The sequence below is a fragment of the Zea mays genome, chromosome 2 (genome assembly GCF_902167145.1).
Source record: "Zea mays cultivar B73 chromosome 2, Zm-B73-REFERENCE-NAM-5.0, whole genome shotgun sequence".
In the NCBI taxonomy this organism is placed as follows: Eukaryota; Viridiplantae; Streptophyta; class Magnoliopsida; order Poales; family Poaceae; genus Zea; species Zea mays.
Window position 1 is genome coordinate 21,780,218 of NC_050097.1, and position 60,948 is coordinate 21,841,165.

Sequence of the window (60,948 nt, forward strand, 5' to 3'; positions counted from 1 at the left end):
TATGGGTCTGGCTGGTCTTAGGTGGACTAGACAGCATGATGGATAAGTAGTTGAAATTTGGGGTGATCGGATGATCGATGAATAGTAACGATGAATAGTAACAACGAATAGTAACGACGAAAACGTCGCCATAGATATCATCGATGAATAGTAACGATGATGAATAGCGACGATGAATAGTGTCGGTGAATAGTAACGATAACGAATAGTAACGGTGAATAGTAATGATAACTATTTGCAAAAGAACTTTGAAAAGGATTTACAAAAGAATTTGCAAAAACAAAACATGTGGTGCAAGCGTGGTCCAAAATGTTAAAAATAAAGAAACAATCCACGCCTATCTTGTAAGTATTTATATTGGCTCAACTCCAAGCAACCTTTGCACTTACATTATGCAAACTAGTTCAATTATGCACTTCTATATTTGCTTTGGTTTGTGTTGGCATCAATCACCAAAAAGGGGGAGATTGAAAGGGAATTAGGCTTACACCTAGTTCCTAAATAATTTTGATGGTTGAATTGCCCAACACAAATAATTGGACTAACTAGTTTGCTCTAGTGTACAAGTTATACAGGTGCCAAAGGTTCACACTTAGCCAATAAAAAGACCAAGTATTGGGTTCAACAAAAGAGCAAAGGGGCAACCGAAGGCACCTCTTGTCTGGCGCACCGGACTGTCCGGTGCACCAGAGGACTCCAACTCAAACTCGTCGCCTTCGGGAATTTCCAGAGGCAACTCCACTATAATTCACCGGACTGTCCGGTGTACACCGGACAGTGTCCGGTGCTCCAAGGAAGAGCGGCCTCAGGAACTCGCCAGCCTCGGGAATTCGCTTCGGCTGCTCCGCTATAATTCACCGGACATGTCTGGTGTACACCGGACTGTCCGGTGTAGCTGCGGGGCAACGACTACTTCTGGCGCCAACGGCTACCTGCGACGCATTAAATGCACGCCAGCGCGCGCAGAGGTCAGGAACGCCCATGCTGGCGCACCGGACACTCTACAGTACATGTCCGGTGCGCCACCGGACATCCAGGCGGGCCCAGAAGTCAGAGCTCCAACGGTCGGAACCCAACGGCTTTGGTGACGTGGCTAGGGCACCAGACTGTCCGGTGTGCACCGGACTGTCCGGTGTGCACCGGACTGTCCGGTGCGCCATTCGACAGATAGCCCCACCAAACGGCTAGTTTGGTGGTTGGGGCTATAAATACCCCCAACCACCCCCCATTCATGGCATCCAAGTTTTCACATTTCCAACCACTTACAAGAGCTAGGCATTCAATTCTAGACACACTCAAGAGATCAAATCCTCTCCCAAATTCCACACAAAGCTTTAGTGACTAGTGAGAGAAATTTGCTTGTGTTCTTTCGAGCTCTTGCGCTTGGATTGCTTTCTCCTTTCTTGATTCTTTCTTGCGATCAAACTCACTTGTAATTGAGGCAAGAGACACCAATCTTGTGGTGGTCCTTGTAGGAACTTTGTGTTCTAAGTGATTGAGAAGAGAAAGCTCACTCGGTCCGAGGGACCGTTTGAGAGAGGGTAAGGGTTGAAAGAGACCCGACCTTTGTGGCCTCCTCAACGGGGAGTAGGTTTGCGAGAACCGAACCTCGGTAAAACAAATCCACGTGTCTCACTCTTTATTCGCTTGCGATTTGTTTTGCACCCTCTCTCGCGGACTCTATTATATTTCTAACGCTAACCCGGCTTGTAGTTGTGATTATTTTTGAAATTTTCAGTTTCGCCCTATTCACCCCCCTCTAGGCGACTTTCAATTGGTATCAGAGCCCGGTGCTTCATTAGAGTCTAACCGCTCGAAGTGATGTCGGGAGATCACACCAAGAGGGAGATGGAGACCGGCGACAAGCCCACTACGAGCCACGGGAGCACTTCATCGGAAGAGTCCCGCACCAAGAGGAAGGAGAAGAAGAAGGACTCCTCCAAACGGAAGGAGAAAAGATCTTCTTCTTCACACCACAAAGAGAAGAAGGAAAAATCTTCTTCCCACAAGTCGCATCGGAAAGGCGACAAGCACAAGAGGATGAGGAAAGTGGTCTACTACGAGACCGACACTTCATCAACATCGACCTCCGACTCCGATGCGCCGTCCGTAACTTCTAAGCGCCAAGAGCGCAAGAAGTTTAGTAAGATCCCCTTACACTATCCTCGTACACCTAGACATACTCCATTACTTTCTGTTCCATTAGGCAAACCGCCAACCTTTGATGGCGAAGATTATGCTAGTTGGAGTGATTTAATGAAATTTCATCTAACCTCACTCCACAAAATTATATGGAATGTTGTTGAGTTTGGAGCACAGGTACCATCCATAGGGGATGAAGATTATGATACGGACAAAGTGGCCCAAATCGAGCACTTCAACTCCCAAGCCACAACCATACTCCTTGCCTCCCTAAGTAGAGAGGAATATAACAAAGTGCAAGGGTTGAAGAGTGCGAAGGAAATTTGGGACCTACTCAAGACCGCGCACGAGGGTGATGAACTCACAAAGATCACCAAGCGGGAAACGATCGAGGGGGAGCTCGGTCGTTTTCGTCTTCGCCAAGGGGAGGAGCCACAAGATATGTACAACCGGCTCAAAACCTTGGTGAACCAAGTGCGCAACCTCGGGAGCAAGAAATGGGATGACCACGAGGTGGTTAAGGTTATTTTAAGATCGCTTATTTTCCTTAACCCTACTCAAGTACAATTAATTCGTGGCAACCCAAGATATACACTAATGACTCCCGAGGAAGTAATCGGGAATTTTGTGAGCTTTGAATGTATGATTAAAGGCTCAAAGAAGATCAACGAGCTTGACGAACCCTCCACGTCCGAAGCACAACCGGTGGCATTTAAGGCGACGGAGGAGAAGAAGGAGGAGTCTACACCAAGTAGACAACCAATTGACGCCTCCAAGCTCGACAATGAGGAGATGGCTTTAATCATCAAAAGCTTTCGCCAAATCCTCAAGCAACGGAAGGGGAAGAATTACAAATCCCGTTCCAAGAAGGTTTGCTACAAGTGTGGTAAGCCCGGTCACTTTATTGCTAAATGTCCTTTATCAAGTGACAGTGACAGGGATAACGACAAGAAGGGCAAGAGGAGAGAAAAGAAGAGGTACCACAAGAAGAAGGGCGGCGATGCCCACGTGTGCCGCGAGTGGGACTCCGACGAGAGCTCCACTGACTCCTCCTCCGATGACGAGGACGCCGCCAACATCGCCGTCACCAAGGGACTCCTCTTCCCCAACGTCGGCCACAAGTGCCTCATGGCAAAGGACGGCAAAAGGAAGAAGGTTAAATCTAAATCCTCCACTAAATATGAATCCTCTAGTGATGATAATGCTAGTGATGAGGAGAATAATTTGCGTACCCTTTTTGCCAACCTTAACATGGAACAAAAGGAAAAATTAAATGAATTAATTAGTGCTATTCATGAAAAGGATGACCTTTTGGATTCCCAAGAGGACTTTCTAATTAAGGAAAACAAGAAACATGTTAAGGTTAAAAATGCTTATGCTCTAGAAATAGAAAAATGTCAAAAACTATCTAGTGAGCTAAGCGCTTGCCATGACACTATTGCCAACCTTAGAAATGAAAATGCTAAATTAATTGCTAAGGTTGATTCTCATGTTTGTAATGTTTCAACTTCCAATCCTAGAGATGATAATGTTGATTTACTTGCTAGGATTGATGAGTTAAATATTTCTCTTGCTAGCCTTAGAGATGAGAATGAGAAATTGTTTGCTAAGGCTAAAGAATTAGATGTTTGCAATATTACAATTTCCAATCTTAGAGATAACAATGATATTTTGCATGCTAAGATTGTTGAACTTAATTCTTGCAAACCCTCTACATCTACTATTGAGCATGTGTCTATTTGTGCTAGACGTAGAGATATTGATATTGATGCTATTCATGATCACATGGCTTTAATTAAACAACAAAATGATCATATAGCATTATTGGATGCAAAAATTGCCGAGCATAACTTAGAGAATGAAAAATTTAAATTTGCTAGAAGTATGCTCAATAATGGGAGACGCCCTGGCATCAAGGATGGCATTGGCTTCCAAAGGGGAGACAATGTCAAACTTAATGCCCCTCCTAGAAATTTGTCTAACTTTGTTAAGGGCAAGGCTCCCATGCCTCAGGATAACGAGGGTTACATTTTGTACCCTGCCGGTTATCCCGAGAGCAAAATTAGGAGAATTCATTCTAGGAAGTCTCACTCTGGCCCTAACCATGCTTTTATGTATAAGGGTGAGACATCTAGTTCTAGGCAACCAACCCGTGCTAAGTTGCCTAAAAGGAAAACTCCTAATGCATCAAATGATCATGACATTTATTTTAAAACTTTTGATGCATCATATGTGCTTACTAACAAATCCGGCAAGGTAGTTGCCAAGTTTGTTGGGGGCAAACACAAGGGGTCAAAAACTTGTGTTTGGGTACCCAAAGTTCTTGTTTCTAATGCCAAAGGACCCAAAACCGTTTGGGTACCTAAAGTCAAGAACTAAAATTGTTTTGTAGGTTTATGCATCCGGGGGCTCAAGTTGGATACTCGATAGCGGGTGCACAAACCACATGACTGGGGAGAAGAAGATGTTCTCCTCATATGAGAAAAACCAAGATCCCCAACGAGCTATCACATTCGGGGATGGAAATCAAGGTTTGGTCAAAGGATTGGGTAAAATTGCTATATCACCTGACCATACTATTTCCAATGTTTTTCTTGTAGATTCTTTAGATTACAATTTGCTTTCTGTATCTCAATTATGTCAAATGGGCTACAACTATCTATTTACTGATGTAGGTGTCACTATCTTTAGAAGAAGTGATGATTCAATAGCATTTAAGGGAGTGTTAGAGGGTCAGCTATACTTGGTAGATTTTGATAGAGCTGAACTCGACACTTGCTTAATTGCTAAGACTAACATGGGTTGGCTCTGGCACCGCCGACTAGCCCATGTTGGAATGAAGAATCTTCATAAGCTTCTAAAGGGAGAACACATTTTAGGACTAACAAATGTTCATTTTGAGAAAGACAGGATTTGTAGCGCATGCCAAGCCGAGAAGCAAGTTGGCACCCATCATCCACACAAGAACATCATGACGACCGACGGGCCACTTGAGCTACTCCACATGGATCTATTCGGCCCGATTGCTTACATAATCATCGGCGGGAGTAAGTATTGTCTTGTAATCGTGGATGATTATTCTCGCTTCACTTGGGTGTTCTTTTTGCAGGAAAATCTCATACCCAAGAGACCTTAAAGGGATTCTTGAGACGGGCTCAAAACGAGTTCGGCTTAAGGATTAAGAAAATTAGAAGCGACAACGGGACGGAGTTCAAGAACTCTCAAATTGAAGGCTTTCTTGAAGAGGAGGGCATCAAGCATGAGTTCTCCTCTCCCTACACGCCACAACAAAATGGTGTAGTAGAGAGGAAGAATCGAACTCTATTGGACATGGCAAGAACCATGCTTGATGAGTACAAGACACCGGATCGGTTTTGGGAAGGGTGGTCAACACCGCCTGCTACGCCATCAACCGGTTATATCTACACCGAATCCTCAAGAAGACATCCTATGAACTCCTAACCGGTAAAAAGCCCAATATTTCATATTTTAGAGTCTTTGGTAGCAAATGCTTTATTCTTGTTAAAAGAGGTAGAAAATCTAAATTTGCTCCTAAGACTGTAGAAGGCTTTTTACTAGGATATGATTCAAACACAAGGGCATATAGAGTCTTTAACAAGTCCTCAGGACTAGTTGAAGTTTCTTGTGCCGTTGTGTTTGATGAGACTAACGGCTCTCAAGTAGAGCAAGTTGATCTTGATGAGATAGGTGAAGAACAGGCTCCGTGCATCGCGCTAAGGAACATGTCCATTGGGGATGTGTGCCCTAAGGAACCCGAAGAGCCTCCACATGCACAAGATCAACCATCCTCCTCCACACAAGCATCTCCACCAACCCAAAATGAGGACGAGGCTCAAGTTGATGAAGGAGAAGATCAAAATGATGAGCCACCTCAAGATGACGGCAATGATCAAGGGGGAGATGCAAACAATCAAGACAAGGAGGATGAAGAACCAAGGCCGCCACACCCAAGAGTCCATCAAGCAATCCAACGAGATCACCCCGTCGACACCATCCTCGGCGATATTCATAAGGGGGTAACTACTCGGTCTCGTGTTGCACATTTTTGTGAGCATTACTCTTTTGTTTCCTCTATTGAGCCACACAGGGTAGAGGAAGCACTTCAAGATTCGGATTGGGTGATGGCGATGCAAGAGGAGCTCAACAATTTCACAAGGAACGAGGTATGGCATTTAGTTCCACGTCCTAACCAAAATGTTGTAGGAACCAAGTGGGTCTTCCGCAACAAACAAGACGAGCATGGTGTGGTGACAAGGAACAAAGCTCGACTCGTGGCCAAGGGGTATTCACAAGTCGAAGGTTTAGATTTTGGTGAAACCTATGCACCCGTAGCTAGGCTTGAGTCAATTCGCATATTATTAGCCTATGCTACTTACCATGGCTTCAAGCTTTACCAAATGGACGTGAAGAGTGCCTTCCTCAATGGGCCAATCAAGGAAGAGGTCTATGTTGAGCAACCTCCCGGCTTTGAAGACAGTGAGTATCCTAACCATGTCTATAAGCTCTCTAAGGCGCTTTATGGGCTCAAGCAAGCCCCAAGAGCATGGTATGAATGCCTTAGAGACTTCCTTATTGCAAATGGCTTCAAAGTCGGCAAGGCCGATCCTACTTTATTTACTAAAACTCTTGCAAATGATTTGTTTGTATGCCAAATCTATGTTGATGATATTATATTTGGGTCTACTAACAAATCTACATGTGAGGAATTTAGTAGGATCATGACACAAAAATTCGAGATGTCAATGATGGGGGAGTTGAAGTATTTTCTAGGATTCCAAGTCAAGCAACTCCAAGAGGGCACCTTCATTAGCCAAACGAAGTACACTCAAGACATTCTAACCAAGTTTGGAATGAAGGATGCCAAGCCCATCAAGACACCCATGGGAACTAATGGGCATCTCGACCTCGACACGGGAGGTAAATCCGTCGATCAAAAGGTATACCGGTCGATGATTGGTTCATTACTTTATTTATGTGCATCTCGACCGGACATTATGCTTTCGGTTTGCATGTGTGCAAGATTCCAAGCCGACCCTAAGGAATCTCACCTTACGGCCGTAAAACGAATCTTGAGATATTTGGCTTATATTCCTAAGTTTGGGCTTTGGTACCCTCGGGGATCCACATTTGATTTGATTGGTTATTCGGATGCCGATTGGGCGGGGTGTAAGATTAATAGAAAGAGCACATCGGGGACTTGCCAGTTCTTGGGAAGATCCTTGGTGTCTTGGGCTTCAAAGAAGCAAAATTCGGTCGCTCTTTCTACTACCGAAGCCGAGTACATTGCCGCCGGCCATTGTTGCGCGCAATTGCTTTGGATGAGGCAAACCCTGCGGGACTATGGTTACAAATTAACCAAAGTTCCTCTTCTATGTGATAATGAGAGTGCAATCCGCATGGTGGATAATCCCATTGAGCATAGCCGCACTAAACACATAGCCATTCGGTATCATTTTCTTAGGGATCACCAACAAAAGGGGGATATCGAGATTGCATACATTAACACTAAAGATCAATTAGCCGATATCTTTACCAAACCTCTTGATGAACAAACTTTTACCAAACTTAGGCACGAGCTCAATATTCTTGATTCTAGGAACTTCTTTTGCTAAAAATTGCACACATAGCTCATAAATATACCTTTGATCATGTCTCTTTTATATATGCTATGACTAATGTGTTTTCAAGTCTATTTCAAACCAAGTCATAGGTATATTGAAAGGGAATTAGAGTCTTCGGCGAAGACAAAGGCTTCCACTCCACTCTACTACTCATCCTTCGCCGTCGCTCCGCATCACTCTCCGTCTTTGGTATAATCTTCACTCATTTATTTTATGACCAAAGGAGGAGAAAGTACTTGAAAGGGCTCTAATGATTTCGTTTTTGGCGATTCATGTCAAAGGGGGAGAAAATATGAGCCCAAAGCAAAAGGACCGCACCACCACCCTAATTTTAAAATGATTTTCAAATTGATAAATTTCAAATTAGTATCTCTTATTATGTTCAAAAGGGGGAGGAAGTAGTATTTCAAAAATGATATATCAAAACCCTCTTGAATACTAAGAGGAGGATCTCATTTAGGGGGAGTTTTGTTAGTCAAAGGAAAAGCATTTGAAACAAAGGGAGAAAATTTCAAATCTTGAAAATGCTTCACAAAATCTTATTCATTTACCTTTGACTATTTGCAAAAGAACTTTGAAAAGGATTTACAAAAGAATTTGCAAAAAACAAAACATGTGGTGCAAGCGTGGTCCAAAATGTTAAAAATAAAGAAACAATCCACGCCTATCTTGTAAGTATTTATATTGGCTCAACTCCAAGCAACCTTTGCACTTACATTATGCAAACTAGTTCAATTATGCACTTCTATATTTGCTTTGGTTTGTGTTGGCATCAATCACCAAAAAGGGGGAGATTGAAAGGGAATTAGGCTTACACCTAGTTCCTAAATAATTTTGATGGTTGAATTGCCCAACACAAATAATTGGACTAACTAGTTTGCTCTAGTGTACAAGTTATACAGGTGCCAAAGGTTCACACTTAGCCAATAAAAAGACCAAGTATTGGGTTCAACAAAAGAGCAAAGGGGCAACCGAAGGCACCTCTGGTCTGGCGCACCGGACTGTCCGGTGCACCAGAGGACTCCAACTCAAACTCGTCGCCTTCGGGAATTTCCAGAGGCAACTCCACTATAATTCACCGGACTGTCCGGTGTACACCGGACAGTGTCCGGTGCTCCAAGGAAGAGCGGCCTCAGGAACTCGCCAGCCTCGGGAATTCGCTTCGGCTGCTCCGCTATAATTCACCGGACATGTCCGGTGTACACCGGACTGTCCGGTGTAGCTGCGGGGCAACGGCTACTTCTGGCGCCAACGGCTACCTGCGACGCATTAAATGCACGCCAGCGCGCACAGAGGTCTGGAACGCCCATGCTGGCGCACCGGACACTCTACAGTACATGTCTGGTGCGCCACCGGACATCCAAGCGGGCCCAGAAGTCAGAGCTCCAACGGTCGGAACCCAACGGCTTTGGTGACGTGGCTGGGGCACCAGACTGTCCGGTGTGCACCGGACTGTCCGGTGCGCCATTCGACAGACAGCCCCACCAAACGGCTAGTTTGGTGGTTGGGGCTATAAATACCCCCAACCACCCCCATTCATGGCATCCAAGTTTTCACATTTCCAACCACTTACAAGAGCTAGGCATTCAATTCTAGACACACTCAAGAGATCAAATCCTCTCCCAAATTCCACACAAAGCTTTAGTGACTAGTGAGAGAGATTTGCTTGTGTTCTTTCGAGCTCTTGCGCTTGGATTGCTTTCTCCTTTCTTGATTCTTTCTTGCGATCAAACTCACTTGTAATTGAGGCAAGAGACACCAATCTTGTGGTGGTCCTTGTAGGAACTTTGTGTTCCAAGTGATTGAGAAGAGAAAGCTCACTCGGTCCGAGGGACCGTTTGAGAGAGGGTAAGGGTTGAAAGAGACCCGGCCTTTGTGGCCTCCTCAACGGGGAGTAGGTTTGCGAGAACCGAACCTTGGTAAAACAAATCCACGTGTCTCACTCTTTATTCGCTTGCGATTTGTTTTGCACCCTCTCTCGCGGACTCTATTATATTTCTAACGCTAACCCGGCTTGTAGTTGTGATTATTTTTGAAATTTTCAGTTTCGCCCTATTCACCCCCCCGCCTCTAGGCGGCTTTCACATACGTATATGTATGAGCATGAGGAAAGTTACGAAGAAAATATTTGTAGGGACTTGAAAAATGATTCTGAAGGTATTTCTTAGGAAGAAAATACCTGGAGAATTATTGGTGGAATATTTGGGTAGTATTTCTGGAAAGAAATTGAGGGGGTTACTGGGGAAATATCTTGGCAGTATTTCTGGATAGAATCAGAGGGGATCACTGGGGAAATATTTGTAGGATATTTTGAGGATGATTTTTGGAGAGAATATTGACCACTATAATTTATTTGTTGATATCAATTCGCAAACAAACATTTTGAAATGAAATTTGAAATTCATTTTGAATTTAGAGCAAGTTTGAGAAAATTTCAGGATTTGAATTTTTGGGATGCTACAATGCGCCATGCCGAGTAACCGGTCGACGTCGTCACGCCATTGCTTCATGGCCCCCGGTGAGGCCGTGGAGCTAGGGGTGGCGCAGCAATTCCCTGGCCGCAGACAGCGCCGTAGGCGCTGCCCTCGACGGAGTCTGGGACATCTGTGCTGGGGTGTGCTGCTGTACAGCGTGTACAGCAGCAGCCCCAGACTCGGGGTGGTCGGGTACTCGCGGCGCTGAGGACGCAACCTCTTGCTCCATCACTAAATCTTCTGAAGTTTCGGCGCGATGCTCGATGATTCGCGCCATCATGTTGAGCGAGAAAACAAGCAAAACTTCAAGCCCAGGCCCCCTACCTGGCGCACCAAATGTCGGAGAGGAAATCTCTCCGGCTAGGTGGCGGATTGCACCCGCCCTAAATCCTGAGAAGAGGAGGGGCCTAAGCGTTTTGCTTGTTACGAGATTGTGGATGAACATACGAGAGCACGCGAGGGTTTAGAGTGGTTCGGGCCGCCAGAGCGTAATACCCTACTCCACTATGTGATGTATTGCTTGAGAGCTTGTATGAACTTGTGAGTGTCTAAGGGAGCCTAGGGTTGGATCTGTCCTGTGACGCTGCATGCCTCCCTTTTTATAGCCGAAGGGGGGCATGCATAAAGGTACTGAGCTCCAACATGTGATCCTAGGGACATAGCGATTATAGTACTTGGAGCCACAAACGTTTGCTGCAGGTGCAATCCTCTAGTGCCCTGACACCCGAGATCTCTGTATCCTCGGTATGCAGGGGAGGCTTCTTGTAGAAGGGACGATGAGTATAGTGTGCTGCTCGGCACAGGCGCACTGTTTGTCAACAGACCGGTCAGGCGCGCTGCCTGCTGGATGACCCTGACGCCGCCTGCCATCGGATTGGACAGGACACATTAAATGCTGGGAGGGCATGTCGCCCGTTAGCGTGGTGACAGGCGGCGCGTCCTTTCGGCAATAAATACAGAGGTTGCATGGCTTTGTGGGCTTTGCGTCGGGCTTGGCCCGTTGGCTTATGTCGCAAGCCACGCGCCAGTAGCGGGAAGCGTCGGGCCTGGCCCGGACACGTGCCAGCATCGGACCCCCCCTTATGTCAGGGTCCTTCCCGTCCCGGGACCTTGCTAATGCCCGGGCCTCCCTTGGAGGGGGACTGGGACCTCTCCAAGGGACCTGGCGTGTCTTCTTAGGGGCTCTGGACTTGTACGTATAGGGGTGTAGTGTCCTTTTGTGGGGGTCCGGACCCAACGGTGAAGACTGGGATGCACTACCTTTCCTTGCCACGTGGCGCCCTTGGACCTGCCCGTGTGGTAGGGTTGGGCGTTATTCTCCACGTGGCCTTGAGGTGTTGTACGGATGCGGCGCCTTCATGCTGTAGGAGAAGGTACTCCTGATCGAGGGTACTGACAGATACTTTAGTATTGACCTCAATCCACATGTGTTGAGCTGGATTGAAATGTAAATTAGTTTAAATTACAATCCAATACACCTCAATACATATGGATTGGGGTCAATACTATAGTACCCAAACTAGGCCATAGTGGGTTAAAATCGAGGGCAATGAACATGTCTGGTACATTATCGATGGCTACATCGAACATATCTGGTGTACTCTTAATGACTTTAATCCCAACAATTATAAAATATCCATTACTGTGTGTTAGGTATCTGTTGTCTACACGAGACAAGTTCAATGTATGTTAGAGATGAATTACACATTTACATTTTCTCTAAGTTTTATGTCTGGTGTGACACATTTGGTGTTGCACCAGACACATTTGGTGAGTCTTAAAGTGATTGTGCTAGTTTGCAAGCTCTTTTAAGTCCTTTGTTCGGTGTCATCCGATGTTGCACTGGACACATCCAATAAGTGTTAAATCGATTGTGTCAATTTACAAGCTCCCTGAGGTCCTTATCCGCCGTTCTAGTGTGTTGTATCGGATATATCTGGTGAGGCACATCCAGTGTTTGGATACCACTATGTTCGACTGAAAATGTGCAGCGTTAGTAAGCCTACCTTGGGTCTGTTTGGTTCAGCTTTTTCTGATCAGTTTTTTTGAAAATCTGGCTGTGGGGAGAATCTGGCTGTGGGAGAATCTCAGTATCATTACGATTACGTGTGGAGAAAGATAAAGTTGTTTATAGGGCTCAGGATCTAGAAAGTGACGGATTCCTACTATTACAATGACTCAACCGATTATGGGTTTATGTTGATTTTGGATGATTTTTGCCCCAACGAATTTTATAGAAACTAGCTAAAAAGCTGAGCGTTTGGCAGTCCGCAGCAGCTTTTGGTGGCCAGAAGCTGCCAAAAGCCAAAACAAACAGGCCCCTCGTGTCCTATGCACACGTCCAGTATATCACCGAACATGTTCGGTGCATCCAGAAAAATGCACTTAGGCTAATTTCTTGTCAATTTTAAAGCTTGCAAACTCTCAAATATTTTGCTAAATATATTAGAATATAGTTAATATTTTATAAAGTGTTTTCTATACACATTTTGGTTTGCTCTCCGAGTGTGTTACTAGGCCTGTAGAGGCTTTATATAATAAGCATAATTCCAAGATCTACTGGCACTTGGTAACTGAATTGTCCCGTTAAGCTCCACTCTTAAGGGTACGGCTATCTATTTTAAATTTGATCACACACTTTATTACATCTTGTTCTTTTATTACATCTTGTTCGATAAAATAAAATACCCTAATTGCATCTTTATCTTAAACCCTTGCATTTTGCTTTTATCCTTTCTTTTTCTACTTTGAGCACTTGATTAGCGTTTATGGTATCATTATTCTTTTTGTAGTTGTCATCTATGCTCAATCTGAGATGTAGATCGAACCAAGTTTATTTACATTGATTTGACTACATAAAATATGACAAATGCATACGACATTGCTGGTCTCAATTGTCTTCGACGGACAGTGAACGGAGACAAGAGAATTGAAATTGAATCCATATTTTCTATGGTGAGCTACTCTTGCGTCACAACAAATAAAACTAGCAGCCTTTTGCTCCAGTTCAAAAATGGATCGATGAATTGAAATGGATCGATAGATCGAAAAACGAGAAAAAATAGTGTCGAAGCTGATATCAGCGCCAAACCTCAGGCTAGATCTAATGACTGACGTTTTGGGCCGACCACCATGGCATTAACGATTGGCAACCTGGCCAAAATGTTGGCATGGTTGGTACCGATCAACGACCATGATAAGACTAGGCTGCTCAGTACCAACCGTGGTATTAGAGTGTATGCCATTACGGATCAGGTGCGGTCGATATCGACCATCAGTACCTGACGTGGCGTCACCTAATGGTTGACGTTATCTTAAGCGTTTGAGTTTTTAAAAAGTTCAAACAATTTAATTTTTTTGAACCCATGCTATAAATAGAGGGAGATGTTTGGGTTCATCCGCATAACTCTCATCTATTCATTCACACCTTTCCACTATCCATTTTGATATTGTATCCAAGGTGGAGTCCCAACTTTAATATGTTTATAGACTTGTTCAACGACCAATCTCCACAACATCTTGAGAGTTGAGACCCTATCGATGAGAGGCAAGTCTTCTTCGATGGTCTTTCTTCCGTCCATTATCAGCGAGAGGGCGTTCCAGCTTGTCCCCGTTGTCTAACTCTGCAACCTCACTTTCGTTATCTATATCCTCCTATATATTCATACCAACCAAATACTGACGCTCCTCCCCCATCACTGAGCCTCTAACAACCAACGACCCTTCTCCTACCACTGAGGCTCCATCCACCGACTCTCCTCCTTCGCAACCTTTTACTTATATGTATCCTCCTTCTTACCCGTACGAATATCCATAAACTCCTTATGGACTGTATGATACTCCTCTATATGTTTCTCCTTGTGGTGCTACTCATGTGTTCCCTACCCCCTATGGTGGTCCTCCAACATATGGTGCCCATGCTCCTTTTCGTCCTCCCCCAAGCATGGTAATGCCATCAAGCAGCCACAACGATGCAACCTCCAACCAGTCTGTGTACCTTGATGGATTGTAGCTCCAATGGCGACGGGACTAGACTAAGACGGAGGATAAAAGATTTGTAAGTACATGTATATCTTTATGAGTTTCATACCTTTTTAAGTCGAGGCGAATTTTTGAGTCCATAAATTTATAGGTGCACATGCAGTTACTGCAATCTCTGTTGGATCGACCTTTTAGGGCCAAACAACGTTCATGTACAACACCACCGAACCTCCTCGCTATAGTACCGCCAAGCAACTCAAGGATAGGTGGTCCATGAGCAACCAAAAGGTCATCCCTTTTCAATGGCATCTACACCAATTGTCCACGACCCAACCATGTGCATTAGATGATGCTATGCTGCTCAAGCAAAAAAAGAGAACTTACACAATAAACCCAATGAAATGGACTTCAAGCTAGATCACATGTGGCGTGGTCTTTGTCATAAGCCCAAGTGGTGCACATGACACAGTGATGACGACTCCAGCGATACGAGCAAACGATCTTGTTTCAATGTGGAGGATGAGTATAGCTCCACATCCATTGGGTAGTGTCAAACTGATATACCCTATTAGCCTCGATAGCGTAAGAGCGCATCACAAAAGTAAGGGACTAGTAACGAGTAGCAACGAGCCCCTGTCGAAAAAAGAGCATGATGAACAAGCTCTGCAAGGCTAGCGAGAAGATAAATCAATCTGAATTGTACGAGCACTTGACCAAGTTGTTGGGTCAGTCCACCACTGATATAGATACTGACATGAAAATTGCCCACAAGTTGACCGCAAAAAAAAGGATCAAACAATTTGAAAGTCGTCTAGAGGGGGGTGAATAGGCGGAATCTGAAAAATACAAACTTAAGCACGTACTACAAGCCGGGGTTAGCGTTAGAAATAAAATCGAGTCCGAAAAAAGAGGGCAAAAACAAATCACAAGTAAATAAAGAGAGTGACACAGTGATTTGTTTTACCGAGGTTCAGTTCTTGCAAAACTACTCCCCGTTGAGGTGGTCACAAAGACTAGGTCTTTTTCAACCCTTTTCCTCTCTCAAACGGTCACCTAGACCGAGTGAACTTTTCTCCTCAATCAATTGGGACACTTAGTCCCCACAAGGACCACCACAACTTGGTGTCTCTTGCTTTGATTACAAAAGTCTTGGGAACAAAAAATGGGGAAGAAGAAAAGCGATCCAAGCGCAAGAGCTCAAAAGAACACGGCAAAACTTTCTCTTCTAGTCACTAATTGCTTTGAGTGGAATTGGGACTTGGAGAGGCTTTGATTCAATCTATTTGTGTCTTGTATTGAATGTACTAGCTCTTGTATTGAATGTGTTGGCTGAAAACTTGGATGCTTTGAATGTGTGGTGGTTGGGGGATATTTATAGCCCCACCCACCAAAATGGCCGTTGGGAAAGCTGTCTGTCGACGGGCGCACCGGACAGTCCGGTGCGCCACCGGACACTATCCAGTGCGCCAGCCACGTCACCGAACCATTAGGGTTCGACCGTTGGAGCTTCTGACAGCTGGGCCACCGGACAGTCCGGTGGTGCATCGGACAGGTCCTGTTCACTGTCCGGTGCGCCTTCTGGCGCCTGCTCTGACTCTGCGCGTGCAGTCCGCACTGTTCACTGTTCACTTTTGCAGTCGACCGTTGGCGCAGTAGCCATTGCTCCCGCTGGTACACCGAACAGTCCGGTGAATTATAGCGGGAAACGATTTCCAGAAACCCGAAGGTGGCAAGTTCGGAGTTGATCTCCCTGGTGCACCGGTCACTGTCTGGTGGCACACCGGACAGTCCGGTGCGCCAGACCAGGACATCCTTCGGTTGGATTTGCTCCTTTCTTTTTGAACCCTATCTTGGACTTTTTATTGGTTTATGTTGAACGTTTGACACCTGTAGAACTCATAATCTAGAGGAAATTAATTAGTCCAATTATTTGTGTTGGACAATTCAACCACCAAAATTATTTTAGGAAAAGGTTTGACCCTCCCTTTCACAATTAAAACTAGAAGATGGAGAAAATGAGGAAGATGTGAGTAGTAGTAGTTTTAACTTTCTTTGTACGAACTATGTAATTTTTATTGTTCCTGCGTTTTTATTTACTTTTTAAAAATATAAAATTATACCTTAATTATGTGTTCGATGATATTTTTTCCAAGCAAAACACAACTATTCATTTTAAACAAGTTTGTAAAAGAAAAGCCAGGATATACTGTTAAAATAGTGACGATACAGACTACGTACTAGAGCTTTGTGGTAGATACAGACTAACGACGGTTGATAGTGTGGTTAGTAGTATGATGAGTAGCTGATGTGATGCATGGTATAGACTAAAAGCATTGGATCCGTATCCATCCTCACGATGCCAAGCTATACCACATAGATGGCACATCACATGTACTATAAATCTCAGCGCTTGGGCTTACCACAACGTGATGTGTTATCTTAGCTCTGTAAGCCATAACAACATAACACCGATCTTCGAAGTTCACTACGCAACTGCTTCATTGATTTTTTTTTTACTTTGACTGCTCGTTTTATTTAAAAAAATCTTGAGTTATTGTTTATTTTGTTATGATTTATTTTATCACTTACGGTTGTTTGTTTGACTGTGACATAAACTTTTACATTTTCAAATAAGTGTTTTGAATAAGACGAGTGGTCAAAGTTTTAAAAAAAATATCAACGAATGCATATATTTGTGAGCGGAGATAGTAAGATAAATGTGAATATAGGAGGTGTTTGGTTTATAGATACTAACTTTTACTCTCTTTATTTTGTTCTATTTTACTCCATAAATTATTAAATACAGAAATTTTCGTATCTGGTAATTTATGGAATAATATGGAGAGTCTTAAAATTAGTCACTAGAAACCAAACATCCATATATATATTTTTATAAAAAAAAGTTGAAAATAAAAAAGATTCTGCCGATAAGTTATACCCAAATCATTGCACCACGTACGACGACTGTGATGAAACCCAACGATGCCGTCACGTCAAGTGGGCCTGCTGATACAACCCCTCGACAGTACTGTACGTACGTGCCCCGTTGGCCGGATCACGGTTGATTTGAATTTGATTAGAGGAGACATTAAATTAGTCGGCGTTAGAATAACCTCGATAAAATAATAAAGCATCCAAGGATCAGATAATGAAGAGCTAGCTTCAGTGAAGACGGCCGGTTATATATCCTAGCAAGCAACGCTCCGGCTACAAGGCAAAGCAACACTTGCTTGTCCAGTAAGTGAAGGAAGCGGCAGCTGTCCATCATCCCTCATTCTCAGTTTGGGGTCCTGGGCCTGTGGCTGTGGTGGAGAGAGGTCAGGAGTGGAGCGAGGTCGGAGGAGGTCACCACACCAGCAGCGGCGACGACGATGCTGATCCTGGACCTGGCGATCTGGATCATCCCGGTGACGCTCGTCCTCGTGCCGTTCCGGCGGCTGGTGGTCCTGGTGGCCAGGCTGCAGGAGCTGGAGGAGTGCATCATGCGGCCGCGGCCGCCGCTCATGGACTCGTGGGCGTGGGGCCGCGTCGGCGGCCTGCACACCATGAGCATCATGATGTGAGGTGGGGAAGTCAAGCGAGGGCGCTCAAGGTTCGAATTCGAACCATGTATAAGCTGCAATGGAGCTCAAGGTTTTTACCTAGGATGTAGGAGCTTCTTCCCGGTTGGTAAACGGTAACCGAGTTCATATCTCTCGGTCAGTATGGTATGGGTATGGATATACTCCGATCCTGTCATCTTCTTTTTTCTTTCTGAATATGTTAATTGTGCAATGGTGGCCCTGTATGTAAGAAAATGTAGATATATCTGCAGTCCTGTGTACATGTCATTCAGAAACGGAGCACCTGCTGGCGCCCGTTGTACCTGAACTCTCATTCACAACGCATGTCCATGATTCAGGGTGCTCTGTCCTCTGTAGCCGGGGGGAAAAAATTGTATAGCCGGCTGCATGCAGATAAGTTTCTTTACAGCTTTCTTCCGATTCGTGACACCTGTCCATCTACGGTTGTTTTTTTCTTCTATCCCAACACGATCGAAGCAGATAAAAAAAAAGAGCCCAATGCATGATGCCACATGATTATTGGTAGGTAGGTGCACACATATCATGAATCAGAAAAAAAGGCGCAGAAAAAATAGAGATTTTTTTCCCTCTCACTCTGTGCATAAAGTTTCCTGGCACTGACGCTAAACATAGCTGAATTTGCCGTTGCAACCCGGCGACAGAGGTGCCTTATCCGGGAGGGACCACATGTGTATGCTCAGACTACAGATTTATTACAGAAGCAGGCACAGTGGCTGCGCGACGCGCCGTCGATCGGCCCCTCCATCTCCACCCGATCCCGATCCCGATCTCATCGTTCGTCCCATACTGCCTGCACTGTACTCCGCAACCAGAGCACGCCTGCTGGCAGGCGGCAGCAATCACACCCGGCTCCCCGCGTCGGCCGAACGTCCAGAACTGCCCGTCGTGTTCGTTTTGGTTTTAATTCTAAAGTGAACAGGTTTTTTTTATTATTTTGAAAAAAAAAAACGCCCGCATCTTACACCTAGTTTGTCTATTAAGAAAAATAAAAGAACCGGCACAGAAAAATACTTGTATATATACGCCCTCGTGGTACGCAGTAGAGTAGGCATGGCGCTATGTAAGCTAAAACATCCGGGTGTAAAAACAAGTTGTTTCAAAAGTTTTATAAGAATACTAGTGTCTAGGTTTATAGATGAGGACAACAAAAGGATATTGAGAATCGTTGTCAGAGCTGAAAGCCATTTGAAGAAGATTCTTATTTGGGCCTACAAATTGACTGGCTTCTTTTCTTGACCTTGCAAAAAAAAAAACCACTCTTTATCTGACACTAGGCTCATTTTTATGCCAATCCAGTCCAACATTAGGCCCGTTTGTGGCTGTCTTGGGTCCTTGTATCTTAGGGCAGAAAGCACGGTAGACTTGAGGTGGCGTTTGGGATAGCCCATGGGAATGGGTTTGGGATATAAAGATGGATTAGAGACGAGGTGGTGGATAAGGTCATGTTTGTTTCATTTCAGAATTATATAATCCAACTTATGGATTATATAAGCACTTATTAATTTACTTATAGATTATCATAATTTAGGTATCTAGATTACATATTCCATCTAATAATCAGTGTTGTTTGTTTACCTTCCAACTTATTTAAGTTGGATTATATAATATAGTGGGTAAACAAATAGTGCCTAAGTATAACAGTTTTTTCCTTTTCCCTTGCTTGATCTTTTGGGTTTGGGTTATGGTGACATGGTGAAACCCACACCATGCAGGTGCAGTCCCTACCTCCCCTCACTTCCTCCATGCTCCTTAGCTCTCACCTTTTGCTTTCCTAACACATCCTCCCCACTAGAATAGATTTGGTGGAATGAGAGGCCAGCCCATCTCAAACCCAAGCTCACACTATCCCAATCTAATGAACCAAACATAGATTATAAAGCTATCGAGTTATGAGGCTGTCTCCAACAGATCACGCAAATGGTTACGTAAAATATTGTTTGCACTGTAGACTGCACTTTTTGCAGAGTGAAGTTTGAAACAGAATATGAGATGAGAGATAGGATGGGTAAATTGTTGGAGATAGCCCAATATCCCTATCCAAATCTTATCCCTCGCATCCCATGAACAAAATGCTACATGAGAAGCTACTCATGACGCAACTCTCCCACCCCCTACATTCCATGAAACGAACTCCTCACATCAAAGGAGCCAAGGCCCAAGTATGCACATGCCTGAGCTTGGCTCCGCCAGGGATGTCGCCTACGCCCGGTACCATGGGCTTGGCGTGTTGGTGCCCATTGATCACGAATGGCACACTGTCTTACTTCCCCAACACAACTGTTAAGTAACCCTAGTTAGGGTTATGTGGGTAAATACCTGCTTTGCCCCTGAGGGGTCTCACATCTCTATATAAGGAACCTGTACACCCCTTCATATGATAGAGATCTGTCGGGGACCATAATTAGGGGTACGCTCAAGACCCCTAAATCTCAGCTGGTAACCCCCATCAGCACAAAGCTGCAAAGGCCTGATGGGTGCGATTGAGTCAAGGATCGGTCCATTCAAGGGACATGATCGTGCCTCGCCCGAGCCTAGCCTCGGGCAAGGGAAGCTGACCCCGGAGAACCTACGTCTCGCCCGAGGACCCCCCCCCTCCAGCAACGGGCACACTATCGGCTCGCCCGAGGCCCAGTCTTCACCGAGAAGCAACCTTGGCCACATCGCCACGCCGACCGACCAAATCACAGGGGCATTTAATGCAAAGGTGGCCTGACACCTTTATCCTGACGCACGCCCTCCAGTCGACAGGGCCGAAGTGACCGCAGTCACTTCGCCGCTCTACTGACCGGTCTGACAAGAGGATAGCGCCGCCTGCGCCGCTCCGACTGCTGAGCCACCCGATAGAGTGAGGCTGACAGCAGCCAAGGCCGGCCTCGGGCATCATAGGAAACTCCGCCTCGCCCGACCCTAGGGCTCGGACTCGGGCTCGGCCCCGGAAGACGGCGAACTCCGCTCCGCCCAACCCAGGGCTCGGACTCGGGCTCAGCCCCGGAAGACGGCGAACTCCGCTCCGCCCGACCCAGGGCTCGGACTCGGGCTCGGCCCCGGAAGACGGCGAACTCCGCTCCGCCCAACCCAGGGCTCGGACTCGGGCTCCGCCCCGGAAGACGGCGAACTTCGCTCCGCCCGACCCAGGGCTCGGACTCGGGCTCAGCCCCGGAAGACGACGAACTCTGCCTCGCCCGACCCAGGGCTCGAACTCGGGCTCAGCCCCGGAAGACGACGAACTCCGCCTCGCCCGACCCCAGGGCTCGGACTTGGGCTCAGCCCTAGGAGACGACGGACTCCGCTTCGCCCGACACCAGGGCTCGGACTCAGCCCTGGCCTCAGCCGACGGTCTCCGCCTCGCCCGACCCAGGGGCTCGGACTCGGCCACGGCCACGGAAGATAGACTCGACCTCGACCTCGGAGGAGCCTCCACATCGCCCAACCTAGGGCGCGGACCGACCACGTCGACAGGAGGCGCCATCATCACCCTACCCCGAGCTGACTCAGGCTACGAGGAACAAGACCGGCGTCCCATCTGGCTCGCTCCGCCAGATAGGCAATGATGGCGCCCCGCACGCTCTGTGACGACGGCGGCTCTCGGCCCCCTTACGGAAGCAAGAGGACGTCAGCAAGGACTCGACAGCCCCGACAGCTGTCCTTCCGCTAGGCTCCAGCGCTCCTCCGACGGCCACGACATCACACGAACCGGGTGCCAAAACCTCTCCGGCTGCCACGACGGCATGTACTTAGGGCGCTAGCTCTCCTCCGCTAGACACGTAGCACTCTGCTACACCCCCCATTGTACACCTGGATCCTCTCCTTACGCCTATAAAAGGAAGGACTAGGGCCCTCTTACAGAGGGTTGGCCCGCGCGGGGAAGGACGGGACGGCGCTCGCGCAAGGCCGCTCGCTCCCACTCCCGCGTGGACGCTTGTATCCCCCTACTGCAAGCGCACCCGACTCAGGCGCGGGGCTAACACGAAGGCCGCGGGATCCACTCTCTTACGCCTGCCTCCCTCCGGCTGCTTCCTTTCCCCCTTCGCGTTCCGCCTTGCGTCGACCCATCTGGGCTGGGGCACGTGGCGACAATTCACTCGTCGGTCCAGGGACCCCCCCGGGTTTCGAAACACCGACAGTTGGCGCGCCAGGTAGGGGCCTACTGCGTGTTGATGAACAGCTTCCCGTCAAGCTCCAGATGGGCAGTCTCTAGCAACCTTTCCAGCCCGGGACGGTGCTCCGTTTCGGGAATCTTGAGTTCATGTCCCTCGACGGCAGCTACGACATGATACTCCTTCCCCCGCCGTGCGACAGCGACAATGGCGGTCGACAACCCGCTCGCCGGCGGGGAAATCGACGACGCCTTCCCCACGTGGTGGAAGGACGACATTCGGGCTTGTCCCGTCCCCTCCCCGCCGACGGAGGAGGAGGCGGGGCAACCAAGGTCAAGCGGGAAGCGGCACCTCGTTGGCTGTCGAGCGAGTCGACGGCGTCGGCGCCCCAACGGAGGGCGCGTCGGGCATCGAGCTCGCGTCTGAGACGAAGACGAGCGCCACCTCCCCACAACGCGCCGATCTCAAGCAAACGCACGACGCCAGCACGCTCGCGAAGGACTTGCTAGACGTCACCCTCGTACCCGAGACAACGGTGTAGTCAGTCCCAGACGCGACCTCGCCACCGACCGTCGACCGAAAGGTACCGACCGATTCCCATCTCGTGTCTTTTGGATTCGGCCTCGACCCACCAAGCGACTCCGCTTCGGTGAGCACTCTTGTAGAGACGAGTCCAAACCCTCTGGGGTATCGTGTGCGGTCACCCTGGGACCGACTGACGGCCGACTCGACCTACGAGTCCTCGGGGTCCGAGGAAGATGGCGAGCCCGACCTCTGTTGGGATTTCTCCGGACTTGGTAACCCCAGTGCCGTGCGGGACTTCATGACCGCATGCGACTACTGCCTTTCTGACTGTTCCGACGGCAGCCGCAGCCTCGACAATGAGGACCGCGGCCCAAGTCGTGAATGTTTCCACGTCGATCTAGGGGGTCCCGGCGAAGGCAACCATCTTGGTGTGCCGAAGAACGGTGATCCCCCTAGGCCCGCGCCTCGCGTTGACATCCTTCGGGAGCTAGCTGTGGTCCCCGTCCCGGCGGGGGGTCCTGACCCACAGCTCGAGCATATCCGCGAGAGGCAGGCTAGGCTCGACGAGGGAGCAGGAACGCTTGTGCCGATCCGCCGGGACATCGGGCAGGAATGGGCTGTCCAACCCCTGACCGGAGAAGCGCGTCGTCTCCCCCAGGACATCCAGCACCGCATCGCCGACGACGCCAGGGTGAGGCCGCCGCCGGATTCCAGCGGAGTCGGCCAGAACCTGGCTGCAGCGGCGATACTCCTCCGCGCGATGCCGGAGCCATCGACTACCGAGGGGCGACGTATCCAGGGAGAGCTCAAGAATCTCCTGGAGGACGCCGCGGTCCGACGGGCCGAAAGCTCTGCCTCCCGAAGGCAGGGGTTCCCCTCGGAACATCGCGCTGCGACTTCCCGATTCATGCGGGAAGCCTCGGCCCACTCCGGGCGCACACGCAACACAGCGCCTGCAGTCCCGGGTCGCCTCGGCAACGAGCGTCATCATCACAGCCGTCGGGCCCACCTCGACGACAGGGCATGCCGAGGCTACCACCCCAGACGTGGGGGACGCTACGACAGCGGGGAGGATCGGAGTCCTTCGCCCGAACCACCCGGTCTGCAGGCTTTCAGCCGCGCCATACGACGGGCACCATTCCCGACCCCGGTTCCGAACCCCGACTACTATCACAAAGTACTCGGGGGAGACGAGACCGGAACTATGGCTCGCGGACTATCGGCTGGCCTGCCAACTAGGTGGAACGGACGATGACAACCTCATCATCCGCAACCTCCCCCTGTTCCTCTCTGACACCGCTCGAGCCTGGCTGGAGCACCTGCCCCCGGGGCAGATCTCCAACTGGGACGACCTGGTCCAAGCCTTCGCCGGCAATTTCCAGGGCACGTACGTGCGCCCTGGGAACTCCTGGGATCTCCGAAGCTGCCGCCAGCAGCCGGGAGAGTCTCTCCGGGACTACATCCGGCGATTCTCGAAGCAGCGCATAGAGCTGCCCAACGTCACCGATTCAGATGTCATCGGCGCGTTCCTCGCCGGCACCACCTGTCGCGACCTGGTGAGCAAGCTAGGTCGCAAAACCCCCACTAGGGCGAGCGAGCTGATGGACATCGCCACCAAGTTCGCCTCTAGCCAGGAGGCGGTTGAGGCCATTTTCCGGAAGGACAAGTAGCCCCAGGGCCACCCACCGGAAGATGCTCCCGAGGCGTCAACTCAGCGCGGCGCTAAGAAGAAGGGCAAGAAGAAGTCGCAAGCGAAACGCGACGCCGCCGACGCAGACCTTGTCGCCGTCGCCGAGCACAAGAACCCTCGGAAACCTCCCGGAGGTGCCAACCTCTTCGACAAGATGCTCAAGGAGCCGTGCCCTTATCATCAGGGGCCCGTCAAGCACACCCTTGAGGAGTGTGCCATGCTTCGACGACACTTCCACAAGGCCGGGCCACCCGTGGAGGGTGGCAAGGCCCTCGACGACGCAAAGGAGGAAGATCACAAGGCAGGAGGGTTCCCCGAGGTCCGCAACTGCTTCATGATCTATGGCGGGCAAGTGGCGAACGCCTCGGCTCGGCACCGCAAGCAAGAGCGTCGGGAGGTCTGCTCGGTAAAGGTGGCGGCGCCAGTCTACCTAGACTGGTCCGACAAGCCCATCACCTTCGACCGGGCCGACCATCCAGACTACGTGCCGAGCCCGGGGAGATACCCACTCGTTGTCGACCCCATCATCGGCAACGTCAGGCTCACCAAGGTCCTCATGAACGGAGGCAGCAGCCTCAACATCATCTACGCCGAGACCCTCAAGCTCCTGCGGATCGATCTGTCCTCGGTCCGGACGGGCGCTGCGCCTTTCCACGGGATCATCCCCGGGAAGCGTGTTCAACCCCTCGGACAACTCGACCTACCCGTCTGCTTCGGGACGCCCTCCAACTTTCGAAAGGAGACCCTCACGTTCGAAGTGGTCGGGTTTCAAGGAACCTACCACGCAGTGCTGGGGAGGCCATTCTACGCCAAGTCCATCGTCCCCAACTACACCTACCTCAAGCTCAAGATGCCGGGCCCCAACGGGGTCATCACCGTCGGGCCCACGTACTGACACGCATACGAATGCGATGTGGAGTGCGTGGAGTACGCCGAGGCCCTCGCCGAATCCGAGGCCCTCATCGCTGACCTGGAGAGCCTCTCTAGGGAGGCGCCCGACGCGAAGCGCCACGCCGGCAACTTCGAACCGGCGGAGACGGTCAAGTCCGTCCCTCTCGACCTATGCAACGATGCCTCCAAGCAGATCCGGATCGGTTCCGAGCTCGACCCCAAATAGGAAGCAGTGCTCGTCGACTTTCTCCGCGCGAATGCCGACGTTTTCGCGTGGAGTCCCTCAGACATGCCCGGCATATCGAGGGAAGTCACCGAGCACTCTCTGGATATTCGAGCTGGGGCCCGACCCGTGAAGCAACCTCTGTGCCGATTCGACGAAGAAAAGCGCAGAGCCATAGGCGAAGAGATCCACAAACTATTGGCGGCAGGGTTCATCAAAGAGGTATTCCATCCCGAATGGCTTGCCAACCCTGTGCTTGTGAGAAAGAAAGGGGGGAAATGGCGGATGTGTGTAGACTACACTGGTCTAAACAAAGCATGTCCGAAGGTTCCCTACCCTCTGCCTCGCATCGATCAGATCGTGGATTCCACTGCTGGGTGCGAAACCCTGTCTTTCCTCGATGCCTACTCAGGGTATCACCAGATCAGGATGAAAGAGTCCGACCAGCTCACGACTTCATTCATCACACCCTTCGGCATGTACTGCTATGTTACAATGTCGTTTGGTTTGAGGAATGCGGAGGCAACGTACCAGCGATGCATGAACCATGTGTTTGGCGAACACATCGGCCGAAGGTCGAGGCCTACGTCGATGACATCGTAGTCAAGACGAGGAAGGCCTCTGACCTCCTTTCCGACCTTGAAGCGACATTCCGATGTCTCAAGGCGAAAGGCATGAAGCTTAATCCCGAAAAGTGTGTCTTCGGGGTCCCCCGAGGCATGCTCTTGGGGTTCATCGTCTCCGAGCGGGGCATCGAAGCCAACCCGGAGAAGATTGCAACCATTACCAGCATGGGGCCAATCAAGGACTTGAAAGGCGTACAGAGGGTCATGGGATGTCTCGCGGCTCTGAGCCGCTTCATCTCCTGCCTCGGCGAAAGAGGTCTGCCTCTGTACCGCCTCTTAAGGAAAGCTGAGTGCTTCGCTTGGACTCCCGAGGCCAAGGAAGCCCTCGGGAACCTGAAGGCGCTCCTCACGAACGCGCCCATCTTGGTGCCCCCCGCTGCTGGAGAAGCCCTCTTGATCTACATCGCCGCAACCACCCAGGTGGTTAGCGCCGCGATCGTGGTTGAGAGACGAGAAGAAGGGCATGCATTGCCCGTCCAGAGGCCAGTCTACTTCATCAGTGAGGTACTATCCGAGACCAAGATCCGCTACCCACAAATCCAGAAGCTGTTGTACGCGGTGATCCTGACACGGCGGAAGTTGCGACACTACTTCGAGTCTCATCCGGTGACTGTGGTGTCATCCTTCCCCCTGGGAGAGATCATCCAGTCCCGGGAGGCCTCGGGTAGAATTGCGAAGTGGGCGGTGGAGATCATGGGCGAGACGATCTCGTTCGCCCCTCGGAAGGCCATCAAGTCCCAGGTCTTGGCGGACTTCGTGGCTGAATGGGCCGACACCCAGCTCCAGACGGCTCCGATCCAACCGGAGCTTTGGACCATGTTTTTCGATGGGTCGCTGATGAAGAAGGGGGCCGGCGCAGGCCTCCTCTTCGTCTCGCCCCTCGGAAAGCACCTACGCTACGTGCTACGCCTCCACTTCCCGGCGTCCAACAATGTGGCAGAGTACGAGGCTCTGGTAAACGGGTTGCAAATCGCCATCGAGCTAGGGGTCCGACGCCTCGACGCTCGCGGTGACTCACAGCTCGTCATCGACCAAGTCATGAAGAACTCCCACTACCGCGACCCGAAGATGGAAGCCTATTGCGATGAGGTTCGACGCCTGGAAGACAAGTTCTACGGGCTCGAGTTCAACCACATCGCCCGACGCTACAACGAGACTGCGGACGAGCTGGCTAAAATAGCCTCGGGACGAACAACAGTTCCCCTGGACGTATTCTCCTGAGACCTGCATCAACCCTCCGTCAAGACCGAGGACACGCCCGAGCCCGACGCACCTTCGGCTCCGCCCGAGGCACCCTCGGCTCAGTCCGAGGCACCCTCGGCCCAGTCCGAGGCACCCTCGGCCCAGCCCGAGGTACCCTCGGCCCCCGAGGGTGAGGCACTACGCGTCGAGGAGGAGCCAAGCGAGGTCATGCCTAATCAAAGCTGGCAGACCCCGTACCTGCAATATCTCCACCGAGGGGAGCTGCCCCTCGATCAAGCCGAAGCTCGGCGGTTGGCGCGACGCGCCAAGTCTTTCGTCTTGCTGGGAGATGGGAAGGAGCTCTACCACCGTAGCCCCTCAGGCATTTTCCAGCGATGCATTTCCATCGCTGAAGGCCAGCAGCTCTTGCAAGAGATACACTCGGGGGCTTGCGGCCATCACGCAGCACCTCGAACCCTCGTCAGAAACGCCTTCCGACAAGGATTCTACTGGCCGACGGCGGTGGCCGACGCTACTAGAATTGTCCGCACCTGCGAAGGGTGTCAGTTCTACGCGAGGCAGACCCACCTGCCCGCTCAGGCTCTGCAGACCATACCCATCACCTGGCCGTTTGCTGTGTGGGGTCTGGACCTCGTTGGCCCCTTGCAGAAGGCACCCGGGGGCTACACGCACCTGTTGGTCGCCATCGACAAATTCTCCAAGTGGATCGAGGTCTGACCCCTAAACAGCATCATGTCCGAACAGGCGGTGGCGTTCTTCACCAACATCATCCATCGCTTTGGGGTCCCGAACTCCATCATCACCGACAACGGTACCCAGTTCATCGGCAGAAAGTTCCTGGACTTCTGCGAGGATCACCACATCCGGGTGGACTGGGCTGCCGTGGCACACCCCATGACGAATGGGCAAGTGGAGCGGGCCAACGGCATGATCCTGCAAGGACTCAAGCCTCGGATCTACAACGACCTCAACAAGTTCGGCAAGCGGTGGATGAAGGAACTCCCCTCGGTGGTCTGGAGTCTGAGGACAACGCCGAGCCGAGCCACGGGCTTCACACCGTTTTTTCTAGTCTATGGGGCCGAGGCCATCTTGCCCACAGACTTGGAATACGGTTCCCCGAGGGCGAGGGCCTACACCGACCAAAGCAACCGAGCCAACCGAGAGGACTCACTGGACCAGCTGGAGGAGGCTCGGGACGTGGCCTTACTACACTCGGCGCGGTACCAGCAGTCCCTGCGACGCTACCACGCTCGAGGGGTTCGGTCCCGAGACCTCCAGGTGGGCGACCTGGTGCTTCGGCTGCGACAAGACGCCCGAGGGCGGCACAAGCTCACGCCTCCCTGGGAAGGGCCGTTCGTCATCGCCAAGGTTCTGAAGCCCAGAACATACAAGCTGGCCAACAGTCAAGGCGAGGTCTACAGCAACGCTTGGAACATCCAACAACTACGTTGCTTCTACCCTTAAGATGCTTTCAAGTTGCTCGTATACCTCGTTCACACACCAAGTCTGGTCGTCAAGGAAGGGTCAGCCTTGCCTCGGCAAAGCCCGACCCTCCCTCGGGGGCTAGAAGGGGGGCAACCCCCTCTGCGTCAAAATTTTCCTCGAAAAAAGGAAAAAAAATCTTTTCTGCCAGAATGCCTTTCGTGCTCTTTGACTACTTCAAAAGTGGATCCTGAAAACGACGGAGTTGAGAGCACCTAGAGGGGGGGGTGAATAGGTGATCCTGTAAAAACTTTAACTTATAGCCACAAAAACTTGTTAGAGGTTAGCACAATAATTGCCAAGTGGCTAAAGAGAAGATCTTGCACAATACGACAATCACAGAGAATTCAACACAGAGGAGACACGGTGATTTATCCCGTGGTTCGGCCAAGTACAAAACTTGCCTACTCCACGTTGTGGCGTCCCAACGGACGAGGGTTGCAATCAACCCCTCTCAAGCGGTCCAAAGACACACTTGAATACCACAGTATTTTGCCTTGCTTATCTTTATCCCACTTGCGAGGAATCTCCACAAATTGGAGTCTCTCGCCCTTACACTTAAGATTCACAAAGAAGCACGGAGTAAGGGAGGGAAGCAACACACACAAGACTTCAAAAGATCAGAGCAACAGCACGCACACAAGTCGCAACAAGAGCTCGCAACACAACTCAAAGAGTTCACAACTCCACAAGAGCTCTATATGCTATCACAATGAAACAAATGCGCGAGATCGATGTCTTGGTGCTTAGGAGTGTTGTAGGAATGCTTGGTGTCCTCCTCCATGCGCCTAGGGGTCCCTTTTATAGCCCCAATGCAGCTAGGAGCCGTTGAGAACACATCTGGAAGGCTATCCTTGCCTTCTGTCATCGGGCGCACCGGACAGTCCGGTGCACACCGGACACTGTCCGGTGCCCGATTTATTTCCTTAAATGGCGAAGCCGACCGTTGCCGACCGTTGCAGATCTGGCGCACCGGACAGTCCGGTGCACACCGGACAGTCCGGTGCTTCCTTCCGACCGTTGGCCAGACCACGTGTCGCGCGCAGATTCCGCGGCCGACCGTTGGCTCACCGGACAGTCCGGTGCACACCGGACAGTCCGGTGAATTTTAGCCGTACGCCGTCAACAAATTCCCGAGAGCGGGCTCTTCAGCCGAGGGAGCCTGGCGCACCGGACAGTCCGGTGCCCCAGACCGAAACAGTCCCTTGGCTGTACACAGCCAAGTCTTCTCTTATCTTCTTCTATCTGTTTCTAACACTTAGACAAATATATTAGTACACAAAACCAATGTACTAAGACTTAGAAACATACCTTTGTTGTAGATTTGCACTTTGTTCATTCATGGGCATTGGTTCACATCTAAGCACTTGTGTTGACACTTAATCACCAAAATACTTAGAAATGGGCCAAGGGCACATTTCCCTTTCAATCTCCCCCTTTTTGGTGATTTATGCCAACACAACATAAAGCAACTAGAACAAGTGCAAAATCACTTCAAATAAAAACTCAAATTGGTTTTGATTCAATTTTGGCATATATGGATCATCCTTTGCCACCACTTGGTTTGTTTTTGCAAATCAACCTCAAATCTCTATTTCTATGTCAAACACACATGTTGAGGCATAAAGAGAGTCATTCCAAAAGAGATTGATCAAAGATTTCAAAAACTCCCCCTATTTCCCATAATCAACACTTCTCCCCACAAGAAGCCAACTTTTGTCAATAGAGACAATACGAGATAATAAAAGCCTTTTGACACAACAAAAACTCTATTCTACTATTTTCAAAATCTCTCAAGTGGTAGCTGATCCATTTATCACTTTGGCCTTTATTTTCTCCCCCTTTGGCATGAAGCACCAAAACGGGATCAATCTTGGCCTTTTAACCCCATTGCCTCACCAAAGTCTTCAATTAAGAGCAAATGGCAATAAGATTTCATGAGATGAACTGGGAATTAGTTACCCTCTCATCGGAGTGCAGTGGAAGTCTTTCATGGTCCAAGTCCACCTTTTCCCTTTCAATCCTCCTTCGAGACTAAATTATCAAACTCAAGCACATGGTTAGTCTCAAAGGGTCAAGTTGTAACACATCTCCCCCTAAACATGTGCATCACTTTGCAACGGACTTGTGAGGTCCAGGGAGTGTTTGTACAACTTGAGCACCATAATAAGCAACAAAATGCAAAAAGTAACATGATCAAAAGCATAAGTACATGTATGCTATAATTCAATCCAGGTTCCGCGAATCTATGACATTTAGCTCACTACGCAACCTGCAAAAGGTCTTCTCATCTAGAGGCTTAGTGAAGATATCGGCTAGCTGGTTCTCGGTGCTAACATGAAACACTTCGATATCTTCCTTTTGCTGGTGGTCTCTCAAAAAGTGATGCCGGATGTCTATGTGCTTTGTGCGGCTGTGCTCAACAGGATTCTCCGCCATGCGGATAGCACTCTCATTGTCACATAGGAGTGGGACTTTGCTCAGATTGTAGCCAAAGTCCCGGAGGGTTTGCCTCATCCAAAGTAGTTGCGCGCAACACTGACCTGCGACAACGTACTCGGCCTCAGCGGTGGATAGGGCAACGGATGTTTGTTTCTTAGAGTTCCATGACACCAGGGACCTTCCTAAGAATTGGCACGTCCCCGATGTACTCTTCCTATCGACCTTACATCCAGCATAGTCGGAGTCTGAGTATCCAACTAAGTCAAAGGTAGACCCCTTTGGATACCAGAGCCCGAAGCAAGGCGTAGCAACCAAATATCTAAGAATTCGCTTCACCGCCACTAAGTGACACTCCTTAGGATCGGATTGAAATCTAGCACACATGCATACGCTAAGCATGATATCCGGTCTACTAGCACATAAGTAAAGCAAAGAACCTATCATTGACCGGTATGCTTTTTGATCAACGGACTTACCTCCTTTGTTGAGGTCGGTGTGTCCGTCGGTCCCCATCGGAGTCTTTGCGGGCTTGGCGTCCTTCATCCCAAACCGCTTTAGCAGATCTTGCGTGTACTTCGTTTGGGAGATGAAGGTGCCGTCCTTGAGTTGCTTCACTTGGAACCCAAGGAAGTAGTTCAACTCGCCCATCATCGACATCTCGAATTTCTGCGTCATCACCCTGCTAAACTCTTCACAAGACTTTTGGTTAGTAGAACCAAATATTATGTCATCGACATAAATTTGGCACACAAACAAATCACCATCACATGTCTTTGTAAAAAGAGTTGGATCGGCCTTCCCAACCTTGAAAGCATTAGCAAGTAAAAAGTCTCTAAGGCATTCATACCATGCTCTTGGGGCTTGCTTAAGTCCATAGAGCGCCTTAGAGAGCTTACACACATGGTCGGGGTACCGTTCATCCTCGAAGCCAGGGGGTTGCTCCACGTACACTTCCTCCTTGATTGGCCCGTTGAGGAAAGCGCTCTTCACATCCATTTGGTACAACCTGAAAGAATGGTGAGCGGCATATGCTAGCAAGATACGAATGGACTCTAGCCTAGCCACAGGAGCGAAAGTCTCCTCAAAGTCCAAACCTGCGACTTGGGCATAACCTTTTGCCACAAGTCGAGCCTTGTTCCTCGTCACCACCCCGTGCTCGTCCTGTTTGTTGCGGAACACCCACTTGGTTCCCACAACATTTTGCTTTGGACAAGGCACCAGTGTCCAAACTTCATTGCGCTTGAAGTTGTTGAGCTCCTCCTGCATGGCCAATACCCAATCCGGATCTAGCAAGGCCTCCTCTACCCTGAAAGGCTCAATAGAAGAGACAAAGGAGTAATGCTCACAAAAATTAACTAATCGAGATCGAGTAGTTACTCCCTTGCTAATGTCACCCAGAATTTGATCGACGGGATGATCCCTTTGAATCATTGCTCGAACTTGGGTTGGAGGTGCCGGTTGCGCTTCTTCCTCCATCACTTGATCATCTTGTGCTCCCCCTTGATCAAGCGCCTCCACTTGAGGTACCTGTTCGTCATCTTCGGTTGGGGGATGCACCATAGTTGAGGAAGAAGGTTGATCTCGTTTATCTTGTTCCTGTGGCCGTACTTCTCCAATCGCCATGGTCCGTATAGCGGCCGTCGGAACATCTTCTTCATCTACATCATCACAATCAACAACTTGCTCTCTTGGAGAGCCATTAGTCTCATCAAATACAACGTCGCTAGAGACTTCAACCAAACCCGATGATTTGTTGAAGACTCTATATGCCTTTGTATTTGAGTCATAACCTAACAAAAACCCTTCTACAGCTTTGGGAGCAAACTTAGAATTTCTACCCTTCTTTACTAGAATGTAGCATTTACTCCCAAATACACGAAAGTACGATACATTGGGTTTGTTACCGGTTAGTAGCTCATACGACGTCTTCTTGAGGAGGCGATGAAGGTAGACCCTGTTGATGGCGTGGCAAGCAGTGTTAACGGCTTCCGTCCAAAAGCACTCGGGGGTCTTGAACTCTCCTAGCATCGTCCTCGCCATATCGATGAGCGTCCTGATCTTCCTCTCTACCACACCATTTTGCTGTGGTGTGTAGGGAGCGGAGAACTCGTGCTTGATCCCTTCCTCTTCAAGGAACTCCTCCACTTGAAGGTTCTTGAACTCGGATCCATTGTCGCTCCTTATCTTCTTCACTTTGAGCTCAAACTCATTTTGAGCTCTCCTGAGGAAGCGTTTGAGAGTCCCTTGGGTTTCGGACTTTTCCTGCAAAAAGAACACCCAAGTGAAGCGGGAAAAGTCATCAACAATAACTAAACCATACTTACTTCCTCCTATGCTCAGATAGGCGACGGGTCCAAAAAGGTCCATATGCAGCATCTCCAAGGGTCTTGATGTCGTCATCACATTTTTGGTGTGATGAGAGCCTCCCACCTGTTTCCCTGCTTGACAAGCTGCACAAGGTCTATCTTTTTCGAATTGAACATTAGTTAGACCTATCACGTGTTCTCCCTTTAGAAGCTTGTGAAGGTTCTTCATCCCCACATGTGCTAAGCGGCGATGCCACAGCCAGCCCATGCTAGTCTTAGCTATTAAGCATGCATCTAGACCGGCCTCTTCTTTTGCAAAATCTACTAAATAAAGTTTGCCGTCTAATACACCCTTAAAAGCTAGTGAACCATCACTTCTTCTAAAGACAGACACATCTACATTTGTAAATAGACAGTTATATCCCATATTGCATAATTGACTCACAGATAGCAGATTATATCCAAGAGACTCAACTAAAAACACATTAGATATGGAGTGCTCATTAGAAATTGCAATTTTACCTAAACCTTTTACCTTGCCTTGATTCCCATCACCGAATATAATTGAATCTTGGGAATCCTTATTCTTGACGTAGGAGGTGAACATTTTCTTCTCCCCCGTCATATGGTTTGTGCATCCGCTGTCGATAATCCAGCTTGAACCCCCGGATGCATAAACCTGCAAGGCAAATTTAGGCTTGGGACTTAGGTACCCAACTCTTGTTGGGTCCTACAAGGTTAGTCACAATTTCCTTAGGGACCCAAATGCAAGTTTTATCACCTTTGCATTTTGCCCCTAACTTCCTAGCAATTACTTTTCTATCCTTTCTACAAATTGTAAATGAAGCATTCAAAGCACAATAAATTGTAGAGGGTTCATTCACTACTTTTCTATGAACATTTGCAACATTTCTTTTAGGAACAACATTTCTCCTAGTAACATTTCTATCATACACATAAGAAGAACTAGGAGCAAACATGGCATGAGAATCATAAACATATGAATCAAAAGCATCATAACTTCTATTTCTAGTTTGTCTTTTATCATGATACAAAAAGGCATGGTTCCTTTTAGCACTAGTAGCCATAGGGGCCTTCCCTTTCTCCTTGGCGGGAATGGGAGCCTTATGGCTTGTTAAGTTCTTGGCTTCCCTCTTGAAGCCAAGTCCATCCTTAATTGAGGGGTGTCTACCAACCGTGTAGGCATCCCTAGCAAATTTTAGTTTTTCAAAATCACTTTTGCTAGTCTTAAGTTGAGCATTAAGACTAGCCACTTCATCACTCAATTTTGAAATGGAAAGTAAGTGTTCACTACAAGCATTAATATCAACATCCTTACACCTAGTGCAAATTTCAACATGTTCAACACAAGAGTTGAATTTTTGTGCTTTTACTAGTTTAGCATTTAAGTCATCATTGATGCTCTTTAATTTTGAAATTGAATCATGGCATGTAGACAATTCACAAGTAAGCATTTCATTTCTCTTAATTTCTAATGCAAGGGATTTTTGAGCCTCTACAAACTTATCATGTTCTTCGTACAAGAGATCCTCTTGCTTTTCTAGTAGCCTATTCTTCTCATTTAAAGCATCAATCAATTCATTAATTTTGTCAATCTTAGATCTATCTAATCCTTTAAATAAGCATGAATAGTCTATTTCATCATCACTAGACTCATCCTCACTAGAAGAAGCATAAGTAGAGTTTCGAGTACTTACTTTCTTCTCCTTAGCCATGAGGCACGTGTGATGCTCGTTGGGGAAGAGGGATGACTTGTTGAAGGCGGTGGCGGCGAGTCCTTCGTTGTCGGAGTCGGACGAGGAGCAATCCGAATCCCACTCCTTTCCAATATGAGCCTCGCCCTTTGCCTTCTTGTAATTCTTCTTCTTTTCCCATTTCCCACTCTTCTTTTCCTGGTCACTATCATTATCGGGACAATTAGCAATAAAGTGACCAATCTTACCACACTTGAAGCATGAGCGCTTCCCCTTCGTCTTGGTCTTGTTGGGATGCTCCTTGCGACCCCTTAACGCCGTCTTGAAGCGCTTAATGATGAGAGCCATTTCTTCATCATTAAGCCCGGCCGCCTCAATTTGCGCCACCTTGCTTGGTAGTGCCTCCTTGCTTCTCGATGCCTTGAGAGCAATGGGTTGAGGCTCGTGGATTGGACCGTTCAACGCGTCATCGACGTACCTTGCCTCCTTGATCATCATCCGCCCGCTTACAAATTTTCCAAGAATTTCTTCGGGCGACATTTTGGTGTACCTGGGATTCTCACGAATATTATTCACCAAATGAGGATCAAGAACGGTAAAGGACCTTAGCATTAGGCGGACGACGTCGTGGTCCGTCCATCGCGTGCTTCCATAGCTCCTTATCTTGTTGACAAGGGTTTTGAGCCGGTTGTATGTTTGGGTTGGCTCCTCCCCCCTTATCATAGCAAATCTTCCAAGTTCGCCCTCTACCAACTCCATCTTGGTGAGCATGGTGACGTCGTTGCCCTCGTGAGAGATCTTGAGGGTGTCCCATATCTGCTTGGCATTGTCCAAGCCGCTCACCTTATTGTATTCTTCCCTGCACAAAGATGCTAAAAGAACAGTAGTAGCTTGTGCATTTCTATGGATTTGTTCATTTATAAGCATAGGACTATCCGAGCTATCAAATTTCATTCCATTCTCTACAATCTCCCATATGCTTGGATGAAGAGAGAATAAGTGACTACGCATTTTGTGACTCCAAAATCCGTAGTCCTCCCCATCAAAGTGTGGAGGTTTGCCGAGAGGAATGGAAAGCAAATGCGAATTCGAACTATGTGGAATACGAGAATAATCAAATGAAAAGTTCGAATTGACCGTCTTCCTGTAGTCGTTGTCGTCGTCCTTTTGGGAAGAAGAGGATTCGTCGCTGTCGTAGTAGATGATCTCCTTGATGCGCCTTGTCTTCTTCTTCTTCCCATCTTTACGTCTGTGGCCCGAGCCAGAGTCGTTGGATTTATCATCTTTTGGCTCGTTGACGAAGGACTCCTTTTCCTTGTCGTTGATCACGATTCCCTTCCCCTTAGGATCCATCTCTTCGGGCGGCTAGTCCCTTTCTTGAAGAGAACGGCTCCGATACCAATTGAGAGCACCTAGAGGGGGGGTGAATAGGTGATCCTGTAAAAACTTTAACTTATAGCCACAAAAACTTGTTAGAGGTTAGCACAATAATTGCCAAGTGGCTAAAGAGAAGATCTTGCACAATACGACAATCACAGAGAATTCAACACAGAGGAGACACGGTGATTTATCCCGTGGTTCGGCCAAGTACAAAACTTGCCTACTCCACGTTGTGGCGTCCCAACGGACGAGGGTTGCAATCAACCCCTCTCAAGCGGTCCAAAGACACACTTGAATACCACAGTATTTTGCCTTGCTTATCTTTATCCCACTTGCGAGGAATCTCCACAAATTGGAGTCTCTCGCCCTTACACTTAAGATTCACAAAGAAGCACGGAGTAAGGGAGGGAAGCAACACACACAAGACTTCAAAAGATCAGAGCAACAGCACGCACACAAGTCGCAACAAGAGCTCGCAACACAACTCAAAGAGTTCACAACTCCACAAGAGCTCTATATGCTATCACAATGAAACAAATGCGCGAGATCGATGTCTTGGTGCTTAGGAGTGTTGTAGGAATGCTTGGTGTCCTCCTCCATGCGCCTAGGGGTCCCTTTTATAGCCCCAATGCAGCTAGGAGCCGTTGAGAACACATCTGGAAGGCTATCCTTGCCTTCTGTCGTCGGGCGCACCGGACAGTCCGGTGCACACCGGACACTGTCCGGTGCCCGATTTATTTCCTTAAATGGCGAAGCCGACCGTTGCCGACCGTTGCAGATCTGGCGCACCGGACAGTCCGGTGCACACCGGACAGTCCGGTGCTTCCTTCCGACCGTTGGCCAGACCACGTGTCGCGCGCAGATTCCGCGGCCGACCGTTGGCTCGGCCGACCGTTGGCTCACCGGACAGTCCGGTGCACACCGGACAGTCCGGTGAATTTTAGCCGTACGCCGTCAACAAATTCCCGAGAGCGGGCTCTTCGGCCGAGGGAGCCTGGCGCACCGGACACTGTCCGGTGCACCACCGGACAGTCCGGTGCCCCAGACCGAAACAGTCCCTTGGCTGTACACAGCCAAGTCTTCTCTTATCTTCTTCTATCTGTTTCTAACACTTAGACAAATATATTAGTACACAAAACCAATGTACTAAGACTTAGAAACATACCTTTGTTGTAGATTTGCACTTTGTTCATTCATGGGCATTGGTTCACATCTAAGCACTTGTGTTGACACTTAATCACCAAAATACTTAGAAATGGGCCAAGGGCACATTTCCCTTTCAGGAGTACACGTAAGCAGCCAAGGCTGACCGAGCCGAGGGACTCCTACGCCTCCGGGATACGGATACCTCACTCATCACCTTCTGCGATAAGTAACTCGCGCTCGGATAAGTGACTCCGCGGACCGAACAAGTCTTCATGCTCGAGAGCTCCTCTGCCGAAATGATTTTTTGGGCCTTCTCGACTGCGTCGGTAACAGAACCCTATGGACGAGTAAGAGCGCGCGTAAGCGGCAAGGCTGACCGAGTCGAGGGATTCCTACGCCTCCGGGATATGGATACCTCACTCATCACCTCCCGTGAAAAGCAACTCTCGCCCGCACAAACAATCCTGTTACCGACACATGAGTCTGGATACTCGAAACAAGAGGAAAAGAAGCGCAGCCTTACAACACGGCAACGGCGTGTTTAGGCCTCGGCGGCCGCAGAAAACATACACACACTACAAGACAACCTGATCCTGCAGGCTCGGACGTCGACAGCCGAAGGGGGCAGCAACACCCTCGGCATCAACTACACCTTCGGCGGGGTCTGACCTAGCCTCGGATGGCGACGCGGTCGGAGGGCCCCCACTCTGAAGGACGACATCAGCACCACACCCGGGCCATCGCCGCCAGGGTCTTCTTCGAGAATCCGGCCCGAGCAGGCGGCTCGGCCGGCCACCCCGAGGCCTCGGCCAGCTGTCCCCCAAAGACATCAGCTCGGCTTGTGGCCTCGGCAGCTCAACTCCGGCGTCGGTTCCACCAGTGGACGACCCGGCCAGGCTCTGGCCAACTACACCTCCTTTTTGAAGCCAACTCTGCCTCCGTCCGTGCTGACGCCGCTACCTCCGGCTTCGGCTCATCGAAGGGCGGCCGAGGGGTTCCTTTAACTAAGCAAGAGGGGCCTCGGACAGCAAGGCCGACCGAGCCGAGGGACTCCTACGCCTCCGGGATACGGATACCTCACTCGTCACCTTTGCACGAGGCAACTCACGCTCGGTGAAGCGGTTCAGATAATCAACAAGGCGAGTCTTAGTGCTCGAAATGAAGAAAAAACACGGCTCCGTGCCGAAAAATACATACATGTTCAGGCCTCGACAGCCACAATGAACAAAAACACCGGCACTCAAGGTGCCAATACACACGGAACTCCGGTTCTGTCCCCACGGCAGCAGCGATGGCCTCAGGGCGGGAGCCGCTGCAACCTTGCCCTCGCCCGCGCCGACGCTCGAGGGGCGAGGACAAGTACAAAGAGCCGGAGGCCCGGAGCACGGATGGTGGCGGTGATCCCGTCGGCGACGGGGACTTCCAGGGCCGCATCCACCTCGGCACCTTCGAGTGGAGCATCGGCCCATCGGCAGATCCCCACTCGGATCCTCCCGGACGAGCGGAGCACCGACCTCCTCGCGGAGGCCCCGTACCGTTGCAAAGGCAGGACAGCCCTAGAACACGAACGCCGCTCTAGCGGCGCGCGATGTCTTGGGCGGTCCACCCGTGCGCACGACGCGACAACCGCCCTCGCGGCAGGAGGGGGCACCGGGAGCCAAGCCAGCGAGCCCAACGTGCTGGAGCTGGCGACAACCGCCGTCGACCGGCCCCGCATTGTTGAAGTCTGCCCCGCTCGCAGGGCTATTGAGCGCCCTCTCCCTTGGATGCTAAAGGGGAGGCTGACCCACGAACCCGCGCGGGAGGTAGAGCTCCGGCTCAGCCCGGCCTTCGCCCCAGCAAGGATGATGAACATCCTTGAAGCTGAGGGCGGAGCCAGGATCGCAGCCCAGCTTGCTTCTCCCCGTCAAGAAGCTGGAGGTCACCGTCTTGGGTGACCCCCGGCGAGGGGATGCAGCCGGGCTGCCCGATGAAAATCCTTGAAGCCAAACGATGGCTGAAAGGTACCAGCTTCCACGAAGTTGTGTTCCTCCGATGACAAGGCGGAAGGATTGCGGACGTCCCCATCCGGGGGGCTCAGAAGGTGGAAAGGCACGATGCATGAGGGGAGCGCGAAGACATGGTTGCCCTCCAAGGGGGTCGCCCCCCTTTTAAAGGCGACTCTCCCCACTTGCGCCCTCAACCGTTGCGGGTCGAGTCTTCTCCAACGCGCCCCAAGATTCACCCCCCCCCCCCACGGCGCGGGGGCTGGGTCCCACACGTCATGCAAGCCGGTCCAGGGGAGAAGAAGCCAAGCCGCTGCGCGCGGTGCATGCAACCGCCCAACGGTTACAAGCAGTTCTCCACTTTTGCCCAGACCAGCGGGCGAAAGGGTGGGCAGCCATGCAGGCGGCATGCAACCGCGCCAAGTGGGCGCACCTCTTCGACTTCCAACAAGCCCAGCATGGAGGTCCAGGCCCACGCGTCATGCAACCGGCGCGCCGGTTGCTACGTGTGAGCAACTGCACCGCCACTCACGCCACTACCGCGCCTCCTCGACTGCGGAGTCAATACCGCGACTCGAGGCAACCCTGCAGTGCCAGCCAAGCGCGACGGTCAAATGCGGTCAAAATTGGGCCGGCAGTAATGGCGGTGACAGGCGGGCAGAAGCAGCGGTCACGTCGTCAGCCAAGCTCACGTCCCATCCAGGGGCAGCGGGGGAGCCCTCTCTCACGGCGTGAAGATGGCGCGCCCGTGATCCATTCCTCGAACGGCTCGCGCACGCGCAACGGCCGCCCCGCGAACCGCTTGCCCCGTCGCATTAACTCCACGGCGGGACAGGCGGCGCCTCAAGCGGGAGAAGCAAGCGACGCTTCGCCTTCGCCATAATGACCGCGTCGAAAAAGGTACGCCATCCTTTTCCTTTTCCTCTTTCTCTCTCTTACAACAGGGACCAGGAAAGGGGGATACCCCGAAAAGGACCCTTCTCCGTGAAGGAAACAGGCTTCGAGCCTCCCTACTGATCAGAGGTTCGAAGGCCGGCCCCTCGGAGGGGTTCAACGGCCGCCTCAGATCGATTGGGTTCTGCGCCCACTACTGGTCAGAGGTTCGATGGCCGGCCCCTCGAAGGGTTCAACGGTCGCCTCAGGCCACTCGGGCTCCGCGCCCACTACTGATCAAGGGTTCGTAGGCTGGCCCTCGAAGGGTTCACAGTCGCCTCAGACATAGAGCGAGGGATGACCATGGGTACGTTCGATACATAACCAAGGCTCGAGCTGCGCTCCCGAGGTACCCTAGGACATTTCCGAGACCAGCGGGAACGATCTTGTAACGGAATCCCATCAGAGGGAGGCATCGAGCCCTCGGACCCCGTCGACAGGGGACCGGGTCCGGCAGATCACCCGCAGGTACTTTTGGGCGTGCCTCTGGGCCTCTAGCCGACCCCTAACAAATGGGGCACGGACGTCCGCTCGGATTACCCGCCAGCAGCTCACCGGAGACACCATGTTCGGCGCCCTCTGAGGACAACATGGCGCTTCCCCCCCCCTCCTCCTTGTGGAAAGGCGACGCAAGGGCATATGTAAAAAAGACGAGTCTGTCCTTGACCGTCCTCTCGCCCTGTGCAGAGGCTCGGGGGCTGCTCTCGCAAATCCGGCTCCGGCCAAACCGTTGACAGCGTCAATATACCAGCCCGAGAACTTGGGACCCGACCGTGCACTCGGGCTACGGCTAGCTCGCATGAGGGAACAACTAGACCAGCCGAAGTGTTGCGAAACGCACTAAGACCTCGAAGGAGTAAAACTACTCCTCCGAGGCCTCGGGGGCTACACCCGGCGGGTGCGCTCGCGCGCACCCACCGAAATAGAATGCAACCGAAAAAGGCTGGTCCCCTTGCAAAAAAGTGCGGCAAAAGCCTCCAAGCGAGTATTAGTACTCCCTTGGAGGCTCGGGGGCTACTATCGGGGACCATAATTAGGGGTACCCTCAAGACCCCTAAATCTCAGCTGGTAACCCCCATCAGCACAAAGCTGCAAAGGCCTGATGGATGCGATTAAGTAAAGGATCGGTCCATTCAAGGGACATGATCGTGCCTCGCCCGAGCCTAGCCTCGAGCAAGGGAAGCCGACCCCGGAGAACCTACGTCTCGCCTGAGGACCCCCCCTCCAGCAACGGGCACACTATTGGCTCGCCCGAGGCCCAGTCTTCACCGAGAAGCAACCTTGGCCACATCGCCACGCCGACCGACCAAATCGCAGGGGCATTTAATGCAAAGGTGGCCTGACACCTTTATCCTGACGCACGCCCTCTAGTCGACAGGGTCGAAGTGACCGCAGTCACTTCGCCGCTCTACTGACCGGTCTGACAAGAGGACAGCGCCGCCTGCGCCGCTCCGACTGCTGAGCCACCCGACAGAGTGAGGCTGACAGCAGCCAAGGCCGGCCTCGGGCGTCATAGGAAACTCCGCCTCGCCCGACCCTAGGGCTCGGACTCGGGCTCGGCCCCGGAAGACGGTGAACTCCGCTCCGCCCAACCCAGGGCTCGGACTCGGGCTCAGCCCCGGAAGACGGCGAACTCCACTCCGCCCGACCCAGGGCTCGGACTCGGGCTCGGCCCCGGAAGACGGCGAACTCCGCTCCGCCCAACCCAGGGCTCGGACTCGGGCTCAGCCCGGAAGACGGCGAACTCCGCTCCGCCCGACCCAGGGCTCGGACTCTGGCTCAGCCCCAGAAGACGACGAACTCCGCCTCGCCCGACCCTGGGCTCGAACTCGGGCTCAGCCCCGGAAGACGACGAACTCCGCCTCGCCCGACCCCAGGGCTCGGACTTGGGCTCAGCCCCAGGAGACGACGGACTCCGCTTCGCCCGACCCCAGGGCTCGGACTCAGCCCTGGCCTCAGCCGACAGTCTCCGCCTCGCCCGACCCAGGGGCTCGGACTCGGCCACGGCCACGGAAGATAGACTCGACCTCGACCTCGGAGGAGCCTCCACATCGCCCAACCTAGGGCGCGGACCGACCACGTCGACAGGAGGCGCCATCATCACCCTACCCCGAGCTGACTCAGGCTACGGGGAACAAGACCGACGTCCCATCTGGCTCGCTCCGCCAAATAGGCAATGATGGCGCCCCGCACGCTCTGTGACGACGGCGGCTCTCGGCCCCCTTACGGAAGCAAGAGGACGTCAGCAAGGACTCGACAGCCCCGACAACTGTCCTTCCGCCAGGCTCCAGCGCTCCTCCGACGGCCACGACATCACACGAACCGGGTGCCAAAACCTCTCCGGCTGCCACGACGGCATGTACTTAGGACGCTAGCTCTCCTCCGCTAGACACGTAGCACTCTGCTACACCCCCCATTGTACACCTGGATCCTCTCCTTACGCCTATAAAAGGAAGGACCAGGGCCCTCTTACAGAGGGTTGGCCCGCGCGGGGAAGGACGGGATGGCGCTCGCGCAAGGCCGCTCGCTCCCACTCCCGCGTGGACGCTTGTATCCCCCTACTGCAAGCGCACCCGACTCAGGCGCGGGGCTAACACGAAGGCCGCGGGATCCACTCTCTTACGCCTGCCTCCCTCCGGCTGCTTCCTTTCCCCCCTTCGCGTTCCGCCTTGCGTCGACCCATCTGGGCTGGGGCACGCGGCGACAATTCACTCGTCGGTCCAGGGACACCCCGGGTTTCGAAACACCGACAAGATCAGAAAGAGGCCAGAGGCCCAACCCTATATCCAGTGTCTCGTGTGTTACGCTGTCGTGCTTATGGGAAGGGAGACGGGTCTTCTACAGCTTCTTGCACCTCTACTACTGACGGGAGGGAAGGGAGTGGATCTGGTGATCCGTGGTGACGTAGTTCTCAATACGTTAGCAGCACGCTTTACCTCGACGTTGCTTTGGATCAGATCTGCATCAACTCTTTGTCAAGTCGGCAGGTCCCCCGGCCTAGCCGAACTGTCCTACGCGACAGCCTTCGATTCCGCCTCTACGCAATCGAGCGGTATGTAAATTTTTAGATTGGATATGTGATTCACTTTCCAATCTAACCTTTGCGCCGAAGAAGAACCGCACCTGTCTGACCGCCGCACGGGAAACCAACAGGCTGAAAAAAAATGAAAAGAAGAAAGGGATGGACGGCCACCCTACCTTGCCACATGCAAGTGCAGCGCGCTGATCCGGTAAAAGGGCTGGCAGTTTGCGCGCATGCACATCCGTTGGTTACCAGCTTGCATGGCCACATGCAGCAACGTCCGACCACATTTAGTTAAAAGTGGTCAAAGCAGTTTACATGCAACCCATCGATTTGCTACCCATGTTGCTTGAGAACCGGTCACCATCCTGCATGTAGCGACTAGAATTGTGGAAGTGGCGGCTAGAAAAAAAAAATCCTGTTGAATTAATCAACTTTAGTACATTTTTTTATTTATACTATTTATTCTTGTTGCAAATAGAAAGTAGAATAAAGCATGTTTATATATTAATTAATTATTTCCCGTAGTAATTAATTAGTAGAAAAAAATACATGCTTCAAAATGAGGAAATACCTTTTGCACTCGATGTGCTTATGTTCATGTATTAATTTTAGTATTATTTTTCTGCTTTATTTTCAGTAGTAAATAGCAGAAAATTATTTGAAATACATGTGAACGTTAGGTTGCGCATTTTTATGTCGCCCTAAATATTTATGATGTGTTGAGCTTTTGGACTCACGTCGAGCGATTAAATTGTATAGTGGGTACTCAGACACGTCGATCAGACTACGTTATTAATCGGTTGAGTTATGGCACTGGCTGAGCATTGGCTGCGCCCTGGTAACATGATGCAGTATTTATGTCATACGAACTTGGCTGCGTCATGTGATTGCTATGTCGCACTCTCGTTTTGTCGGACCGCTCCGGTTGAGTCGAACCGCCATCACCGAGTCACGTATTTTTCGCATGCCCTGTAGGCACTGTCCGACTGTCGTGATCATCGAGCCACAATTGCGTCTATTGCGCACGTTGCATGGACTTATCGTGTACCCCGATTACCGAGCCATAATTGTGCCTGTTGCGCTTATTATGAAGGCTTGTTGTGTTGTCGTAGCCCTGATGGCCGCACATGTGTTGACACCAGACGCTAGAGCTTGTACTCGTATGGATTGTGGTGGGTTGTTCAAGCCCCTAAAGTCACATTATGCGCAACCTTCATAAACAATTTTGTTTGGCTCTATATTTTATTTGACTGTGTTGTGTGGCGTTATATATTTATATATCGCCAAGTGGCCATAACAACTATATCAAGCTATATAGTGCTTGGAAATCTGGGAAATTAAATTGAAATACAATGAAACACAAATAAGTTAATTCTCTGCTCTCTCTCTCATGCATAAAGTTTTACCTGAAGTAACCCGAAGATATATAATATAATGCATGAAAGCCTTTTTGGCATAGAAAACATCACAAATTAGGATTTTATTAGTAAGCAAAAAGACGTTACCAAATAATTTAAGACCAGAAATCTCAGTCATACATTACTCAACCAGATGTCAGCACATTGCTCTCTTTGTCGCTGAATGACATGAAGCAAACTATGAGATAAAAAGGACATGTAATCGCTAGCAACACGAAGTTGCGAGTATACTGAGAGGTTATTCTGAGAATTTTTTTCACAATGTTGGTGTGAAAAACCATTGTGTGTTCCTGTCGAACCACTTTACTCGGTCTATCTAGGACCTCTATGCCTGTGTCGCATATATCTCTCGGAATTGTAAATACTTATAGTCACTGAATTGACTCGAGATAGTCCTCTGTCAAGTTTGGTATACACTGTAAGCTAAATGGTAAAGGTCGGTCCTGAATGGACACATATCTGGGGTTTATGTAGCTGAACTATACTGAATTCCACCCTTTGGCATGCTTACCATTATCTACCTCCGATCTACCAGAAGTGAGAAGAGTAGACAAATAACTATGAAATCCCACATCACCACAGAGCTTGAAGCTACATTAGGCATTAATTTGTCCTTGGTTTTTGGTGTTGGAAGAGCCACAATTCTCGACCACAATACTGTCATTGATGGTAATTTGTGACAGAAATATAAAGATCTTATGGAGACCTGTTGTATTCTCCCTAGTCCTGATGACTCCTTCGTATGAGAGTAGTACTATCTGTTGTTGAAGACGGATCCTAGGCAGATACTAGTCTTGTTTTCGTTCTTGCCAAGCAGTTATCATCATTTGTTTCATGAAAAGCTAGTTATATGGTGATTTTTCCCAGATAAAAATGAATTCTTGGCCTTGCCTGTTCTATTCCAAAGCTTCTCTTTTGCCGAACAACGAAGAGATCGAAATAATGCTTTATAGAACAAAATGGTATATAAAATGAGGAGAAATGTTTGCCCTGCTGACAGCATCACAAATTATTAACTATTGTTATAAATTCTCTCTCAAAATTATAATACCTAAAAATGTTGCACAAATTGATACCCAATTTCAGAACAGTATGAGTAATTGGGTAAACCATGGGCAATAATAAAATGAGCTGGACTATACATCTCTGCATATAAAAATCTCTGCTTGGTAGCATTGGCCTGATGCCGTGCACTTTACCACCATTATATACGCACATATTCTCCTATGTGCTTGAAAGCACAATGTAACCAATGAATGTCCTTGTGAGCGCTAGACCCTGATGGTCATTTTACTTGTTGATCTGAAGTCAACTACTAGCTCCAAACGATGAATGGTATGCATGAGCCCCTGAAGGACTCTTCTAGATAACATAGTGTTGCGCATATCAGTCTAAATCTTAATGATTGACTTGTATTTGGTAATAAAAACAATAAGTTTGCAGGATTGTAACCATGAAGCAACTTGTTATTGCGTGTCTTGCTGGAAGTTGAGACTAATCCTTCATGATGAAGGACAAATATGTAGTATTCATGCCACTACATTAATCTAAGTCCAAAGCTCACTGCATAAAACCCCTATCTGTAATGTGCGTAAGATTTCCCAAATAAATCACCACAATAGCATACATTGGCCACAACTAGATGATTGTGATTGGGGATTTTATCTATATGCTTTTTAGAACATCTCGGCATTAGGGGGAGGAATGCCCATATAGTATAATGCCTCAATATTCTATTAAACGCACAAAAGCCAAACTGAATCTGTCGTTCAGTGTGTACTCCTGTGTATATGGAGTTTACCAGAAATCGTTGAGGAGTAACCATATTGGTCTGAATGCTTCTACCTGATGTAGATGTGGATATACCCGGGATTAATATAATATCCACATTTGACTTATTGGCATTTGATCTATTCTCGGGGACGCCTGCGAATATGATCCGTTGGTCTTAGTCAAAGCATATATTCTGATTGCAGATTCACGTGGTCTGTAATAACTCTCCTCCAATGGACTCGCCCTGCTGGTGATTTGCCTCACGAAGAGGTTCATCTTGATGATGAAATTCCTAGCAATGCGCGCAATATCATTGTGCTGGGAATACGGAACAATGAATCTTTTGTTTTGGGAAATGACGAAGATCATTATTAAATGTGGGAGACAAATGTGTCGACACCTATCTTGCCTCTATAGATTGCAAAGGGATCCAAAACAAAGTCCTAGGCATGAGTGCTTGAAGCTCTCTTATCGGGCCATTGATAAATGCAATCGAGGCTGAACCAATAATCGCAAAATAAAAGTCACGAGCTTGAAGTTCGGACATTTATGGGCACTGTTGAAATAATGTGTGGTGAATGCGATGGTTCAAGTGATCTTGTGAGAGATCCATCCCACATATGTGTTGAATAAACACAGTTCCGCTATGCAATATATCTGGCAAATGGCATGAATTAAAATATGTAGTTAATAGGATTCTGATTTCTGAAGATCCGTCATGAGATCCTAGGAGGCCTCATACCTTTGAATTATAAATATGCAACATATAAATCTCGCACCGAATAATACATTCCTGACGAATGAACACTCTCCTATGTAGAGAGAATATCTCCTAGATGAGATTATAGTTCCTTAATGTAACCTTTCCAGAAGAAATAAAGTCTGTGTTAAACACCAAAGTTTGATAATCCCTATAAAGGGATAAAGACCCATACAGACCCGAAAAAGAATAAGATGAGGTACCAAAGGACTTGAAGTTCACCGAATAAGCACATGTGCATTCCATGAGTTTTACTCATGGTAATTTCCACTAGATGTGGAATTATGGTATCCTCTAAAGCCCTGATGGCAGAAACCTATAAGGTTTAGGTGTTACTGGCAAAATATCCCCATTGTGCCAGAATGACAGACTATAACGATGTATCTGATCGATGAAAAATCCCTGATGGATTACGATCTTTGATGGACTTTTGTTAGACCATCATATATGTTGCAAAGGATGAACGCCTAGAGCGATGTGTCATATTTAGAATATGAACTATTGCAACTATATTATCCCCTAAGTCCTATTGAAGGACATGTTTTTTGCTTTGCACAACTATGTATGAATTGTGGTGTAAGATAGAAAATGATAGCACCCCAACCTCATCCATTCTCGTTATTCCAGATGAACAATGAGACATATATCTTGAAGAATATGCTTGCGTTATGAGGGATAATGACTTTGGTAGATGTCATCATCAGGGGGAGCGAATGCTTATATTGATCACAACTGTGAGACAATAAATGTCATATTATATGCCCTGAAGGCGTGAGCTTGATGATCAATATATGAACTTTTATGGAACTTTTTATCAAATATATAGATCCAGTCGATCGAACACCATCAGTCAAAGTGGCTTGTTTATATTGATACGTGCACTTACCTCGTATATCCTAGAAGTGAGTAGAGGTAAAGTTCCTGAAATAGTCCTTGCAAGGATATGCAATCCGTTTGCTAAATATTTATGTGTATATACTTCTAGAAGAAGATGTTTTGCCTTATTGATACGGTTTTGCAAGGATCAGGGGGAGCACATTTCTAAAGTTAGCCCTTGTAGAAGATTCGATATAATCTAGATCCCAAAGGATCGAAACCTGTCCCGATGACAATTGTTGTACTCTTTTTCCCTTGGTGAGTTTTCTTGAAGTTTCTCACAAGAGGTTTTTAATGAGGCAACAAAGTGCAAATGCAATTTGTATCACCATGCACTCTTTCTCCATATTTTTTCCCACTGGGTTTTTCGGAGTTTTAACGAGGCATGTGTTGGTCGCGGTATTCGCCCAAGGGGGAGTGTTAAGTAACCCTAGTTAGGGTTATGTGGGCAAATACCTGCTTTGCCCCTGAGGGGTCTCACATCTCTATATAAGGAACCTGTACACCCTTTCATATGATAGAGATTAGAAAGAGGCCAGAGGCCCAACCCTATATCCAGTGTCTCGTGTGTTACGCTGTTGTGCTTATGTGAAGGGAGACGGGTCTTCTACAGCTTCTTGCGCCTCTACTGCTGATGGGAGGGAAGGGAGTGGATCTGGTGATCCGTGGTGACGTAGTTCTCAATAACAACGACCAATGAGGCGGTGACAATTGCGCTCGTCAGCTCGCTGGCGTTTGACAATGTGAGCCTATTGCCATTCACGCACGACTAGCCCAACTGCGTAGGTGCGAATGTGAAGAGGTCTGCATAGAGCTGCATGGGCACCCCTAGCGCACTAGGCAGTAGATACTAGTAGCACCAATGTGGCCCAACATGGATGGTAGGGCATCCCCACCCGAGTTATTTGAATTTGTAACACTATCGTCGCGCGGCTTCGCCACTTTGTAACTCCGCAGCCGCGCTTCGCCACTTTGGTATTATGGACGAAACACTCGCGCCATTTAGGTACTGTTAATGTCCCGTCATCTGTAATCGTCCGTTTTGTTGCGCTTGTGTACAGCCGTGGACTAAAGTACCCCTACGGCGCAGAGTCTCCTTGCTGACTGCACACTCATCCGCTCTTCAGACTCGCCCGCGCCGCCGGAGACGAGTGCCGGAGAATCTGCGCCGCCGTCTGCAATGTCCGCCATCTGCAACCCGCGTGAGCAAGGAGCTCGTGCCCGCGCCGTTTGAGGAAGGTGCTGGTGCCCGCGCCCCCTTCTGCATCCCGCGCAGCCGTCCTCTGCATCCCGCGCCCTCCTCTGCATCCCGCTGCATGGAGGTAGAAAACTCCGCCTACTCCCCGGATTCAACTCAAGTTTTACCGGTTATGAGCTCGGACGCGCCCCTTCCTTGCCTTCCCACTGGTTCTCCGGTGGAAAGAGTGGATGCACCGATCAGGACCTCGGATTTGTCGGATCCCCTAAATTTTCTTTTTAGGGAGCAACATACAATGGAGGTTTGATTCAATTTACAGTATACAACAATTAATTGTGTTTAGTACCTGCGCCTAGTACTTCATAGGTGTATTATCCTTTGGTTTCAGGTATTAGAAATTGATTGGGGGGCAATACAGATTGATGATAGATGGGAAGAAGAAGGAGAACAACAGACTGCCTCAGAGTCAGTGCTTTATGATCGGTTAGGATTGCTAGCAGAAGATGAACGTGAAACTACTGAAAGGCAAGATGCTTTTACTAGTAGATCGTTTGGTGTCCGCGGTAGCGATGAAATAGATGATGAAACTGCTGCTTTGCCCTGCAATGATTGCATACCACAAGAAAGGGTATTTGTTTGCAACAGATCAAATCCAATAATGAAGATTGGTAGTTTGTACAAGGATATGAAAGAATTCAGGCTGGCTATGAGGCAATATGCGATCAGTAATGAGTTCGAGTTAGGAATTGAGTCAAGCTCACCTTTCAGATATAGAGCTTACTGCAAAGGAGGTGATTGTCCATGGAGAATCAATGCAAGGCTACAGAATGCCGGGTCTCCCACAGTAGTGGTGAGTAATGTTTTATCACATATTTATTGTACTCTCGATAGTGGATGAAATTAGGAAGCTCAGAATGTTTCCTTTCTGTGTGCAGGTTACAGTAATCGTGGATCAGCACACATGCACATCAAGTGGTCGTCGAAAAACAACAACACCCACGAGCTCATGGGTTGCATCCCTAGCACTTCCAATCCTAACGAAGAAACCACATATGGGAGCAAAAGAATTGCAAACTACCTTGCAAGAGCAACACAATTGCACAATTTCTTATGATACAGTGTGGAAAGGTAAAGAGAAGGCCCTTAGAGAGTTGTATGGAACCTGGGAGGATAGCTTCAAGTTACTATTTAGATGGAGAGAAGCTGTTTTGGAGGTTATGCCAGACTCAGTGATTGAGTTTCATGTCGCAGTTGAAGATGGAAAATTATATTTCAGCAGATTCTTTTGTGCTTTTGGCCCTTGTCTTGAAGGTTTTCGTGAAGGTTGCAGGCCCTACTTAAGTGTGGATTCCACAGCTCTTAATGGTCGTTGGAATGGTCACCTCCCCTCAGCTACAAGTGTTGATGGACATAATTGGATGTTTCCAGTGGCATTTGGTTTCTTCGAGTCAGAGACAAAAGACAGTTGGATTTGGTTCATGCAACAACTTCGTAAGGCCATAGGAGACCCTCCAGTTTTAGCTATTTGCTCTGATGCATGCAAAGGCTTGACATCAGCAGTAAACGATGTATTTCCAAATGCTGAAAAAAGAGAATGCTTCCGCCACCTTATGCAAAACTACGTGAAGCACTTTACTGGTTCAGAGCACATGTATCCCGCAGCTAGAGCATATAGGAACACCATATTCGAGCACCACTTCAGTAATGCCAGGGATATACCAGGTGTCAAGCAATGGATTGATGAGTGGCACCCTCTTTTATGGTACAGATGTGGTTTCAACACAGCTATAAAATGTGACTACATAACCAACAACATTGCCGAGGTATTTAACAACTGGATTAAAGACTACAAAGATCTCCCAGTGTGCGAACTTGCAGACAAAATCAGATGTTTGGTTATGGAACTATTTTTTAGAAGGAAAAGGATCGGGGACAAATTGGGAGGTAAAATCCTTCCAATAGTCATCAATTCGTTGAAGGCTAGAACCAGAGGATTGGGTCATTTATCTATACAAAAGGGTGATTATTATCATGCTGAGATCCGTGATAACAACAATATTCATTGCAGACATGTTGTGAAGGCAGAACAGAGATATTGTTCATGTCTCGAATGGCAGCACACGGGAAAACCCTGCCAGCACGGCCTAGTGGTCATTATAGCGCAACAAATGCGAGAAGTTGGAATGGAGCACTTTGTAGATGAATACTTCTCTGTTGACAAATTTAAAAAGGCTTACGCGCGAAGCATTGAAAATGTGGGCGACAAGTCGTTTTGGCCACATGTGGACATAGCCTATGCAGTGAATGCCCCTATTGGTAAGAGGAGCGTTGGTCGGCAAAGGAAGAATCGGATGAAAAGTTGCTTAGAAGGTGGTGCTGCAAAGAAGAAACACTCCGTACCTGTAGAGGAAAAGGAGAAGAAGCTCTTAAGAGGAAAAATTAAATGCCCGAATTGTGGACAACTCGGACATAGGAAGGCCAGCCCAAAATGCCCTCTTAATGGCTCCAAAAAAAGGCAAGCCATATATAATGAATTGCAGCTTCATCTTCCCTATTGTTACTTCATAGTGTTTTTTTTGTGTTTTTCAGGAAACGGAAACCTCGGAAAAATACCACTAAACAATGGTTCCCCAAAAACATGGCTGAATCAGCTGAACCTCATGACAACCCACCAGATGACACCGGAAGAACTGAACCCAGCAGTCAGACACAAGTGATTCTGCAGGAAGAGTTTCAGGCAGTAGATGTTGGGCGATTAACGCCACCAAGGCTATTGTTAGGCGCCAGCACTTCTGTTGGTGATGGTGGCCACTTGACCCCTCCAAGGCACAAAAAGCGAGCAGTAGGCAAGAAGTTGACGCCAAAGAAGAAAAGTGTTTGACAGTACCTATGTGCATGTGGTCAAACTGTGTCTTTCTAATTAAGTGTATGAACTATGTGTGTGAACTTTTTCTGTAATGGTGTCAAACAGCATGTTCTATTGGTCATGGTGTCAAACAGCAATGTTCAAACAGCATGCTATTTGGTCAGTTTGGCGGTGTAAACTGGCCATGGCTGTTGGGTCAGTTTGGACAGCTGAACATGGATGTGTAACCATTGGAGCATGAATGTTTATGTTTCAGCTGTCCAAACTGAATTCTGGTATGTTGTTTCTGTTTCGAATTTGCCATTCAGGAAGAATTGGCACATGAATGTTTCTGTTTCAGCTACACAGCCAGTTTGGTCAGCTTAATTATGTTCAAACATCTCGCATTTTGCCAGTTTGGTCAGCATAATTCTGTTCTACTTTCAACTTAATTCTGTTACAGCTGAATGGCAAATTCGAACAGCTTGACCAAACTGGCAAAAGCAAACTGGCAAACCATTGGAGCTGAATGGCTGTTTGAACATGAATGTTTCTGTCTAACTGAAATAATTCACACATACTAACACAAATACCATGAACAGATAACTGAAATAATTCACACATACTAACACAGATAACACAGCTGAATGGCTGTTTGAACAAATGCGAGATATTACACAGCCACACATACTAACCTCCAAGTTCAGTTACACAGATAACCTCCAAGTTCAGTTAACACATACTAACACAGATACCATGAACAGATAACTCTTACACAGCTAACACAAATAACTCTTACACTGCCACACCACACATACTAACCTTACACTGGTAACACAGATAACTCTTACACAAATAACCTTACACAGCTAACATCCAGTGCCATTCCACACCACACATACTAATCTACTTCATCTGACGATCCACAAGCTCTTCGGAATCCACATCATCCAGTGCCCATTCCCCGCCACCCATATCTTCATCTTCAGCAAAATGGTTATTGAAACATTCAGATAATGGTGGCGAAGGACCAGCTTCAAGATCTTCTAAACGTTGCGCTTCGTCCATCAGTGACTGAGCAAGCTCATACACGCGCCACATTGAGAAGTTCACTGACACATCTTTGGCCGTATCTGGCGAATTCATTATCTCATTTCCGGCCAAATCTTTCAACTCGTTCCCAACTACATGCATCTTTGCAATGGCTATTGCCAGGTCACTACGAACCGTTTCAAATCTGGTTATCTGCGAAACCACATACTATGCAGTTGGAATTGAACTCGGAAATTAATAATACTACTGCAAGGAAACCTTACCGACACTGAACGTGGTTCAGAGCACTGTTTCGCGACAGAAGGGGTCTGCTGCTGGGTGTACCCAGTACCTGATGACAACAGAAGAGTTCAGAGCACTGGTTGTATTGTTGGTAAGTTTGCTGAGTGTTTAGTACCTGATGTGGCCGCGCAGTTCACGCTCGGGGAGGAGTGCTCCTTGGCGCGAACGTACTCGCCTGAAGGCTTGGCAACGATCGACACAGACAGACGACTGAAAGCTGAAGCTACTTCGGCCTCACTGTCCAACTCGACATCGACGTCGACCACCAGGCGTTTCTTCCCCCTCGACGGAGCCGCCATCGGAGGAAGAGCACTATCGGAGGATCGAGCTCGACGGGTAGTGGCGGCGCCGTGGAAGGGGATGAGAGTTAGGTTTTCACCGAGGGGCGCCGTGGTTACAGCGAGGGGCAACGATGACTTTTACCGTAGGTAAGAAAAGGTTACAGAGGCCGGGACATTAACTGTACCAAAATAGCGTGAGGGTTTCGTCCATAATACCGAACTGGCGAAGCACGGCTGCGGAGTTACAAAGTGGCGAAGCCGCGCGACGATAGTGTTACAAATTCAAATAACTCATCCCCACCCCCCACAACTAGAGGCCACCGATATGCAAACTGAGCTACTGGGGCTCTTCAATATACCAAAATTTTGTTTGTTTACCATTTTTGGATCGATTCTGAGATATTTTGTCTATATTTAACTATTTTTCAATGTACCAAAATTTATCGATCGTAATCTGTTTCGGACTTTCCTGTTTTCTAAATTCCGATCGAAAAAAAAATATACGAATGAAAACGATGAGACGGGTTTTTTCCGACCGTTAGTGGTGGTTTGGTGACTAGAGAACCGGAGTAGGAATTCCATTGCTAATCAAAAATCAAACCAGCCTTTACTGACCGTTTTCACCCCTTGCTGAAGAGTCCATGGTAAGGCTTCTTTGTGGTGCTGACCTGTGCAGTCAATGCACGTGTGCTATACTAACTAATATATGGGCCATGAGGCCTACAACGAGTCGGCGGTTTGCCACACGCCGGTGGCCCATGACTCTACTGCATTCTCGGCCCAGCGAGGAGCCAACCGCACGGCTGTTCGCACAGCGGCACACCACTACTCCCGCTGTAGTACCGCCACAAACACGCTTACGCAATGCACGTCAAGAGCTCGTCTGCCACTGCCAGTCGTGTCGGGGGAGTGACTGCGACAGCGTAATGCGGTGTGGCACATCCCGTCGTTCAACGCGGCCATGATAAGCTGTCTGAGAAACGCGGCCATGATTACTCCCTCAGGCCGAAGGGTGAGCTAGCTCTTGGGGGCACGCAGGCAGGCTCCAACAGCATCATGCCAATGAAACGTCGGCGCCGCAGCTTTCCACGGCTCATCAGATTTCATGAGGATGACGTGACCACCGGGCGAGCGGGCGGGCGCCAGACAACACCTGCACAGGGCAATCCGTGCGCTCGAGAGAGCTCGCTCCCGGCGTGCCGGAGAGGGGAGCTAGACGGGCCGGCGTGCGATCGAGTCGGGCGTGGTCAACCGATGGATGCACGGTTTCTCAGTCATCGGCGCTGTCGTGGCAATGATTGATCCCGGCCTGGCCTGGCCAGCGCCATGATGCGGAAGCGCGCGTATATATGATGGCACGCAGAGAGAGAGCTGCGGGCGGCAACCCGGTGGCGGTGGCTGGTATGATATGAGCACAGATGTCAGGCCGGCAGGGCTCTCGCATTCCTCTCCACCCGTTTCAGATTGGCGTTGCCTGATGCACTTATGGTGAGACAGTTGCAGCTCAGCTAGCTAGTTCGCCATCTTCGGTCCGTAATCCATATATATCATCGTGTTCCTGCTTAATTGCAAATCAATCAAGCTACTCCACGTACACGGTACACCCAGCAGCTTTCGCATCCAAAAATGGTTCTCGATCGGCCGGCCGGCCGGCCCGAGTGATATATATAACTGATAAAAGCCTAAAAAGCCTTCACCGTCAGCAAGTTCTTGAGTGCAATAGTTACAGCATTCACCCGTTGCGTTGTCATCAGGTGGTGCTGGCCATCTACTTGGCTCCGCCTGAATGGCCTGCGCGGCTGCGCCCATGATTCTGACGCTGACGGGCGGCGTTGGTGGGGCGTACGCGACCGGCAATCTGGCATGCATGCGCGCGCGCGCGCATGATCTTGTTGATCGGCAGCAGGGCGTTTATTATTTCAGCATGGCTGCTTGCCAATAAGGGCTCCCTTCTAGTGCAGGAATTAATGATGCAACGACGACGCAGCATGATACGGCAATCCCGGGCCCGGCGCTCTCTTTGTCACCCTGGGCCGCCGGGCCGCGGGCGGCTGTGCCACACCATGCGCGCCGCCCGTCGTCTTCGCTTCTACGGCACTGAACCTGGATGGATAATGGATTGTGCGCGGGCGGTAAACACTCACACACGCCCTGCGGACACACAGCGCGCGCATTTACCTTTGTCTCCGTCACGCGCGGTGAAAGTGCTCGATCATGCACGGTAACTTTTTGGCCACACGCCCCCCCTGGCGCCAGTCGCTTTGCTTGCCGGGGGCGCCTAGCCAGAAGCCAGCTGCTGGTCAACCAGCCGCCCATTCCGGCCATCAGAACAAGATCGAAAACTGATATCATATATATCCGGCTTCTCCTTTACTGACAAGGATCGGGATCGATGAGCGACGAAGATCGATCGTTCTCCTCCTCGCTCATCCTGTTTGGTTTGGAACCGTCTCAGTCCAGGTTCAAAGGTTGGTACCGGATGCCTAAACGTGCTGACGTGACTGAAAGGCCAATAGATCGATCGACGAGCGCTAGGGGTTTCGCATCCAGGAACACTTTGAGCCCCCCGCGGTTGCTTTCGGCATTCCGAAAGAATCCACCCCCGGCCGATCGACGGACGATCCAGCAGGCGAAATGCGCCCTCATCCGACCGGCGGCACAGACTAGCTAGTCGGCCAACCGTGGACGCAGATGGAGATGACGACGTATGGTGGCCACGATATCTTGCGGGGGCGAGCGACGGGCGAGGGCGAGATCGGGGCGACAATGATCGGCACCGGCGTGCATGGGTCGTGGGGTGCCTGCCGAAGGCGACAGGACGACACGCGTGAGGGCGGGGGTGTCGTTGGTGGCGCGGGAGAGACGGGCCCGCGGAGGCGGAGCCCCGGTGCATGGTAGGCCCTCCGTCACCTCGACTTCTCGCGCGCGGGGGGTGGGGTGTGTGGCGCTTTTCTTCTTCCTTTTTTCCTCGCTTTGGCGCAGCGGGAGAGAGCGAGGCTGCGGTCTCCGTCTCCCCCCGACGACGGCCGGGGGTGCTGCGGTGGGGGACGGATGAGCAAGGCCACTCGCCCACGTGCCAGCCCGCGCCCATGTCGGACCGGGCCACGTGACGAGATCCCGCGGGATCGGCCCCGGCCATCCTGCTGCTCCTATCCGTGCGTGACCTCGAGGATCCCCGTCGTCGCGGTCGCGCCCTCGTGTCCGGATGGCTCCTTTTATTTTTTTTGCCCCCGCCGCGCGTCGCTGTGTGCGCGCGCGCGCGCCGGAGTGCAGTCTCATGATTGATGCAGCGATCGATGCTTTGTGCAGGGCGAGAGAATCTCCACCACAGGCAGACGGATTGTCGGCTCGGAACGTACTTTTCTGTCAGGAGCGAGGGAGGGTTTTAGTTATTTTTACATCCCTCCCCTTACTTGGGACCCTCTCCTCGTTGCTACCCCTAGTTTTACTCTGTGCTCAGTTTTCCCCTTCGCGATCAAACTGAGGCATCAGTGCCATCCTTCCGTCAACTTCCGTGCCGTTTCCGTCAACCGTTAAAATGTAGAAAAAAAAAAGGCAAAAAAGAAACACAATGGTGGGCCAAGGAATCGAACCCAGCACCACGTGATAACATACAGAACCGAACACCATCAAACTACAAGAACATTACTGACAGATTCAATACAAATATGTTTCATATCTACTAATTTATATGCTTTAAATGCCTTTCCATGCCGAAAATAAATAAATAAATACCAAATGTTGTCAGAAAATAGTGAAACTTGGTATGGAGTCATAATTTGGTACTAGCTACTTGAGATAAATAGATCATGAGGTTATGCAAAAGTGTTAATATAGGTGCTTCACAGATGGACACATCTCTCACTATGTTTCATGACATTCAACTATAACATCATTGCTTGAGCTATATTTCTTACGTTTGTCATTGTCTTTGCTTCAAAAGTGCACCATTAGGTCATCTAACAGTTACAAACTTACTTCATGTAAATATGCCACTTTTTTATTATCTACTAATTTATATGCTTTAAATGCCTTTTCATGCCGAAAATAAATAAATAAATACCAAATATGGTCAGAAAATAGTGAAACTTGGCATGGAGTCATAATTTGGTCCTAGTTGCTTGTGGTAAATAGATCATGAGGTTATGCAAAAGTGTGAAAATAGGTGCTTCACAAATAGACACATATCTCACTATGTTTCATAACATTCAACTATAACATCAGTGCTTGAGCTATATTTCTTACTTTTTTCTTTGTTTTTGCTTCAAAAGTGCACCCTTAGTTCATCTAACGGTTACAAACTTACTTCATGCAAAGATGCCACTTTTTTGATTGTTTACTAATTTATATGCTTTAAATGCCTTTTCAAGCCGAAAATAAATAAATAAATACCAAATGTTGTCAGAAAATAGTGAAACTTGGCATGGAGTCATAATTTGGTACTAGCTGCTTGAGATAAATAGATCATGAGGTTATGCAAAAGTTTCAATATAGGTGCTTCACAAATGGACACATCTCTCACTATGTTTCATGACATTCAACTATAACATCAGTGCTTGAGCTATATTTCTTACGTTTGTCATTGTCTTTGCTTCAAAAGTGCACCATTAGGTCATCTAACAGTTACAAACTTACTTCATGTAAATATGCCACGTTTTTATTATCTACTAATTTATATGCTTTAAATGCCTTTTCATGCCGAAAATAAATAAATAAATACCAAATATGGTCAAAAAATAGTGAAACTTGGCACGGAGTCATAATTTGGTCCTAGTTGCTCGTGGTAAATAGATCATGAGGTTATGCAAAAGTGTAAAAATAGGTGCTTCACAAATGGACACATCTCTCACTATGTTTCATAACATTCAACTATAACATCAGTGATTGAGCTATATTTCTTACTTTTTTCTTTGTTTTTGCTTCAAAAGTGCACCCTTAGTTCATCTAACGGTTACAAACTTACTTCATGCAAAGATGCCACTTTTTTGATTGTTTACTAATTTATATGCTTTAAATGCCTTTTCAAGCCGAAAATAAATAAATAAATACCAAATATGGTCAAAAAATAGTGAAACTTGGCACAGAGTCATAATTTGGTCCTAGTTGCTCGTGGTAAATAGATCATGAGGTTATGCAAAAGTGTAAAAATAGGTGCTTCACAAATGGACACATCTCTCACTATGTTTCATAACATTCAACTATAACATCAGTGATTGAGCTATATTTCTTACTTTTTTCTTTGTTTTTGCTTCAAAAGTGCACCCTTAGTTCATCTAACGGTTACAAACTTACTTCATGCAAAGATGCCACTTTTTTGATTGTTTACTAATTTATATGCTTTAAATGCCTTTTCAAACCGAAAATAAATAAATAAATACCAAATGTTGTCAGAAAATAGTGAAACTTGGCACGGAGTCATAATTTGGTCCTAGTTGCTCGTGGTAAATAGATCATGAGGTTATGCAAAAGTGTAAAAATAGGTGCTTTACAGATGGACACATCTCTCATTATGTTTCATAACATTCAAAGTGTGAAAATAGGTATCTTCTGTAGTTGTAGCAGAAGGTATATAAACTTGGCACGCCTGTAGTTGTAGCTAGCAGATGAGTTTCTTCTGTTGGTTGCGTCACATGGTCACATTTGTGTGCATCGACACACATTCCTTCAAATTCCATCTCTATCTGTTGACCTTGCATTGCAACAACCTCGTTCTGTTTCTGTTGCCGCTCCAGAGCCACATCAGTCCTACGCTCCAGCTCGCCGCGCTGCTCCATGCGCGGGGCCTCGCCGTGACGGTCCTCCACACCGGCTTGAACGCCCCCGACGCCTCGCGCCACCCGGAGCTCACCTTCGTCCTCATCCACGAGTCGTCGTTCCCCGACGAGGTCACGTCCCCCGGCACCGACATCGTCACGCAGCTCCTGGCCCTGAACGTCGCCTGCGAGGCGCCCTTCCGGGAGGCCCTCGCGTCGTACTCCGTGGTGGCCAGGACGTCGCGTGCGCGGTGGTCGACGGGCAGTGCTACTCGGCGCTGCGCGCGGCACACCGGCTGGGCGTCCCGGCGCTCCCGCTGCGGACAGACAGCGCCGCCACGTTCCGCAGCATGCTCGACGGTAGCGACACGGACGCGCTGTGCGGCTTCGTCGGCCACGTCGCCGACGCCGTGCGGGCCTCGGCGTCCGGCGTCGTCATCAACACGTTCGAGAGGATGGAGGCGTCGGAGCTGGCCAAGATCCAGCGCGAGCTGTCCCGTCCGGCGTTCGCGGTGGGGCCTCTGCACTTGCTGTCCCCGGCACCGACGGAGCAGAGCCTGCACGCGCCCGACCGCGGCTGCCTGGCTTGGCTGGACGACCACCCGCTGCGCTCCGTGCTGTACGTGAGCTTAGGAAGTGTGGCCTGCGTCGACCGCGGCGCGTTCGTGGAGATGGCGTGGGGGCTGGCCCGCAGCGGGGTGTCGTTCCTCTGGGTTGGCCGGCCGGGCTTGGTCGGCGGCGTGGCGAGAGCAGGGCCGACGCAAACTGGGCGGGCGGGCGGCCGGAGCTCGAGCAGGGCCTGCTGCGGCGGTCCGGGGCCGGCGGGCGGGTGACCGGAGCTCGAGCAGGGCAGACGGCGGCGGTGTTGGGCCGAACGTCGCGCGGGCGGGCGGAGCTCGAGCAGGGCCGGCAGCGGCGGTGCGGGGCTGAACGTCGGGTGGGCGGGCAGCCGGAGCTCGAGCAGGGCCGACGGCGGTGTTGGGCCGAACAGCGAGGAGCCGACGGTCACGGCGGTCGATGGCTGTTGAGCTTGAGCCTGAGCAGAGAGATTGGGGAATGGGAGAAGATTGGGGGACTTTGTTTTGGTGGGTCCCGAGTGTAAGAAACGGAGATAAACGGAAACGACGTTGGTGGGCATTGTTGAGTAGTTTTTGTGCAGCAAGTGTAGAAATGAGGAAGATGTAAAAGTATGGGTAAAAATGAGTAGTGTGTCCAAA

At 49.4% G+C, this 60,948-nt stretch overlaps 1 protein-coding gene and 2 pseudogenes across 2 annotated transcripts; 2 read left to right on the forward strand and 1 right to left on the reverse strand.

Annotated features, from left to right (window-relative positions):
* Nucleotides 1–17,375: 17,375 nt before the first annotated feature.
* On the forward strand, nucleotides 17,376–18,122 carry LOC100502526 (uncharacterized; annotated as a pseudogene). The gene has a single exon (NR_157381.1). The product of NR_157381.1 is annotated as an uncharacterized protein (transcript).
* Nucleotides 18,123–53,268: 35,146 nt separating this feature from the next.
* On the reverse strand, nucleotides 53,269–54,248 carry LOC109944128 (uncharacterized). The gene is made up of 3 exons (XM_020548796.1): nucleotides 53,813–54,248; nucleotides 53,679–53,746; nucleotides 53,269–53,607 (listed from the first exon to the last, which is right to left on the reverse strand). The coding sequence occupies exons 1-3, from the start codon at nucleotides 53,994–53,996 to the stop codon at nucleotides 53,269–53,271; spliced, it is 591 nt and encodes a 196-aa protein (XP_020404385.1). The 5' UTR covers nucleotides 53,997–54,248.
* Nucleotides 54,249–59,608: 5,360 nt separating this feature from the next.
* LOC103648470 (DIMBOA UDP-glucosyltransferase BX8-like) lies at nucleotides 59,609–60,564 on the forward strand (annotated as a pseudogene).
* The last annotated feature ends 384 nt before the right edge of the window (nucleotides 60,565–60,948 follow it).

Bases quoted from the DNA above. Each gene is read 5' to 3' on its own strand.
- LOC109944128 (XM_020548796.1), bottom strand. From the start codon at position 53,996: ATGGCGGCTCCGTCGAGGGGGAAGAAACGCCTGGTGGTCGACGTCGAT. The intron at 53,747-53,812 runs GTACTAAACACT...TGTTGTCATCAG, and splicing joins GAACTGCGCGGCCACATCAG to GTACTGGGTACACCCAGCAG. The intron at 53,608-53,678 runs GTAAGGTTTCCT...GTGGTTTCGCAG, and splicing joins CTGAACCACGTTCAGTGTCG to ATAACCAGATTTGAAACGGT.